The sequence below is a fragment of the Haliotis rufescens genome, unplaced genomic scaffold (assembly GCF_023055435.1).
Source record: "Haliotis rufescens isolate VD_foot unplaced genomic scaffold, xgHalRufe1.0.p SCAF_8, whole genome shotgun sequence".
NCBI classification, from domain to species: Eukaryota; Metazoa; Mollusca; class Gastropoda; order Lepetellida; family Haliotidae; genus Haliotis; species Haliotis rufescens.
The window spans coordinates 5,893,590-5,965,678 of NW_025964372.1; the positions used below are offsets into that span (position 1 = coordinate 5,893,590).

At 41.7% G+C, this 72,089-nt stretch overlaps 2 protein-coding genes across 2 annotated transcripts; one reads left to right on the forward strand and one right to left on the reverse strand.

Annotated features, from left to right (window-relative positions):
- Positions 1–15,333: 15,333 nt before the first annotated feature.
- On the forward strand, positions 15,334–31,001 carry LOC124119943 (ankyrin-1-like). The gene is made up of 7 exons (XM_048389527.1): positions 15,334–15,413; positions 20,772–20,814; positions 21,006–21,101; positions 21,286–21,452; positions 21,607–21,826; positions 23,109–23,213; positions 25,394–31,001. Exons 3-7 carry the CDS (start codon positions 21,035–21,037, stop codon positions 29,173–29,175), a joined length of 4,341 nt encoding a protein of 1,446 aa, XP_048245484.1. The 5' UTR covers positions 15,334–15,413; positions 20,772–20,814; positions 21,006–21,034; the 3' UTR covers positions 29,176–31,001.
- Positions 31,002–34,742: 3,741 nt separating this feature from the next.
- On the reverse strand, positions 34,743–45,749 carry LOC124119944. Its single transcript, XM_048389493.1, has 4 exons — positions 45,463–45,749; positions 44,238–44,367; positions 37,572–37,691; positions 34,743–36,642 (listed from the first exon to the last, which is right to left on the reverse strand). The coding sequence occupies exons 1-4, from the start codon at positions 45,476–45,478 to the stop codon at positions 34,857–34,859; spliced, it is 2,052 nt and encodes a 683-aa protein (XP_048245450.1). The 5' UTR covers positions 45,479–45,749; the 3' UTR covers positions 34,743–34,856.
- Between the last annotated feature and the right edge of the window lie 26,340 nt (positions 45,750–72,089).

Here is a 72,089-nt window from a genome sequence, read left to right on the forward strand (position 1 = left end):
TCGAAATATGAGCTTAAATTTGTTTCGACTATAAACCCACTTCAAGTTAACATCGTTTGTAATTTGGGGGCACGGGTGGACATGGCCAGTCGTCTAAGGCGCCGCGATTCGCTGTGCAGAGTTGCGTCCCTTGGACACGCCAGAAACCTATGATTGTGGGTTCGAATCCCGGTTCGCTCCGATTTTGTTTCTAGGTTTGTCAGCATCATACCCGTGCTCGTGGGTTTCACCGAAGTGGTAAACGTCTGAGACCTGCATCACTTCGGGCTTTCCTCCCACATTAAGCTGACACGCCGTGATATGACTGGAATACTAAAAGCGGCGTTAAACCCAACTCACCCACTCACGTTTGTAATTTATGGTATGGATACCTTGCGTATGCTGCTTAATAATCTTCATCAACTGGTGGGCTTTTCAATCCAGTTCAATCACCCGAACCAATCGCCCACAGAGAACCAGAAGACTAAGGGTCATATTTCGTCTGTCATGGAAACGCAAAAGTAGGTAATCACAATACTGGCAACAGTATGTCAACGACAGCGAGAAGAGTGCGTGGCATGGCAAGCGGGAAATCATGTCGTATGATGTTTGTTGTTTAACGACGCACTCAGCAATATTCAAGCTGTTTGACGGCGGCCTGTGAATAATAAAGGCTAAACCAGACTGCATTTTGATCAGCGATCCGCGCAAGTGGGTACAATGATACACAACCAACCAAATCACCGAGCTTGACCTGCCGATCAATTTGATCATAAAGTTCATGAAGCTTTTTTTGTACCTACTTGGGTATCCCATCTTTTCCGCATCAAACTACGAACGTATTCCTTGATGCATTGTTTAAAATCACTTTTTAAAATTAGTAAGTGTTAGGTCTACTTTCGGTTTGACTAATTGCCAAGTAGGCGAAGACATTAATCGGTGTGGTGCAATACCATCAAGATCAAAATTTGCTGCTGTTATATATGGTATTATTTCTGATCCCCAAAGGTGGAACCATCTTCGATTTAGTTTGGAATAATTCCTCATTTGGAGGATTAAAAATGCAATCATGTGCTGGATTTGACAGGTTTGATTTTCATTTTGTGAAATATTGTAATGCAAGTTTTAAAAGACGCTGTTTTAAAGAGGGCGCATCAACCCCTACACATGGACTATCAACAGGAGAGGTCCTGAAAGCTCCAAGATTATCCTCAAGCACTGATGATTTAATGATCAAATTTCTTTTAGTTTAAATGATGGAATCTTGAGCAGATCAAAGATCTGTGCAAATGGAGAAGGCTTGTCTGATCCCCGACCCACTTAGAGTTTGATACAACGTTCAGCAAGTCTAATGCTTTCGGGCACTCATCTTTGTGATATTTTACATGTGGCAAGAGTGTCAGGTGGCAGTCGAAAATAAACCCCAAGAACTTCTTCTCAACAACTTTGATGGCAGTGCCAGCTAGAAACAGCTGTGGGTCTTTGTGCTGTCTATATTTTCTGCAGAAGTGTATACAATTGGTTTTAGTTTTCGAAAATAAGAAGCCGTTAACAAGCGATTTTTTTTTAGACACCATTGCAGTGTCACTCAATAGTGTTCATGTATACTGAAGCAAATTAAAAACTTCACATCTTTAAAAGTAATCCCATATATGATATACAACGGACAAATGTATCAGAGAAGGTAATTTTTAATCATTAATGTCCAAAGAGGGATTTTAATTAACGGTGGTAACCATAATTTGTTCCAAGCACCTACGGTATTCGGTAATAACATCAACAGTTTAAATCATAAGTCCCAAGCCCGAGAATCTGATGGCACACAAGTTCAGTAGCGTGTATGGCCACCATGTTGACAACTGCCACACAAAGCCTCGACATGGACCTTGTGATGCTTGTGAACACATGATTGGGAAGCCGACGCCATTGTTCCTGCAAAATGGTGCCAAGATCTTGCAAATTCTGTGGTTGGTTCTGGAGAGTGCGCAGACTTCTGCCAAGAGCATCCCAGACGTGTTCGATGGGATTGAGGTCAGAAGACCTTGACGACCAGTACATGACGTTGACTCCCGCATTCAGAAGGAAATTCCTTGTCAAAATTGCTGTGTGGGGTCTGGCATTGTCGTGTTGGAAGATCAAAGCGGGTCCATGTGCTGCCATAAAAAACAGAAGTTCTGGTGCCAGTACCTGGTCGCGGTAAGCAGCAGCGTTGAGGTTGCCACGGATGACAAGAAGCCTGGAACGTGCATTTCCACAGAAAGCACCCCACACCATGACACTTCCGCCTCGAAATCTGTCAACTTCCTGTACACAACACTGGGCGTAATATTTATGACGGCGCCTCCACACCCTCGCCCTACCATCAGCAAATCGAAAATTAAATCGGGATTCATCACTGAAGACGACTTGATTCCAATTCCACTGAGTCCATCGTAAGTGTCGCTGTGCCCACAATTGACGTTGACGTCTGTGTAATTGAGTCAGAATCGGCCCGCAGTATGGCCGTCGTGCTTGAAGGTGAGCAGTTCTCAGACGGTTTCGAACAGTTTCGCACTCAGTCTACCCCTAAACGGTACATTTCTGGTTGATGTAGCCGTCAAATATCGGTTACGGGTGTGACGTAAGACAATCTGACGATCCTCTGCATGTGACGTCACCCGTTTGCTGTTGACGTGTCTGTAAATCATAAACAGTCCGTCGACTACAACCCATCGTCCTTGCGACTTCAGCTACGGACGTTCCCGTCTGCAACATGCCGATGGCACGTTCACATTGCACATTTGAAAGGCGTGGCATGACAAATGGCCTTAAAGACTTTTGTTTTCTTGTGTTTTTCTTTTTTTGTTAATGACTGCTAACAAGTATTGCTGAAAACACGTGTGGTATTATGGCCACGTGACCAGTTGCACGTGAAAAACCACTTTTGCCACTATAGTGCTGCGCACATGATTTTCATCGATTCACCTGCACAGAAACGGGTGTTATCTGAAGACAATACGTGGCCATTACTGTTTAAATACACAATAAGGGCCCACAATGATAACTGGTCAAAATGTTAAAATTTTAGGATTGTGAAGTTTTTAATTTGGTTCAGTATGTTTACCGCGACAAGAAATGTTGAAATCGTTCACGACTGAATCATGAAAAACCTTTGACAGAATGTTGATCTTGATACTAAATAAGGTAACAGCCAAACAACTACCTTGTGGGACACCCTCATCCTGATGATAAACCCCCTTGGACTTGAATTTGCCTGTCTGTGATAAAACATGAGGCACACGGCCTTTCAATCCAAAATAATGTAAATCCTTTAGAATGCCATGCTTCCAGGTAGTATCATAGACTTTCTCAAGATCGGAAAAGACTGATTCTACATGTTGTTTGTTTACAATAGCATTTTAAACAAATGATTCTAATCGTACTAAATGGTTGATAGTACTTCGATTTTTGCGGAAACCACATTGAATATTTGTAATTAGATTATTGGTTTCCAAATAGCAAACTAATGTATTATTTTACAATACGTTCCATGGTGGGTGGCCCAGTCGTCTGAGGCGCCGCGATTCGCTGCGCAGAGTTGGGTCCCTTGGGCACGCAAGAAACTGGGTTCGAATCCCGGTTCGCCCCAATTATGTTTCTAGGTTTGTCAGCACCATACCCGTGCTCTTGGGTTTCACTATGGGCTTCACTGTGGGCATCACTATGGGCTTTCCTCCAACATTAAGCTGACAGGCAGCGATATAACTGGAATACTGTTAAAAGCAGCGTTAAACCCAACAGACTCACTCACCACTCCCATACCTAGGACATTGGAGTGCATGATTTTTTTCGCTTCCACAACGGTCATCATGGACCGACCATTTGAATTCTGTAAATAGGTTTGAATCTGTGATGGATAAATCAAGTGCTGAGTAGGTTCCAGTGGCAGGATGTAAAGGGAGGTTTAAATCATCATTACAAATACATAAATTGTGGACGGAGGAATATACAATGATCACAGAGTAAATACAAAGTGCAATTTTAGACAACAGCTTGAAGATTTGTATTCGGAGAAACGGGGCTGTTAATGACGCCCTGCCTCACAAAAATAGAAGATCCTCCAGAAGCTTTATCCCCTGGTGGAGAAAAGGAATGATGATTGTTGTACTGCCTTAAATCAGATTTACCGGTTAACAAGACTTTTTTCGGGGGATTTTGTAAGCGTACGCAACTGTTGTGACAAAGAACAGTACCTTCTTCAATATATATTTAAAAGAAACAGGGATTGATCCTAGAATGATAAATGAAGCAAATGTCACATGTCACTACACCACAGGAACGTTTACCCATAAGTCGTCATCGAGCGAATTTAGTTATTATCATTTGAATGAATCGATGTAATGAACGTTTAAATATTTCTGTATAAGATCCGTGATGATGTGGAAAGTGGGAAAACGAATTTTTTTCACGGTATATATATTTATATATAGGTATTATTCAAAGATAATGCCCCTATTGAAGAATTGAAATAGGCCTGGTGACTTTGCCTGTCTTGACCTAAAAATATAGAATGTAGTGAACTGTCAATGAGTGAGGCTGTGATTCATACTCTTTTAATCAACACTTGTCCAAGGTGCAAACACTTTTGCAGTCGAGGTGCGATAAACTAAAAAATTACTCATGAACTGTGAAGATAAATGACGTCAAGGGACTGTGGGTAGCCAATCCCGGTTCGCCCAAATTAGGTTTCTAGGTTTGTCCGCATCATACCCGTGCATTTGGGTTTCACCGAAGTGGTAAACGTCTGAGACTTGCATCACTGTGGGCTTTCTTCCAACATTAAGCTGACAGGCAGCGATAAAACTGGAATACTGTTAAAAGCAGCGTTAAACCCAACAGACTCACTCACCACTCCCATACCTTGAACATTGGAGAGCATCATTTTTTCCGCTTCCACATCGGGTCATCATGGACCGACCATTTGAATTCTGTAAATAGGTTTGAATCTGTGATGGATAAATCAAGTGCTGAGTAGGTTCCAGTGGCAGGATGTAAAGGGAGGTTTAAATCATCATTACAAATACATAAATTGTGGACGGAGGAATATACAATGATCACAGAGTAAATACAAAGTGCAATAGTAGACAACAGCTTGAAGATTTGTATTCGGAGAAACGGGGCTGTAAATGACGCCCTGCCTCACAAAAATAGAAGATCCTCCAGAAGCTTTATCCCCTGGTGGAGAAAAGGAATGATGATTGTTGTACTGCCTTAAATCAGATTTACCGGTTAACAAGACTTTTTTCGGGGGATTTTGTAAGCGTACGCAACTGTTGTGACAAAGAACAGTACCTTCTTCAATATATATTTAAAAGAAACAGGGATTGATCCTAGAATGATAAATGAAGCAAATGTCACATGTCACTACACCACAGGAACGTTTACCCATAAGTCGTCATCGAGCGAATTTAGTTATTATCATTTGAATGAATCGATGTAATGAACGTTTAAATATTTCTGTATAAGATCCGTGATGATGTGGAAAGTGGGAAAACGAATTTTTTTTCACGGTATATATATTTATATATAGGTATTATTCAAAGATAATGCCCCTATTGAAGAATTGAAATAGGCCTGGTGACTTTGCCTGTCTTGACCTAAAAATATAGAATGTAGTGAACTGTCAATGAGTAAGGCTGTGTTTCATACTCTTTTAATCAACACTTGTCCAAGGTGCAAACACTTTTGCAGTCGAGGTGCGATAAACTAAAAAATTACTCATGAACTGTGAAGATAAATGACGTCAAGGGACTGTGGGTAGCCAATCCCGGTTCGCCCAAATTAGGTTTCTAGGTTTGTCCGCATCATACCCGTGCATTTGGGTTTCACCGAAGTGGTAAACATCTGAGACTTGCATCACTATGGGCTTTCTTCCAACATTAAGCTGACAGGCAGCGATAAAACTGGAATACTGTTAAAAGCAGCGTTAAACCCAACAGACTCACTCACCACTCCCATACCTTGAACATTGGAGAGCATCATTTTTTCCGCTTCCACATCGGGTCATCATGGACCGACAATTTGAATTCTGTAAAAAGGTTTGAATCTGTGATGGATAAATCAAGTGCTGAGTAGGTTCCAGTTGGAGGATGTAAAGGGGTGTTTTAATCATCATTACAAATACATAAATTATTGTTAGAAATGAATTCCTCATGTACCATCCCTTTTTATCCCTTCATACTCTTTTAATCAACACTTGTCCAAGGTGCAAAAACTTTTGCAGTCGAGGTGCGATAAACTTATAATTACTCATGAACTGTGCAGATAAATGACGTCAAGGGACTGTGTTCGCTCGTCAGGTCGATTGGATTCTCCATGTAGGTACAATGTGTGGAGCCCAATTCTGGCGCCCCCCACCGTGATATTGCTGAAATATTTCTTAAAGAGGCATTAAATCATACCAGGTCATGCACTCAGTGATGTCAATATATTCATATTGCACATGTCAATAACTGTTCTTTTCAACAAAATGCAAGTTTATGTTTGGCAATATTAACGGAATTAACAAGTCATTTTCCATACATTTATAACAGGAAAGATGTGATCCTCATGACATGTGCATGGATATAGTAATTTTTTGCAGTTTCTGTGTGATATATTTTGTAGATTGAAGTATCATGGCCATCGACCATATCAGTTTCATTAATATCCGGTCTTGATTCCAATTCGAGACGTCTCTTTGGTAAAATCTGACAAAAAGAAGAGTAACTTTAAATCGATCTGGGCGGTAACTGTTTTTTTGTGCAACTTATGTGTAAACAACCCGTGAAGATCCGGGGTAGAATAAGTCTTCAGCAACACTTGCTTGCTCTAAAAGGCGACTATGCTTGCCGTTGGAGGAGACTAACGGGATCGGTGGTCAGGCTCGCTGACTTGGTTGATGCATGTTATGTATCCCAATTGCGTAGATCTATGCTCATGATATCAATCACTAGATTGTGTGGTCCAGACTCGATTATTCACAGACCGCCGTCATTTCGCTGGAATATTGCCGAGTGCGGCGTTAAACAGCAAACAAACGATTGTTTCGGGCCAAAGCTACGATGAAATAAGGAGGATCTAATTTATCACAACACTCAGCATTTTGTCCGACATAATCTAAAAGGGAGGCATGAGCAAGTGCATATCATAACGTGTTTTGTAGTCAAGAAATTAGCAATTGCTCTCCGTTTTGCAACCTCCAGTCTCCAGCTTCACACGGGTCTACCTGTGGTCAATTTGTCCCCTCTCTGGGCCACGGGTTGCACACCAAACATTTCTTCATCACGTTGTACACGTGTCTCAATTAACAATTTATCGGACTCAACCAAAGAACAACATGATATAGACAGCCTATGACATATTCACAGATACAGTTCGAGCGCAGATGGAGCACAAACTACCTACAAGAACGTTCACCAAAACGTCACGTACACGATCAGAGACGAAAAGACATAGAGTGAAGAAAGAGCGGTGGAGTGATACAATTTCGAGCTTTTGGAATGACGTGTGTGAAGCTGAAGATGTGTGGTGTACGAGTAGGGCCCAGGTAGAAACGGGTTGAAACATGTGTATGTATCAAAACCCAAATTGTTTGATAGACAGGCGCAGGGGGCAAAGCTGGAAGATAAGTAAGATACAAACGATCCTTATGTTTTTAATGAAAATACCATCCCTTTTTATCCCTTGATACTCTTTTAATCAACACTTGTCCAAGGCGCAAAAAATTTTGCAGTCGAGGTGCGATAAACTAAAAATTACTCATGAAATGTGAAGATAAATGACGTCAAGGGACTGTGACTAGCCAGGTGGTAAAAGCGTTCGCTCGTCAGGTCGATTGGATTCTCCACATAGGTTCAATGTGTGAAGCCCAATCTGGCGCCCCCATGTGATCTTCTAACTTGTGCTAGTGCTGACTCAGACGCAGACATGAAGGGGACAGTGAGGCTGTGAGTCAGGCAAAATTGGGAAAATCACCGGGTTGGGATCAAGTACCAGTAGATGTTTTAAGGGGACACCAGCGACTCCTTGTCTTCCCGGGGAATCATTCTGGTCAGTGCTTCATACAAGCTCATCTGTGGCACCCTGAGCAATAGACTAGCTAAATGTGCAGAAGCTGTGATTCATGCTCTTTTAATCAACACTTGTCCAAGGTGCAAAAACTTTTGCAGTCGAGGTGCGATAAACTAATAATTACTCATGAACTGTGAAGATAAATGACGTCAAGGGACTGTGGGTAGCCAATCCCGGTTCGCCCCAGTTAGGTTTCTAGGTTTGTCTGCACCATACCCGTGCTCTTGGGTTTTACCGAAGTGGTAAACGTCTGAGACTGACTTGGTTGATGCATGTTATGTATCCCAATTGCGTAGATCTATGCTCATGATATCAATCACTGGCTTGTCTGGTCCAGACTCGATTATTCACAAACCGCCGGCATTTCGCTGGAATATTGCCGAGTGCGGCGTTAAACAGCAAACAAAAATCTGAAACGATTGTTTAGGGCCAAAGGTAGGATGAAATAAGGAGGATCTGATTGATCACAACACTCAGCATTTTGTCCGACACAATCTAAAAGGGAGGCATGAGCATGTGAATATCATAACGTGTTTTGTCGTCAAGAAATTAGCAACTGCTCTCCGTTTTGCAACTTCCAGTCTCCAGCTTCACACGGGTCTACCTGTGGTCAATTTGTCCACTCTCATATGCCTGGGCCACGGGTTGCACACCAAACATTTCTTCATCACGTTGTACACGTGTCTCAATAAACAATTTATCTGACTCAACCAAAGAACAACATGATATAGACAGCCTATGACATATTCACAGATACAGTTCGAGCGGAGATGGAGCACAAACTACCTACAAGAACGTTTACCAAAACGTCACGTACACGATCAGAGACGAAAAGACATAGAGTGAAGAAAGAGCGGTGGAGTGATACAATTTCGAGGTTTTGGAATGACGTGTGTGAAGCTGAAGATGTGTGGTGTACGAGTAGGGCCCACATAGAAACGGGTTGAAACATGTGTATGTATCGAAACCCAAATTGTTTGATAGACAGGCGCAGGGGGCAAAGCTGGAAGATAAGTAAGATACAAACGATCCTTATGTTTTTAATGAAAATACCATCCCTTTTTATCCCTTGATACTCTTTTAATCAACACTTGTCCAAGGCGCAAAAAATTTTGCAGTCGAGGTGCGATAAACTAATAATTACTCATGAAATGTGAAGATAAATGACGTCAAGGGACTGTGACTAGCCAGGTGGTAAAAGCGTTCGCTCGTCAGGTCGATTGGATTCTCCACATAGGTTCAATGTGTGAAGCCCAATCTGGCGCCCCCATGTGATCTTCTAACTTGTGCTAGTGCTGACTCAGACGCAGACATGAAGGGGACAGTGAGGCTGTGAGTCAGGCAAAATTGGGAAAATCACCGGGTTGGGATCAAGTACCAGTAGATGTTTTAAGGGGACACCAGCGACTCCTTGTCTTCCCGGGGAATCATTCTGGTCAGTGCTTCATACAAGCTCATCTGTGGCACCCTGAGCAATAGACTAGCTAAATGTGCAGAAGCTGTGATTCATGCTCTTTTAATCAACACTTGTCCAAGGTGCAAAAACTTTTGCAGTCGAGGTGCGATAAACTAATAATTACTCATGAACTGTGAAGATAAATGACGTCAAGGGACTGTGGGTAGCCAATCCCGGTTCGCCCCAATTAGGTTTCTAGGTTTGTCTGCACCATACCCGTGCTCTTGGGTTTTACCGAAGTGGTAAACGTCTGAGACTGACTTGGTTGATGCATGTTATGTATCCCAATTGCGTAGATCTATGCTCATGATATCAATCACTGGCTTGTCTGGTCCAGACTCGATTATTCACAAACCGCCGGCATTTCGCTGGAATATTGCCGAGTGCGGCGTTAAACAGCAAACAAAAATCTGAAACGATTGTTTAGGGCCAAAGGTAGGATGAAATAAGGAGGATCTGATTGATCACAACACTCAGCATTTTGTCCGACACAATCTAAAAGGGAGGCATGAGCATGTGAATATCATAACGTGTTTTGTCGTCAAGAAATTAGCAACTGCTCTCCGTTTTGCAACTTCCAGTCTCCAGCTTCACACGGGTCTACCTGTGGTCAATTTGTCCACTCTCATATGCCTGGGCCACGGGTTGCACACCAAACATTTCTTCATCACGTTGTACACGTGTCTCAATAAACAATTTATCTGACTCAACCAAAGAACAACATGATATAGACAGCCTATGACATATTCACAGATACAGTTCGAGCGGAGATGGAGCACAAACTACCTACAAGAACGTTTACCAAAACGTCACGTACACGATCAGAGACGAAAAGACATAGAGTGAAGAAAGAGTGGTGGAATGATAAAATTTCGAGGTTTTGGAATGACGTGTGTGAAGCTGAAGATGTGTGGTGTACGAGTAGGGCCCACGTAGAAACGGGTTGAAACATGTGTATGTATCGAAACCCAAATTGTTTGATAGACAGGCGCAGGGGGCAAAGCTGGAAGATAAGTAAGATACAAACAATCCTTATGTTTTTAATGAAAATACCATCCCTTTTTATCCCTTGATACTCTTTTAATCAACACTTGTCCAAGGCGCAAAAAATTTTGCAGTCGAGGTGCGATAAACTAATAATTACTCATGAAATGTGAAGATAAATGACGTCAAGGGACTGTGACTAGCCAGGTGGTAAAAGCGTTCGCTCGTCAGGTCGATTGGATTCTCCACATAGGTTCAATGTGTGAAGCCCAATCTGGCGCCCCCATGTGATCTTCTAACTTGTGCTAGTGCTGACTCAGACGCAGACATGAAGGGGACAGTGAGGCTGTGAGTCAGGCAAAATTGGGAAAATCACCGGGTTGGGATCAAGTACCAGTAGATGTTTTAAGGGGACACCAGCGACTCCTTGTCTTCCCGGGGAATCATTCTGGTCAGTGCTTCATACAAGCTCATCTGTGGCACCCTGAGCAATAGACTAACTAAATGTGCAGAAGCTGTGATTCATGCTCTTTTAATCAACACTTGTCCAAGGTGCAAAAACTTTTGCAGTCGAGGTGCGATAAACTAAAAAAATACTCATGAACTGTGAAGATAAATGACGTCAAGGGACTGTGGGTAGCCAGGTGCTAAAAGCGTTCGTTCGTCAGGTCGATTGGATTCTCCACATAGGTACAATGCGTGTAGCCCAATTCTGGCGCCCCCACGTGATCTTCTAACTTGTGCTAGTGCTGACTCAGACGCAGACATAAAGGGGACAGTGAGGCTGTGAGTCAAGCAAAATTGGGAAAATCACTGCGTTGGTATAAAGTACATGTAGATGTTTTAAAAAATGACATTTGTATTAACTTACCTCACAGACTGTTGTCTACGTGTTTTGTGACTGGTTACATACCCTGCAGCTGGGCTGAGGGAATTATAACTCGTATCCCTAAATCTGGTTCAGGGAACACCAGCGACGCCTTGTCTTCCCGGGGAATCATTCTGGCCAATGCTTCATACAAGCTCTCCTGTGGCACCCTGAGCAAAAGACTAACTAAATATGCAGAAGAAAATGAACGTATCCATGACTACCAAAACGGTTTCAGGAAAGGATGTTCAACAACTGAACATACATCTAGTTTGACTTCGATTGTAGAAAGTCGCAAGTCTCAACGCAAATCTACATTTTCAGCCTTCATAAATTTAAAAAAAGCTTATGACAGTATCGACAGAAATTTGTTATGGAGTAAATTAAAGGACATTGGTATCATTGGAAAAATGTTAAAAGTTCTGTACGGGGTAAATGGTTTATATACTCCATGATTTGATGTGAAGTGTGGCCTGAAACAGGGATTATTTGTTATCGCCCTTACCTTTTAATTTGTGTATTAATGATGTTATTATAACAATTACCAACTTGGCCATAAATATAGATGGTGTAAGGTTGGTATTTTAGCATATGCCGATGATATTGTCGGTATTTAATTGCTGAATGCTCGATTGTCTGCATAACTGGTGTGTATCAAACAAAATGATTATAAACAATGTCAAATCTTAAGTTGTACAATTCAGGGCCGGTTCGGTGGCTAGAACCATTCTTCTATTTACATGTTGAGATTTTGCATTGGCAATCGCAGATTGTTATAATTATTTAGGCTTACTTTTAACGGAACACTCAGATTATGGCTGTATGGCAAAATCTGTAGCACGTTCGACAAAACAGAGCGCTGGGCCTACTTATAACAAAATATACAGTACTGGGTAGAATGCAATATCTAACCTACTCTAAGTTGTTTCATTCTGTGGTATGGGCTACTGTTGAATATGGTGTTGCAATTTTGGACACGTAAAATTTGTCTTGTATTTACGCTGTGCATAATCGCGCCATGCGTTTCTTTTAGCCTTTTAGATGTGGTGTAGCTCCCCTAAGAGTTGAAACTGGAAGATATGATAGATGTCCTTTATCTGAAAGAATTTGTTTCTATTGTAAAGATTTCATTAAAGATGAATGTCACATTTTACTGCAATGTCCATTATAGAATGTTAAACGTTTTAACCTTTTTAACAAGTGTACACAATTTGTTAGTTTTATGTCCTTTTTGGATAGAGATAAGGTTAGTTTTATACTGTTATACACAGAGCCGTCCCTTTGAACTGCCTAAACCTGTCATGATATCAAAAGAAAAACGTGCTGCCAATTTGTATATTCCTAGTTATATATATTTAATTGTAATTATTTATGTTTTTATCTAATACCCTTAATTCATTGTTTTGTTGTATGCATAATAGTCTCTCGTATTTCCGCATGGAATGGCTCAACTTATTTTTAAGAATGTTTGTGTATAATTTTATGTATAAAATGTTGAGATGAGATTTTAATAAAATATCTGTTTGTCAGTCTGTCTCACACGCAAGGCGGACGCCTTCCACGCCTTCCACGCCAGTGACACTAGGGCTGCGTTACGCGTCACCCATGCGTGTAAGAGGATTTAACTTCTTGGCAGTAGTGTATTTCAATGTAGCAGTTAATTATTACCTTGGTTACATACAGACACCGTTTCACAGAAAGCACATTTCTCGACCTAAAACTGGAAATGCGCACAAGATCAAGGCGCATATTTTTTCTTTAAAGTGCTTAAAAAGACTGAAATGGATAGTAATTATGTCCTATCACATGAAAGTGACTCATGTACGGACTTAAAAATACGAACATGTTCATGCAGTGACAGACTATCTCCACTTGTGGATGTAGCACACAGCAGTCATGACATAAACCGTTATCTGAACACTTAGGAGATGAGGGTAATTCTCCAGGAAACCTCTCTTGTTCAGCAGCATGATCTATGATATCGGACGTTTCTGTATATGACAGTGGCATCTCGTGTAAGAGTGCACCAATAGAGTCACGATTTCCGTAAGGAAATGGAACAGATTCAGCATTTTATCTCCACATCATGACAAGAAGGACGACTTAGACTTTCAAATAGTCAATTTTCTCTTCCTTTATGTCTAGTAATATTCTTACAGCTTCTGCCTTTGGTGGGTATATTTCACAACTTCAGAGATACAGTCGAGCATGCTTTTACTGAGAAGATTTCAACGACTGTCATACGACACTTGCTCAAAAGATTTTTATTAAGTATTAGGAAAACTTTCGGATGATCTATGGTAGATATATGGAGGATATTCCCAAACTTGTCGCATCAGTGACACAAATGATAGGCAATTCCCTATTTTGACTTGTACCATATGATCCAATGTTTTTCCAAGTGAACAAATGACCTACCTTTTGTGACGGGTGCCACCTTTCCGCGATCACGTGGTATTATAACAATTTGATAATGATTCAAAAACACATGCACATAATATATTTGGGATCGTTCAATGGACTCTGAATTAACATATATTTCTTATGCTTAAGGCTCTTGATTGGAGGAATAGGACCATTAATCCCATTCTTGTCACAAGAGCTGACTTCGATGAGGATCAGATGGTTACCTGCCTGATTGCTTGTCGTGACCTGTCGGCATTGACCGAGGCTCGTTTTTTCAGTCACTGGTTTGTCCTGTCCACGTTTGATTATTCACAGGGTGGAGTGTAAAACAAGACTATTGATGACTGTAGTATAAAACAACGTAGAATGTCTTTCTTCTGCTGCCTACGGGTTTGTTTTGGTGTTTCTCGCGAATCACTATCTCTATAAACTAATCAAATGCCTATGATTACGGATGAAATCCTTCAGAAAATGCTTAAATACACAATATATCTCATCAAACATCAAAACACAAAATAGTGAGTGAGTGAGTTGGGTTTAACGCCGCTTTTAACAGTATTCCAGTTATATCGCGGCGTGTCAGCTTAATGTGGGAGGAGAGCCCGAAGTGTGGTAGGTCTCAGACGTTTACCACTTCGGTGAAACCCACGAGCACGGGTATGGTGCTTACAAACCTAGAAACATAATCGGGGCGAACAGGGATTCGAACCCCGAATCATAGAATTCTCGCGTGCTAAGGGACGCAACTCTGCACAGCGATTCGCGGCGCCTAAGACGACTGGGCCACCCGTGCCCCCTAACTATTGGAAGTGAACCCAGATCTTGAATGTGACGAGGAAACACACGCTCCTCTTGACTGTCCCAACACTTGAAATGAAATCCCACGACATGAGAATGCGATCAAACATAATTAATGTGCACCGTTGTACAAAAACAAGGGCCTTGGACTTTGTTCAGCATTTGTTTGCAGTTTCACAGGGAGCCCAATGCATTCTTGCATAATCGACGATGACATGTGTCGCTGGAGATATCAATCCTGATGTGATCAGATACCGTTCAGCCTGTGTCCAAACAGTACATTGTGTGTACTTTACCCGATCGGTAGAAGCGTCATGGGTAAAAATAGGTTATCGCTTGTGAAGACATGATTGTGGAGCGCGTTTTGAGTGTTATGGTGAACATCATAAGTTGTATCAGTATCACGAGGGGTGTAAGTGGTTTTTTGCGTCACTAGTTAGACTTTATACCACTCGCCGATTTATCTTTCCGACATGTTTCACTTTGCCATTGTGACAAACAAACTAACTTGTGCTGTTTCACGTGACTTTCATTGACTCGTTGAAAACGTGCAGCTATTTGCTGCATAGAAGGTGAAAGAGATTTATTGCCCCCCTCTTGCTGGGGTATAAGGGACTTGTTGTGTGCTTAGATTTGATTTCCCTCCCAGGCGGGATACATAGTATTTTAACAAGATCACGTGAACCAATCAGATCTCATCAGTCTGACATGCAGGTAAGATAAAGGACCCTGCACCTACATATATTATGGTCTGCAGTACGTGCTTACTTCACGATGAAACATGGCTGACAATATATGCTCGTGTAACGTGGCAGAAGAAGACGCTAGTGGGTAAATAATGTCATGTATTTACGTCAATGCGATTCTTGTTATGATAATGTAGCGGTTATTCGATTACCACGTCCTATGCAGGGATTAGAACCAGGGATCTACTGATCTACTGAAGTCGGGCGCCTTGTTCACGTGACACAATGGTGAACAAGGTAAGGATGTGTAATGTACAAGCCTTTTGAATACTAAACAACAAAAGTTGACACCAATTTTTTAGTGTATTTTTCAAACTAGTAAAGTTTGGTTTTCAATATTGTAGTACATGTATGAAATCAAGTCACAAAAACGCAACTGCTACAGAAAAGCATGCATTCCATGCAAAAGTTGACTTTTATACAAGCTCCATGCATTTAACTACCCAAGAATGGGTATAAAAACATGTGCGTTAACGGGATTCCATATGCATTGTTTAGCATCAACAACCACTCAGAAAAACAACAAAATTACGCAATTATTCAACATTACGAAATGCCACGCCTCTCCGAAAATGAGCGTTAGCGAGCCATTGGTATGCTTGAAGCAGGATCGAGTCAACATCACGTTGCAAGACAATTTAACGTCCACAGAAACACCATTTGGTGTTTATGGCAACAGACAAATGCATTCAGATACCATCCTCGGAGTGACAGGCCACGCGTAACCAATAATCGACAGGACAACTGGATTCGAACAACACACCAACGAAAGAGATTCCAGCCAGCAACAGTGACTGCAAGAAGCATCCCTGGCCTTTGACGAATATCTTCACAAACCGTACGTCGCCGCCTCAGATGTGCAGGGATCGTCGCCAGAAGACCCGCCAGGCGTCCCATTTTGACAGGAAACCACCGTCAGTGGTGCAGACAGTGTCTACGCTGGACGGCCAAGTTCTATTCACTGACGAGTCTCGTTTTCACCTCAGCCACAGCGATGGACGGATTCGAGTGTACCGACGTCGAGGTGAACGTTACGTCAATCATTGTTTCATGGAAGAAGATCGGTTCGGGGGCGGCAGCTTATGGTAAGGGATGGGAGAGACAGAGAACCCGTTTGATAGTGGTAGAGGGAAATCTCAATGGACAGCGCTACCGCGACGAGATCATCGGCCCTGTTGTTCTACCGGGCATTACCTTTCAACATGACAACGCCCTGCTTCATATTGCTCGACTTGTTCAGGATTCTCTTCAACAAAGAAGTCTGAAGTCAGTATGGCAAATTAAACCATTTGAACACTCACAGGAGTCTTTTATCTGAAATTGTTTCAGATTTGGTAAAAAACATAACTTTGCATTCAATCTTATTCAATGTCACAGGAACTTTTGTTGTTCAGTATATATTTATCAGTAGACAGTGAGATTAATATTATTGTACAGGTTGTATGCTATACTACATACAACCGTAAACGTATACGATATTGTTTCATAAATTAACGTATATCACCACTGATCTTACCGACTGTTTGTTTAATGTGCAAAAACAAAATGTGAATACGTTCCAAATCACCTGTTTCGATTTGGCAACGTGATTGTTCGTGTGACGTCACCTATATTCGAGACTCTGTTCCACGAGACATGAGTGAGTGAGTGAGTTGGGTTTAACGCCGCTTTTAACAGTATTCCAGTCATATCTCGGCGTGTCAGCTTAATGTGGGAGGAATGCCCGAAGTGATACAGGTCTTAGACGTTTACCACTTCGGTGAAACCCACAAACACTGGTATGGTGCTGACAAACCTAGAAACATAATCGGGGCGAACCGGGATTCGAACCCACAATCATAGGTTTCTTGCGTGCCCAAGGGACAGAAACAGTCAGTCGTCTGGTGACATCACGTGAGATACGTCGACGTTCTTCGTGGAGGGTTTGGATAAGTTCTTGTCGGTTGACTAGGGGATGTGGTCGCTGTCGAACATGACGATCCATGACATCCCAGAGATGTTCTATGGGAGACATATCTGGGAAGCGTGTAGGCCATGGCAACACGTTGGCTGCAAGGACGTTCCGTACTACTTTGGCTGTATGGGGTCTGGCGTTGTCATGCTGATAAAGGACACCACGTGGCAGCTGTTGTACAAATGATAGGACAATCGGACAAAGAATGTCATCCATGTAACGCTGAGCTGTCAAATTTCCGTTAACGATGACCAGTGGTCATCCCCACACCATAACATCCCTTCCATCATATGGCATAACCTCCTGTTCCCGTTCGTTCCCCCTTCGGCGGTAAACAGCTATTCGGCTATTTTATGAACGGACAGAACCGGCTTTCAACAATGAAGACGACCCTCTGCCAGGCACTTCGCTCTGACGACGATATTGCGCTGTCAATAATTGTCCTCTGTAAGGTCTGTAAGCCCTCATTCCTTGAGCCCTGGGTCGCCTGGCCACTGTCTGTCGACTGACCATATGCCCTAAAGCATTCGTCGCTGATGACGTCACTGTGAGGGATCGATTCTGGAGATGCGAAGTACGCAATTACGGGTCTTCATTGGGTGTTGTTACCCGGGGTCTGCCTGTTTTGGCCTGTCTTTTAGGACATTGTGGACATTGGTGGCTTCCATCTGTATCATACAAAGGGCTTGCTCGCATTGTTCGGGTGTCAGTCGTGGCGATTATCTTGTGTTTTGTTTTTATCAATATGAGTGCCGTCCGCATCATTAATGTACCCTTATTGCAAGTGTACTTTCGGCTGCCAAAGCGGAACGTATTTTCAGCATTGAAAAGATCATTGTTGTGTTTGGATGATTTGTTTTGCATTGTTTTAGTTTTAAGATGTGTTTTAAACTTTTGCAATTTCACTTTTTAAAGCGAAAATTATTTTTGGCCGTCAGTTTAGTTGAATAGTTGTGTCATATACTGAACCAAATCAAAACCTTCACAATCCTAAAATTTTAACATTTTGACCAGTTATCATTGTGGGCCCTTATTGTGTATTTAAACAGTAATGGCCACGTATCGTTTTCAGATAACACCCGTTTTTGTGCAGGTGAATCGATCAAAATGATGTGCACAGCACCATAGTGGCAAAAGTGTTTTTTCACGTGCAACTGTGTCCATAATACCGCACGTGTTTTCAGCCATACTTGTTAGCAGTCATTAACAAAAAAAGAAAAACACAAGAAAACAAAAAGTCTTTACAGCCATTTGTCATGCCACGCCTTTCGAATGTGCAACGTAAACGTGCCATCGGCATGTTGCAGACGGGAACGTCCGTAGCTGAAGTCGCAAGGACGATGGGTTGTAGTCGACGGACTGTTTATGATTTACAGACGCGTCAACAGCAAACGGGTACCACGGCTACATTAACCAGAAATGAACTGTTTAGGAGTAGACTGAGTGCGCAAACTATTCGAAACCGTCTGAGAACTGCTCACCTTCAAGCACGACGGCCATACTGCGGGCCGATTCTGACTCAATTACACAGGCGTCAACGTCAATTGTGGGCACAGCGACACTTAGGATGGACTCAGAGGAATTGGAATCAAGTCGTCTTCAGTGATGAATCCCGATTTAATTTTCGATTTGCTGATGGTAGGGCGAGGGTGTGGAGGCGCCATCATGAACGTTACGCTCAGTGTTGTGTACAGGAAGTTGACAGATTTCGAGGCGGAAGTGTCATGGTGTGGGGTGCTTTCTGTGGCAATGCACGTTCCAGGCTTCTTGTCATCCGTGGCAACCTCAACGCTGCTGCTTACGGCGACCAGGTACTGGCACCAGAACTTCTGCCTTTTATGGCAGCACATGGACCCGCTTTGATCTTCCAACACGACAATGCCAGGCCCCACACAGCAATTTTGACAAGGAATTTCCTTCAGAATGCGGGAGTCAACGTCATGTACTGGCCGTCAAGGTCCACCGACATCAATCCCATCGAACACATCTGGGATGCTCTTGGCAGAAGTCTGCGCACTCTCCAAAACCAACCACATAATTTGCAAGATCTTGGCACCATTTTGCAGCAACAATGGCGTCGTATTCCCAATCATGTGTTCACAAGCATCACAAGGACCATGCGGAGGCGTTTTGTGGCAGCTGTCAACGCACATGGTGGCCATACACGCTACTGAACTTGTGTGCCATCAGATTCTCGTGCTTGGGACTTATGATTTAAACTGTTGATGTTATTACCGAATACCGTAGGTGCTTGGAACAAATTATGGTTAACACCGGTAATTAAAATCCTTCTTTTGACATGAATGATTAAAAATTACCTTCTCTAATACATTTGTCCGTTGTATATCATATATGGGATTACTTTTTAAAATGTGAAGTTTTTAATTTGACTCAGTATATGTTCAGATATTGAGAGCATTTGCCGTGTCTCGACCCCTGGTAGTCGAGCGTTTGGTCGTCAGGACCAGTAAATGACGCTACAGCTGGCGCGTCGACACGTTTCCGAGAATGTGAACTCTGATTGGAACATTTCCGAGGAGAGGCTGGTAGACACATTGTGGGAAGTTCATTAGACCTGTCGCAGTGATAATCTAGGAGAAAACAACGTTACGCCATGCTCCTCGACCTGACGTTTGAGCCCATGAATATGCATGAGCGGTATAGACACATTTTATTTATGGGGTGAAGGGTATGAGCTGGCATATTGCACACAACATTGCAGTCACTTGGCGCGTCCAACATTCCAGAAATTAGATATGGTTGGATTTTCAGTTCACATACATACCATGATATTTTGTAGCTGTATGAATGGATGTAGGTGAGCAAAGTCGCGTGGTGGCGATACTGGTGTATTTCTCTTAGTGCCCATATCAAGTTGTACTTGTTTGAACTTGATTATGTGTACTTCATGTATGTAACACCACTTATATGTCCGAACCTTCATATTGCATATATACTAGTTTACCTTTTAATTCCCTGCTAAACTTTTATTATATTTAATAACGCACATCCCACTCTTCAAAAAGTATCATATCCAGCAAATCATTCACATTCAAGTTTCTCCCCACCTGGAACACTAAAAGGACTACATATTTAGCAAACAAGCCAGTTCCATTTTTAAAAAATAAACCCAATACCTTCCGACTTAATGTTTAAAGCCCAAAGAAACAAGGTAAGCTAAAATGGGGTTTAACATCTCGTTTAAGATTATTGCACTTATATATAGACGTGTGGGCTAATGCCGATTTTAAAGTGCAAGATACCATGCCGCACTTTAACAATGTCTCAGGCTAACTACACTTATTCACAAAAATGTACTTGTTTATTTCGATGCGGCCCCTGTTCTTCCTCCCTATCTTTCAGTGAATATTGTTATTTCTGAGTAGAATATTTTTCATTACCAACTGTCCCCTGTTAACACAAGACACGCTCAGAAACTTTTAACGAAAGGAGACTAAATAGATTGTCAGCATAGTTTTATAATTTCAGATTCTGAAAGTCGGGAAATGATGGTTAGGAACGATTTTTAGAGGTAGGTCTCCCGACAATTTGTGCAGAATGTGATCGACTTTATATCTATAAAAGGTGTGCTGAACTTAAACAATATGCAGTTTATGAATTCAGTACAGGATCTTGGTTAAAACAAAGCATACATGTACCAACGGTTGTAGAACTGTACGGTTGAACTTCCATTTATCATATTATTTACCTGTACCGTTTAAGGAGATCAGTGGAATCTTTGAAGAAACAACATGATGGACATTATCCTTGTTGCTGTGCTTCTGCTCATTGCATTGCTGCTGCACTGGATAAAAACAGGTAATATATAGTTTTAATGCGAAATGAATCAGCACTGTCAGGTTAAATCCACATTAAACACTTCCATGTTATTGGTACATTGTGTTTTCTTCAGAAGAGCTGAATAACTTTACTTTGGGTTTGTAAGGAACAGCTAGATATTACAAGTATGGCATCCTTGAATATTTGATGTTCCTGGTTGCAGGTCCAACTCCGGAAACAGATCGACCAATACCACAAGATTGTAACAGAACTCAAAATATAGGATTTGGAGAAGCTCAACCTGTACCAGAAGGTGCCCCCGAGTGGCCTTCCACGCCCGTTAGGAGACGCCATGCATCTGGTCAAAGCACGTGCAAGAAAGTTGTCGAGGTGACACAATTCTTTTCTGTATCAACTGTATGATTGAAAGATATTTTAAAATGACAAAAAACAAACTGTTCAGCGTGAAGATGGCAAAACAAAAGTGACGCATCTGTTTCACTTATCTTAGATATTTAAGTTTCTTTAAATTCAAATGTTTCAGAATGAGTCTCCTGGAAGTTCTGGGAAAACTCACCGTCAAGATCGTGATTTCACCGATTCAAAAAAATGTAGAACAGGTCATGGAGAAGATGGCAATCATAAATCGTCTACTGTAACAGTTTGTACACCAGCATTATTTCCTGAACAGAGGAACCAATCTGAAGACAGAATTGACGAGTCTGATGTTGGAAAGATACCAGCAGTCCCTGACAAAGTCACTGGCAAGTGTTCCATTTAGTAATAACAGATAATAGGTTGTTTCTGTTATGGCATTCATTAAACACAAACATTATTTGGTCCAAAATGAACCAGAACTAGAACGATGTTCGTATGTCATGCCCGAATGGAAGCAGTACATTCATTACTTTTCACCGATTTTCCCAAACATTAAAATAGATTTAGGTCGTGACGATTATTATATCAATATTAAACTAATTGATCACTCATACGCTTCTTGAGACCATGAGCAACGGAAATGAACTAGGGTCTAACACACGGTGAACACACTGTTGAGATCAAGTAAAATAGTGACAATCATGCGTGTAGCTTTATTTTCACAACCCTTGCTCAATCCTACTTCCAGACTATAAAAAAAATAACAGAACTTGTCTGGCACATAAATCACATAGTTCCTCGGTCCTGTTAAAAAAACCCAACCCGTTCGTGCTCATTGTTTGAATTTCATTCTCAACTTGGGACCAAACATTGAAGAAGATCTCAGTGGATGGCCCTGTCAGTGACCTTGATAACAATAAGCCAAAGCATATTCATTAATTGCATGCAGCAACGGTCACAAAGTTACATAACAATGCAGAACATATTTTTATTTGGATATGCACTGTTACAAACCAGGTATTTTTAGTTAAGTCAGTGATTGTTATTCATAGTAAACAACTTTTGCCGTGTGATTTTGTGTTTAATGGAAGATAATCGTCAAATAGCGGGAGCCAAAATGTTAGTTGATGGACTATAATCTATCTGCACTGGATGAAAGCAGGTAATAGACAGTTTTTAATGTGAAATAAATCAGCACTGTCTGGTTAAATCCACATTGTTGCAGTGGAGACTAATGTACACCTACTATTTGCATTAACAATATACACTTCCTCATACTTATGGTGCATAGTGTTTTCTACAGAAGATCTGAATAACTTTACTTTAGGTTTGTAAGGAACTGAATGCCGACCCTACCAAGCTAGATATTACATGCTTGGCATCCTTGAATATCAGTTTGATATTCCTGGTTGCAGGTCCAACTCCGGAAACAGATCGGCCATTACCACAAGATTGTAACAGAACTCATAATCAGTGACCTTGATAACTGACATAAGCTAAAGCATATATAACAAAAGCTTTCTTCCTTGATTAATGATCGTGATATTTCATGAATCTATTTCAAGTGGCGAGGACAATAATTGGGTGTTTTCAAAATATTGAGGTCATATGTGGTACTTTTGCTTTTATCATGTAAACTCATTTCAGTGTAAATATTTTTAATTACAGGACATATGGCAACCCACAACGTTGTAACCAACTCTACTCATGTCACAATAGTAGGAGAAGCCCATGCCAGTGGAGATATAAATATCAGCACACATGAAAGACAAGGTAATGAATGCATCACGTTAGTATTATGGAACCATCGGTTAGGACATGTCTTGTAGACTATACAAATAATTACTCTTGAAGAGGTCCATATGCAAAAACAAGGACCCGATGACCTTACACCTGAGGTTGTCTGACTCGGTCAAAGGTAATCATTTTTGTAATTCCGAAGCCCACTTTAATGTTTAGGAAGCCCTTAAACCTTCAGCTGTGAAAACGTGAAATGTTAGTACCAGACGCAATATTGTTTTCTGGCAGACAAGACAATATAAATCACGTGACAGGATAATTCTGATCATTTAACGGGTCAATATGCAAGTCCAAGGTGTATTCCGCGGTCAAAACATCAAAATTCGTCGGTAAATGTTGGTAAATTTTGCAACAAATTTTGGAAAATTCTGCCTTCTTTTAAGTTTAGTCTTTGTGTAGTGTTTGTGACGAATTCTGCCGCAGATCAGTGCACAATTCTGCACGAATGGGATTTTCTGCAATATAGATACATTTCTGAACCGAGCGGGCATTTCTGCTAAATATTCGGCGACCTCAGAATACAGCAGGGTCTGATATTTGAGGTCATTGTCAGTCACATGATTTTGGGTCTCCATTGAAATATATTGTTTCATCATGTGGCACGGATCAACCAAAGGAATTGCAAGCTTTTAAAAAGAGGTACAACAATCAATAATAACAGTTTTGCTGTGATCATGTTCTTATTCATCATATTGTGATTGTCCTTTAGTATACCACCAAGAAGTAAGGGAAATGATGAAATGACAGTGAATGTGTAATGACGATAAATTATTTTTGTGATGTGTCCACGATGTTGGGCGATACATGCACCTTGACGGCATACTGTTGATTAACCTGCGTATGGTTGCCCTTGGTGTTGCCTTCCATTCCACCTGAAGACATGTCACAATTTAACTTCATCAACACGATCAATGAGACGCTGAATTGCCGCCATCTTTTTTTCCCCCGGGTGCCCTATTTGGGACATGACAGGGGACTTAGTTGGCCAGTCCGACGTCCATATGCCTACTCTTTGTCATCTTGCAGTTCAAAATTTCTGTCTATAATTCTAGCGAATGGAACTACGACAGGACGCACAGTTTCTTCAACATATCGCTGTCCAGTCATATTTCCATTCACAATAACCGAATCGGTTCGCCTGTCATGTGTGAGACCCTCCCTCACCATGACACTACCGCCCAAATAACAATCATGCTCATGAATTGTTGCTCTGGCATACCACTCGGCACAACGTCGCCAGCAACGTTTACTGCCATCTGTGAATCGTTGGCAATATCTTGACTTGACTGTAAACATGGCGTAAACTTTGTCTGTCCATTGTGACACTATCACGGAGACAATTTTAAGCATGTGTGTACCTTGGTTTCATTAATGCTTCCCCTACAGGTGCAAACACTTTTGAATGTTATATTATATACCACGATGAAGTTATGAGGTATAAAAACTAACAAGGGAAACAAAAAGCCCCAGATACCCAGAGTGCTAAAAAAAGGATCTTACCAACATTCAAACTGAAACAAATTCAAGATTGATAGGAAACAGCTGTTTCACTGATCTGAGGTTAACTTGCGCTACCTCTTGGGACTTCCATTGACTCAGGAAAAGCGTGTGGCTTTTTGCTTTAAAGCTGGGTATAAGGGATTTATTCTGATTCTTTTATTCTTATTCTCAGAAATCCACATGCTCATGGTGGGGTAGATTTATTACCCCGCTGAGAAATTTATTTTCCTCCAAGGCAGGATACAGAGTATTATATCAAGATCAAGTTTGCCAATCAGATCTCATCATTCTGACATGATGGTATGATAAATAAATATTTATATACAGTGTATTCATCACACCTCCATGTCAGAATGATGAGATCTGACTGAATGTGATCTTCTTATATTGCAATCCATGTGATGTTCCGGCTCATTGAACAAACTCTAATGGAGGACGCATAAAACTCCATGGACCCCTCGTGATCCTCGTGATAGATATATATCAAAAGTGTGAGCACCTGTAGGGGACTCACCATCACTAATGTACACTATGTATCCAGCCTTGGAGGGAAATATATTTCTCCGAATTTTACTTTTAAAGTAGTTGTAATAAAAATTCTAATTTTCACTTAAATTAAGTTTTAATATCATGTAAAACAATATTTGTTTTAGATGACTTCGGCCAAGAGATATACTTCCACACACAAAATGCTGTGCCAACTCCTGTCCTTGATCATACATTGGAGCTCCTGAAGAAGCATTCAACTGCCATCCTCACTGGCTGCCCTGGATCAGGAAAGACAGTCATGGCCTATATGGTTTTGAAAGCCATGATGAAAGACTATTGTCCTTGTGTAATGAAGTCAGCCAGTGACTTCAAAACAAGTATATATGGAAAAGAAAATGTGGTTATCTTCATTGATGATCTTTTTGGTTCAGTTACTTTTGAACAGTCACTTCTTACTGATTTGAGACCCTTTTTGAAGAACGTGCAACAACTAATACGAACAGAAAAGGTGAAGGTAATATTCACCACACGTATTAGTGTGCTTGAAGAGGCAATCCCTTTTCTAGACAGATCGCAATCTTTATTTAATCACAAATTAAGGGTAAACCTGTCAGCAAAAGGGTTCTTACCTGATGATATCATGATGGCAATGCTGAACAGCCATTTAAGAAGATCGGACAAACTGCACTTTGAGAAATCTCGTATGAAATCTATGATTGATAGCTTTGACAAGGATACAGCAGTTCATGGGTTTCCACATTGTTGTGAATTTCTTTTGACAAGTAAACATGCTCAAAACAACCCAGAATACTTTTTTGCACATCCACTTCAGGTGATGAAAAGCACGGTTACATCCCTTTTGAAGGAAAATAATAAAGTAGAGAAGTTGTTCAAGTTCCTGATTTTCAGCGATTGCATAGATTTAAGAAAACTTGAATGTGACAAACTTCAGTTGGAGAGGGCGGATGCTCGTGAGGTTATTGCTGCAATGACTGGGACGTTTCTGCGTTCTGAGGGACACCTGGTAAAATTCAAACATCCTTCACTGTATGAATGTACAGCAGCTGTGATTGGCAAGAATGACCCAGAATTTATTTTGAAGAGTGCAAAAATTGCCTACATTTGTAGATATGTACAGATATCTGATCCAAAGACTGCTGCTGCTGCTGCTGCTGATGATGATGATGATGATGATGATGACAGTATTATGCTTACTTTGAAAAACTACATGACTGAAGAACTTGTGGAGAGATTTGCGTCAGAGCTTACACACAGGTCATTCACGGTGTTATTCACTCACCCCCTCTGGAGGAATCTTGAGTTCAGCATCAGAGTAATTTCAGCAGCAGTTTCAAAGGATGGTAAAGATTGCATCATTTCATGGGATGGCAGCAGCAGAAGCTCTATGCTACACTGGGCAGCACGAATTCATTCCAAAGGCATATTTGAATATGTTTTCAATGGATATGAACATGACATATCAAATGAAGTGAAAGTAGATACAATCTATGGTTGCCTCATTTGGAGCAACATTGAGGGCCTAGAATACCTTTTGAAGAAATATCCTGATTGTACAGTTTCGGGGAATTTCGATGGGGCATCAGCTCTTAGTCTTGTTGCAAGAAGAGGAAGTGACAAAATGGTCCGGTTGCTAATGGAAAAAGGCATCGATATTAATGATAGAGATGACAGAGAAGCAACAGCCTTACATTGGGCAGCTGCAGCTGGAAACACAGAGGTGTTGGATACACTTATACAGGCTGGTTGTGACATTAATGCTGAGAATGGGGATAGTGCCACACCCCTACACTTTGCTGTGCTACATGGACACAGGGAATGTGTTGAAAGTTTAGTCGCAAAGGAATGTTCTCTAGATGTTGACATCCCAATGTTTACAGATGGTATGAATTCACAGGAACTCGAATTTTACGCTTGTCATGAATACAGAATTCCGGGGTTTTCAGGCACTCCTCTTCATATTGCATGTTTGAATCAGGATCCAGATCTAACAAAAATACTCCTAGCTGCCGGTGCTGATACCAATGCAGTGAATGGGTTTGGACTGACACCTCTTCATGCCACATTTCATCATGGAAATTCGAAATGTCTATCAATGCTTCTGAACAAGGGGGCCAACGTTAACATAAGGACTGACGCTGGATCTATATTTGATAAGGCAGTGTTTTGGGGGAAGATCGATCATTTCTTGAAACTGCTCAGCTGCCTGCCAAACTCCCAAAGATGGGTAACACCACTGACAAATGTGTCTGAAAGTTTAATCATTGACAATATACATCTTCATCACAACATTGTAGATGGTTACACGATTTTGCACCTTGCTGCACTCTCCCAGAATGTAAAACTAATGCAATCCTTACTGAACTATTCTACTGTGAATGTCCATGTTCGATCAGTCAGTGAATTCACGCCTTTCCTTGCTGCAGTTGCAACAGGCAATGTGGACATGATGGATATTCTCATTGCAGCTGGGTCTGACGTCAATCATCAAACATTTACAGGCAAAATGTCAGCCCTGTACTTAGCTTCGTCTAAGAATGATATTGCTACGGTTAAATACCTTTTGAATCATGGGGCCAATGTAGATCTAAAAGGAATGGATGACTCCACTGCATTACACTTAGCAATCCTCGTCGATCATCAAAACATGGTGAAACTGTTGATACAAAATGGAGCAAGAATAGATACAAAAGACCCCCTGGGAATCACGCCAATGCATTTGGCATGTAGAGCAGGTAACACTGAAATTCTTAACATGTTGTTGGAAAACAAAGCAGACATTAATGTTCCAAATGCTCTTGGGGAGCAACCTCTTTCAATTGCAGCATATTATGATAGCAGGGAAGTGGTAAATGTACTGATTTCAGCTGGTGTAGAAATTGATCATCTGGATAAAGAGAAATACGCGAATGCCCTCTTCCTGGCAGCTGATTCAGGATACTTTGAGATCGCTACATCACTTCTAAAAGCTGGAGCAAATCCCAACATCCGATGTGTATATGACCAAACACCACTCACCAAAGCAGCAGAATCTGGACATGAAAGACTTGTCAAGGCTTTAATACAGAATAATGGGGATGTGAACCACAAGGCAAAAGATGGAATGACACCTTTAATGCTGTCTATCTTGAATGGGCACACCTCTGTCGCCAGACATCTTTTGAAACATGAACAGATCAACCTACAATTAGAGGATATTGATGGCGATACAGCTTTACATTTTGCCTGCAGGCGTAACATGATTGAAGTTGTAAGAATGTTAACTGAAGTTGGTGTTGATGTCAATACTATCAACAACCAGGGCGAAACACCGCTGATAGCAGCAGTTCAGGGTCTTATTCAAGCTGGGGCAGATGTATCGGTGACAAAGAGTGGAGGACAACAAGTTTTCACTGCAGCTGTATCAAGTGGAAGAACTATTGTATTGGATAAACTGATACAGGCAGGAGCTGATTTAAATATGAAAGGGAAACATGGAAAGACAGCCCTACTGGCAGCTGCGAAAGAAGGTTCCTGTGAACTGGTTGGAGCACTTTTGGGTGCATCTGCTGATGTAAATATCACCAACATCTTCGGAGTTACACCTTTGTATGAGGCAGCAAGGAGGGGGCATTTGGACATTGTGAAGATGTTAGTGGATGCTGGAGCCGACATCCATGTAATCTTCTTTATGGAAAAAACTCCTCTTACTGTCGCTGCTCAGTATGGACGCTTAGATGTTGTGCAGTATTTGTTGGGAAAGGGGGCTGACGTTAATGGTGTTGATGCAGAGGAACGCACGGCTCTGTCCAGGGCCGTGTATGAAGGTCACATAGATGTCGTGATGGAACTGATTGGAAGTGGAATTAGTCCTGAATGTTTGGAGGGCGCCATCAATAGTTGTCGCTCTGGAGACATGATGGACATACTCCTGTCCCAGCTGACTTAATACATGTAGCACTTGTAAAACCACTGTGAACACACATTTGACAGGATACTGTTGTTGAGGATGTTTGGTGATCGACAAGCACACCTCTTACATTGGCAAATACATATCTGTTCATGCCTGAATTCTGCCTTATGAAGTAATGTCTAAGTTTGATATTATGCTTAAATGATGAATCTGCTCAGTATATGTTATTCTGTAGATATCATTGGTTGCATAGACATAATGCAGCCCACTCGACTTTTGATAGGGATATTTTCATCATTCTCTTAAGTGTTTTACAGTGATAGTTTTCATAACCATAATGGGGTTGTCACACATATAGTAGAACCCCCCTTCTGCAAAGACTTAATCATGAATGGTATCAAGTGCGTTTTATGGAAATGTTATACAAAAAGAATTAATATTATCTTCTTGATTTTGTGTTCCATATTAAGCTTCAAGACAGTCGGTTAAGTTTCAATGGTGTGTCAGTTGAGGTTTAAAAGTGGCATGGTTATTTGTGGGACGCTTCAATCTCTTTACACACCCGTCAAGGCTATTAGGTGGTACAAAACTTGACTAATGTTATTGTCAACCATATCATACCCAATACAAAAACCGATCATTCACATTACAACACCAAGACTCCTAGATATGCTCGAGGACGAAGGTCGAGTTTTGGTCGTTGGTTGATTTGAGGTGTAATATGAAAAGTATTAAATCCATTTATCCCACACCTTTTAAATGTCCACTGGACCACGCATTCAACAAACAATATTATGTAATTTTGAAGTATTATCACACTACCTTGTGTTGTGGAACAATGTTCTTATCTCATTTTGTTTCCAAATCCATCGGTGTAGGATTCCATGAAACCGCCCTTTCCCGATCGCCTCCTTCAAATTTCTTCACAAACATCATCCAGCTTCAATTTTCTATCACCATGGGAATTCAACTCTACACCTTCTATTGTGTATTGTGACCAAGTCGTCTGAAGCGCCATGATTATCTGTGCAGAGTTGGGAATTATCTGCGCGACTTGGGAAAGCCAGAAACCTATGGTCTTGGGTTCGAATCCTAGTTCTCCCCGATTTTCTTATAGGTTTGTCAGCACCCTACCTATGGTCGTGGGTTCGAATTCTGTTTCTCCCAATTTTATGTTTATAGGTATGTCAGCACCCTACCTATGGTCGTGGGTTCGAATCCCGGTTCTACCAATTTTATGTTTTTAGGTTTGTCAGCACCCTGCCTATGGCCGTGGGTTCGAATCCTGGTTCTCCCAATTTTATATTTTTAGGTTTGTCAGCACCCTACCTGTGGTCGTGTGTTCGAATTCTGTTTCTCCCAATTTTATGTTTATAGGTTTGCTAGCACCCTACCTGTGGTCGTGGGTTTCACAAAAGTGGTAACTGTCTGAGACATGCGTCACTTCCCTTCCCTGACACGCCATGTTCCAACTTGAATATTGTTCCAAACTGCGTTTAACCCAAGTCACTCACTCACTCTGTGGTGCCTAGCGTCACTTAAACTGATTTGTTCCAGGCATAAGGCTTTGTCTACAAGTCATGGTCTAGAAACATAATCGGGGCGAACCGGGATTCGAACCCACAATCATAGGATTCTGGCGTGCCCAAGGGACGCAACTCTGCACAGCGAATAGCGGCGCCTCAGACGACTGGGCCACCCGTGCCCTTATATCATTATGAAAGTTCATTGTAAGCAACACTTTGTATAAATGACGATATACATGATTCTGTCCCGAGAAGCTTGTAATTTGTCGATCCATGTACAATAATTCGACTGAATACAGATAGCTTTATTAGTTTCCTAGGTTCCAGTTTATTGTGGTTGTTGTGGTTGTTGTTGTTGTTGTGGTTGTTGTGGTTGTTGTTGTGGTTGTTGTGGTTGTTGTTGTTGTTGTTGTGGTTGTTGTGGTTGTTGTGGTATGGGATCGGATGGACTGGACATGGACTTGAAGTCTTCAGGTTCTGCCAGCGTTTAAATAATATGCCAGACACAGATTCCTTAGATGTAATCATGTGGCCAGAGGTCACTCGTGTGTATAAATTAGCGAGAAGGTTGCATACTTATTCCCTAGTTTCGTACAGTCTACCACCAGTACCTCTCAGTGATAGAGTGTGCCCTTTCAGTCAGTATAGAAGGAGAAATACAATTCCCACTAGATTGTGACATGTTCACGGACTTACAGTGTGACATGATCCCATATTTTAAAAACTCTTCATCCGTTGACATGCTCATGCTATTGTTTGTTTGTTGTTTAATGCCGCACACAGCAATATTCCAGCTATATGACGGCGGTCTGTACCAACCGAGGTCTGGACCAGACAAAATTATAGTGATTGACATCATGAGCATCGATCCACGCAATTGGGATACAATGACCCCCGATCCCGTTGGTCTCTTACGGCAAGCATGGGTTGCTGAAGATCTATTCTAATCCGAGTCTTCACACGTAAAATGTTCATGCACCACTTAATTACGCCAGCGTTACGTTTGACATTGCAATACCGCACCTCGTAATTACGCCAGCGTTACGTTTGACATTGTAATACCGCACCTCTTAATTACGCCAGCGTTACGTTTGACATTGCAATACCGCACCTCTTAATTACGCCAGCGTTACGTTTGACATTGCAATACCGCACCTCTTAATTACGCCAGCGTTACGTTTGACATTGCAATACCGCACCTCGTAATTACGCCAGCGTTACGTTTGACATTGCAATACCGCACATCTTAATTACGCCAGCGTTACGTTTGACATTGCAATACCGCACCTCGTAATTACGCCAGCGTTACGTTTGACATTGTTATACCGCACATCTTAATTACGCCAGCGTTACGTTTGACATTGCAATACCGCACATCTTAATTACGCCAGCGTTACGTTTGACATTGCAATACCGCACATCTTAATTACGCCAGCGTTACGTTTGACATTGCAATACCGCACCTCTTCATTACGCCAGCTTTACGTTTGACATTGTAATGCCATTTCAACAACGTTAACTGTTTTCTTGCCTGTTTTACATGTACGATATTTTTGCTCTTATTATAATATATGTATAGTATTTGTAGGAACTGGGAATATGATGTGTATAATGTTTAAAGTAAGTTTGTATGTTGGTGAATGTGAGTATGTATGTGCATGCATGTATGTAACGGTATGTAACTCAAAATATAAAGAACACCCATTTCATTCATATAAATGTAGTTAATCGGTCATGACATGATAGATTAACTAATAATATTAAAGAATAGGGTGTACTTTTAATTCTGTTGAGTAACATACATAAAGCATATCATTACATACCATTAAATACACGCAAGCACATTCAGTGTGTGTGTGTCGGCGTTCGTGTGTATGTGTATGTTGGCGCAGGGACACGTACGTATTGTATGGTCTATATTTTAAGGTTTGTATTTAATTCAATTTAATAACCTCCGGGTGGTTTCTGTTTATCCGAGCTTCTTACTGTATTTAAATCTGTTTTAAATCTATCTTGAAGAAAGAAAGAAAATAAATGAATTTTTATTCACACAATCTGCTGGAATTGAATAAGTCGCCTTGAACAATACACTAATATGGAAGCTTTTTTAATGTTGGGTGATGGTTCGATGTAACTGAATAAAAAAAGTTGAATAAAAATAAGGGTACATTGATAGTCTGAATCAATAAATTCAACATCTTTGTCATACAATTAGCTTACCATTTTATTATAGTTACTATAGTTTTGTTTGTACACAGAATGATATGATAATTAAAATAAATTTAAAAGAAGATATCTTTTCATGTGATGTATTATTACGGTTTCTTTGAAGCAAGTGTCGTTGTACCTCCTGTCCATGGGATGTGACCTAGCACATTATTTCGGGGATAACTCTTGACTTTATTTATTAAGGTCCTGCCTGTTTAATAAAAGGAGGGGATTCAAACTCCGAACTTGTTAGATACAGGAACCAGTCCCACACAGTGGATGATGACGTATTTTTTGTTGTTGTTTAACCCCTATTACGGCTGACAAACCAGTGAAATTACGATCAATGTCTGATATGTCGGGTTGCGATTACACACACTGGATGCTTAGGGCCTCTTTTAACCCGGAATCTCCACAGGGGGGTGGTTGAATGGTTGGTTGGTTGGTTGGTTTGTTGTTTTACGCCGCATTCAGCAATATTCCAGCTATATGACGGCGGTCTGTAAATAATCGGGTCTGGGCCAGACAATCCAGTGATTGACATCATGAACATCGATCCACGCAGTTGGGATCGATGACATGCATCAACCAAGTCAGTGAGCCTAACCACCCGCTTCCGTTGGTCGCCTTTTACGGCAAGCATGGGCTGCTGAAGGCCTGTTCTATCCCGGATCTTCACGGGTCACAGGGGGATGAATGACTATGCGTCACTTGATCTTGATCCATCCGAAGCTTCATCTTGAAGTGAGTGAGTTAATGAGTAAGTGAGTTAGTGAGTTAGTGAGTCAGGGGTATTGCTGAACGCAATATAAATATATTCGATTACTAAAAGGGCGGCCAGTAAATTGGTTTAGTTTGTTGTTTAACGCCACACTCACCAATCTTACAGCTATATGACGGCAGTCTGTAAATAATCGAGTCTGGACCAGAGAGTCCAGTGATTGAGCATCGATCCATGCGTTTGGGTGGCCAGTAAATAATCTGGGTACGAGGACATGCAATCAGGCAAGAGCCTGGCTACCCGAACCTCAATTTGGTCTGTTAATACAAATATGAGGTTCTGGGGACCTATTCCGAAATGAATTGTTCGGCCATGTATTACTGTTCCGGGATTGTCAAATGACGGTGCAGGTCCGTCGATCAAATCTTGAATACTAATGCTTAATAAACAAACGTAAACATACTCGCTCTGTAGAATGGTCATTTAGGATCTATACTGTTTGACTACCTATTATAGAAGAGTGAAATACTGATTCGTTTAAAATATTACACAAATGAAGTATACATAGAACCAAGTTAAGGTTTCGATGTGCGTGATCCACATTCAACAACGCTGTGCATTTTCAACACAGGTAAATAAGATATATGGACACAACATTGAAGTTTAAAAAAAGAGGAGGGACGGACGGCGAACACGTCACATCATCATATATAACGTTTAACGCCGCACTCAGCCATATTTAAGGTATATAATTGCCTCTTGATCAGACAGACAATTATTATTCAATAAATATTTCAGTGATTAATATTATCAGCAATTTTACATGCTAGGGTATCATCACATGCAACATGTAACGCATGTAACCTATCCAGTGAGTGAGTGAATGAGTATTGTTTTTAGCAATATTCCAGCAATATCACGGCAGGGGACACCAGAAATGGGCTTCACATATTGCACCCATGTCGGGAATCGAACCCAGGTCTTCGGCGTGACGAGCGAACGCTTTAACCACTAGGCTACCCCACCACCCTGACCTATCAAGTGGCCTCTTTATAAGCACAGGATGCTGGGGAACAATTCTAGCCCGTCATCCCGTTTAACAGTTGCCATAACAGTGCCGAAAAAACAAACACGATCCCATGAAGAAATCAACTGCTTTATTTTTACCAAAGACCTGTATACATATGCTTGATACAATACGTACAGGATGCACCATTAGCCCTGAAGTAGCATAATCAGCTGATATGCTGAGTATCAGCGGCTCAGGGTGGTCGTAAGGTCCTATTGAGATAGGTGTTACAGAAGAAATGTCTACCGGGAACAGTTTTCAGATATGTCTGAACTTTAAAAGGGTGCAGAAATACCCGTTTAGGGTTATACATTGATATATATTTATCTCTGTTGCCCCACAAACCACCGTCTGTCACAAAATGTATGTTCTGCCATCTCTGCAAACCAAGGGCAATATTTGCAAACCCTATCTCTATCATGACTTTATGTTTCAATAACAAATTTGCCATACTTGTGAAATTGTCTTTAAAAGTGGCTGGTGTATACATAAAGTCACATGTCTGAATGAACAAATTTGTAAAATTCCGGGAAATATTTTGAAAATTTTGTAAGAAACGATATTCAAGACCCCTCTCAGATCCGTGTTCTGCAATATTCCGTATTTCGTTTAAAACCGCCTGTATTCTGGGTTTCACCTTACTCCACCATCCCCATCGAGGTTTCAGTTCGTCGAGAGAAGCATTAGCCCTCCGGAAGCTGTTAAGAAGCCATATCTTGTCACGTGGTTGCGAGTACAAATTCCAAGGATTAATCAGTGTGTCGTCGCCGATCTGTAAGAATCCTTTCACATCCAGGTTTAGTTTCATGGCTTCCACCGTGCATTCATACATATAGTACCATCCTCTCTTGAATGCTTCTACATAAAGAAAATGTCCTGTGGTGAAATTACTGACAAATTTCTTAAATGCCTTCAGTTTCGGCCCACAGTAAATAATGTTTGGAAAATATGGTCGATACATTGCCTCCAAACTCTGTATATTTTTATAAAATCTCGGAACATTGAATGTGATGATAAGTGCTATATCATCAATGATCTTTAGTGGAAACCTAATGTCGGCTCCTGGACACAGTTCCTTCAAATACCTGTAGGCAAATTTGTTAAATAAACTGTTTGCCAGTGGTGTCTTCAGAAGTCCTATGGTTGTCGCACGATTCAGTGTTCGTTGTCGAAATTGGCGAGCGGGAATGTCATAGCTATTTTTTCTCAACTCGGAAATCCATTCCGTCAACCAAACTACATTCTTCAAAGGAACCAGTCGTTCTGATCCAATTCTGTTTATCACATTACCCAAACAATATAGCAAATCAGAATTCACTGTGCATTTCCATGACCGTAGAAGATCTGCGATCCACATTCTCCTCATGACAAATCTCCGTTGATTCCGTAATGAAGATACAGGGACTGGATGAATCCCTACCATTCCATCCAATTCCCACACGAACCTCTGTACTATCAGATCCCCGATGTCAACATCCAACAGAGGCAGAGCCCAGAATGCATCATACCGGAAGACGGTCATTTCAGAACTAAGGGAGGTAAACGTGTTGCGCGGAAGAAACACAGGCGGGTGTTGACTGCTGGAATGAAAGTACGTCCGTTTATCAGGACAGATTCCATTCTTCACACACCCAAATGGACCAGACAGAATCAGGGGACGAACACGTGTTTCGATATAATAATCAAACATAGTGAATTCTCTTTCTGCCGTTGCTGCACTCATCATATCTTTTTTGGACACAGACGGGTCAACAAAGGTTTGGTTTGTCTTCAGAACTATTCCGGTCTGAGACTGATGGGCAGCCATTCGTCGTAACACGTGCAACATATGGGAGTCCAAGTGGCGGACAACACCAATGACTTTAGCGTCGTGGGATATAGCATAAGTATAAGCTTGCAGTCTCCTGCGTGTCCATGTCTCAGAACCTGCCTGTGGTGTGTTGAAATGATCTGTCCCGCGGCCAGAGCACCATGGAAACCTGCGTCAAAAACAAAGAGTCACATATACCACTCAAACAAATTAAAGAACATATGACATGACAGATTAACTGTAGTCATGTGTTCTTTAAAGTCTTTTGAGTAGTATAGATTACAGATATACATGTCAGAGATTGTTTTCCGTTTTGAGCGTTCATACCTAGGGATCATAGGGTCGTTTATTAAATGCTGTTTAGATTCAAAGTCATTCAGAGTGTGATTTAGTTGGGCTTTACGCCGCTTTAAATTATCAAATTTTAATTATTCCAGTTTAATCACGACGTGTGAGCTTCATGTGGACGGAAAGCCCACAGCGAGGCCGGGCTACAGGGAAGCAGCGAAGTGCGTCAAAGTAACATATATTTAAGAGTGAGTGAGTGAGTTTGGTTTAACGCCGCTTTTAACAGTTTTCCAGTTATATCACGGCGTGTCAGCTTAATGTGGGAGGAAAGCCTGAAGTGATGCAGGTCTCAGAAGTTTACCAAACAAACTTAGAAACAAAATCGGGGCGAACCGGGATTCGAACTCTAAATCATTGGTTTCTGGCGTACCCAAGGGACGCAACTCTGCGCAGGCCACTCGTGTCCCCCATATATTCAAGACAGACAAAAAGCAGAAAATGCACTTTTAGTTGCATACATGCTCACTTCAAAAAGAAAAGCACACCCTAAAGTATGAAATGTCCGAAAACGAAAAGGTGTATATACTACCTTTTCGGACATGAAATAGTTTAGGGTGTGAGTTTGTTTTGGAAGTGAAAGTTATATATTATATATTTGCAATGCAAATTCAATTGTTTCAATGACTACATTTTGCACCCTCAAACACGCGTTGCTAGTAGGTTTACCAGTCCGGACTGTATAAACAAGTGATGCGTCTGTAAAGGTTCGTACACATCATACAGATTGTAAGTTGTATGATATATATTTACCTGCAATGTTCCATTGTCTCTTTGGTGTGTTGAAGTACTATTATTTTCCATCCAGATACGTTAGCCACATCAGAAGCTATCGACGTCGTCACAATCCACTTGTCATGACGAGGGGTATGTCTAAATGAACAAAATATTGTTAGGTTATCATCAAGTATATTAAAAGTGTGTTATTGTGTGCATGAAAAAGGACAATGTCTTGTAAATTGGTCCGGGATCGAGGGGGTTCAGTTCACTTAGTCACGGAACTTGTCGGTCAGATCAATTTAGCCAGCTCTTTCCACCCACACACGTTGCTTGAATGTTTTGTTTGTCTGTTTGTTTGTTGTTTAACGCCGCACTCAGAACTAGTCCAGCTATACGACGGCGGTCTGTAATAATAATTATTTACAGACCGCCCTCATACAGCTGGAATACTGCGGAGTACGGCGTTAGACAACAAACAAACAAAACATTCTGATAACGGGGAAGACTATAACGAAGTATTCTCATTATACATTAGCTACATACTGCCCTTGGGCAAGCTCATGATACAAACAAACAAACAAACTCTAAGGGCAAGCTTAGGTTACTGAAGACCTATTCTAACCCGGATCTTCACAAGTTGAACCAACAAGTACGAGTATTGTGACAACAAACCATATCATATCACAATCTAGGCGATTCTGGGACTCGACCCACGACCAACAGACCCCTTCCAAACAAACACAAGCGTCTCTAGTGCTGGATTGTGTAACAAAGCTAAGGACATGTCTACTCAATTACTTGTTTTTTCGAGATGCTTTACTGCTAATGAGTGGAATTCCAATGTGAAGGAGGTCACGAGTTACTTTGTGTCCTCCAGCATCTTAGTATGGCTAGATGTCTATTGTTAACACATCAGTGGTAACTGGGTGATGGTGCTGAGGCAGTGTGATGCAGCTATACCTACTGGTGTGTGATGCAGCTATACCTGCTTGGGTGGGATACAGCTATATCGCTATATCTACTGGCGTGTAATGTAGCTATACCTACTGGTGTGATATGCAGCTGTACCTACTGGGGTATGATGCAGCTATATCGCTATACCTACTGGTGTGTGATGCAGCTATACCTACTTGTGTGTGATGCAGCTATACCTACTGGAGTGTGATGCAGCTATACCTACTGGGGTGTGATGCAGCTATACCCACTGGGGTGTGATGCAGCTATACCTACTGGGGTGTGATGCAGCTATATCGCTAAATCTACTGGGGTGTGATGAAGCTATATCGCTATAGCTACTGGCGTGTGATGCAGCTATATCGCTATACTTACTGGGGTGTGATGCAGCTATATCGCTATACCTACTGGGGTGTGATGAAGCTATACCTACTGGTGTGATATGCAGCTATACTTACTGGGGTGTGATGCAGCTATATCGCTATACCTACTGGTGTGATATGCAGCTATATCTACTGGGGTGTGATGCAGCTATACCTACTGGCGTGTGATGTAGCTATATCGCTATACCTACTGGTGTGATATGCAGCTATATCTACTGGGGTGTGATGCAGCTATACCTACTGGCGTGTGATGTAGCTATATCGCTATACCTACTGGTGTGTGATGTAGCTATACCTACTGGGGTGTGATGCAGCTATACCTACTGGGTTGTGATGCAGCTATACCTACTGGGGTGTGATGCAGCTATACCTACTGGGGTGTGATGCAGCTATATCGCTATATCTACTGGGGTGGGATGAAGCTATATCGCTATATCTACTGGCGTGTGATGCAGCTATATCACTATACCTACTGGGGTGTGATGCAGCTATACCTTCTTTAGTGTGATGCAGCTATATCGATATACCTACTGGTGTAATATGCAGATATACCTACTGGGGTGTGATGCAGCTATATCGCTATACCTACTTCGGTGTGATCAAGCTATACCTACTGGTGTGATATGCAGCTATACCTACTGGGGTGTGATGCAGCTATATCGCTATACCTACTGGTGTGTGATGCAGCTATACCTACTGTGGTGTGATGCAGCTATACCTACTGGGGTGTGATGCAGCTATACGTGCTGGTGTGTGATGCAGGTATACCTACTGGGGTGTGATGCAGCTAAACCTACTGGCGTGTGATGCAGCTATACTTACTGGGGTGTGATGCAGCTATATCCCTACATCTGCTGGGGGGTGAGGCAGCTATATCACTATACCTACTGGGGTGTGATAAAGCTATACCTCCTGGGGTGTGATGCAGCTATACCTACTTGGGTGTGATGCAGCTATACCTACTGGGGTGTGATGCAGCTATACCCACTGGGGTGTGATGCAGCTATACCTACTGGCGTGTGATGCAGCTATATCGCTATACCTACTGGGGTGTGATGCAGCTATACCTACTTGTGTGTGATGCAGCTATACCTACTGGGGTGTGATGCAGCTATACCTACTGGGGTGTGATGCAGCTATATCGCTATACCTACTGGGGTGTGATGCAGCTATACCTACTGGGGTGTGATGCAGCTATATCTACTGGTGTGTGATGCAGCTATATCGCTATACCTACTGGGGTGTGATGCAGCTAGAGCTATTTGGGTGTGATGCATCTATACCTACTGAGGTGTGATGGAGTTATACCCACCGGGGTGTGATGTAGCTATACCTACTGGGGTGTGATGCAGCTATACCTACTGGGGTGTGATGCAGCTATACCTACTGGGGTGTGATGCAGCTATATCGCTATACCTACTGGTGTGTGATGCAGCTATACCTACTGGTGTGTGATGCAGCTATACCTACTGGAGTGTGATGTAGCTATACCTTCTTTAGTGTGATGCAGCTATATCGATATACCTACTGGTGTAATATGCAGATATACCTACTGGGGTGTGATGCAGCTATATCGCTATACCTACTTCGGTGTGATGAAGCTATACCTACTGGTGTGATATGCAGCTATACCTACTGGGGTGTGATGCAGCTATATAGCTATACCTACTGGTGTGTGATGCAGCTATACCTACTGGGGTGTGATGCAGCTATACGTGCTGGTGTGTGATGCAGGAATACCTACTGGGGTGTGATGCAGCTAAACCTACTGGCGTGTGATGCAGCTATACCTACTGGGGTGTGATGCAGCTATATCCCTACATCTGCTGGGGGGTGAGGCAGCTATATCACTATACCTACTGGGGTGTGATGCAGCTATACCTCCTTGGGTGTGATGCAGCTATACCTACTTGGGGGTGATGCAGCTATACCTACTGGGGTGTGATGCAGCTATACCCACTGGGGTGTGATGCAGCTATACCTACTTGGGTGTGATGCAGCTATATCGCTATACCTACTGGGGTGTGATGCAGCTATACCTACTTGTGTGTGATGCAGCTATACCTACTGGGGTGTGATGCAGCTATACCTACTGGGGTGTGATGCAGCTATATCTACTGGGTTGTGATGCAGCTATATCGCTATACCTACTGGGGTGTAATGCAGCTATATCACTATATCTACTGGTGTGTGATGCAGCTATATCGCTATACCTACTGGTTTGTGATGCAGCTATACCTACTGCGATGTGATGCAGCTATTTCGCTATACCTACTGGTGGCTGATGCAGCTATACCTACTGGTGTGTGATGCAGCTATACCTACTGGGATGTGATGCAGCTATACCTACTGGGGTGTGATGCAGCTATATCGCTATACCTACTGGTGTGTGATGCAGCTAAACCTTCTTGTGTGTGATGCAGCTATACCTACTGGGGTGTGATGCAGCTATATCTACTGGGGTGTGATGCAGCTATATCGCTATACCTACTGGGGTGTAATGCAGCTATATCACTATATCTACTGGTGTGTGATGCAGCTATATCGCTATACCTACTGGTTTGTGATGCAGCTATACCTACTGCGATGTGATGCAGCTATTTCGCTATACCTACTGGTGGCTGATGCAGCTATACCTACTTGCGTGTGATGCAGCTATACCTACATGGATGGGATGCAGCTATATCGCTACATCTACTGGTGTGTGATGCAGCTATATCACTATACCTACTGGGATGTGATGAAGCTATACTTACTGGGGTGTGATGCAGCTATATCGCTATACCTACTGGGGTGTGATGCAGCTATACCTACTGGGGTGTGATGCAGCTATACTTACTGGGGTGTGATGCAGCTATATCCCTACATCTGCTGGGGGGTGAGGCAGCTATATCACTATACCTACTGGGGTGTGATAAAGCTATACCTCCTGGGGTGTGATGCAGCTATACCTACTTGGGTGTGATGCAGCTATACCTACTGGGGTGTGATGCAGCTATACCCACTGGGGTGTGATGCAGCTATACCTACTGGCGTGTGATGCAGCTATATCGCTATACCTACTGGGGTGTGATGCAGCTATACCTACTTGTGTGTGATGCAGCTATACCTACTGGGGTGTGATGCAGCTATACCTACTGGGGTGTGATGCAGCTATATCGCTATACCTACTGGGGTGTGATGCAGCTATACCTACTGGGGTGTGATGCAGCTATATCTACTGGTGTGTGATGCAGCTATATCGCTATACCTACTGGGGTGTGATGCAGCTAGAGCTATTTGGGTGTGATGCATCTATACCTACTGAGGTGTGATGGAGTTATACCCACCGGGGTGTGATGTAGCTATACCTACTGGGGTGTGATGCAGCTATACCTACTGGGGTGTGATGCAGCTATACCTACTGGGGTGTGATGCAGCTATATCGCTATACCTACTGGTGTGTGATGCAGCTATACCTACTGGTGTGTGATGCAGCTATACCTACTGGAGTGTGATGTAGCTATACCTTCTTTAGTGTGATGCAGCTATATCGATATACCTACTGGTGTAATATGCAGATATACCTACTGGGGTGTGATGCAGCTATATCGCTATACCTACTTCGGTGTGATGAAGCTATACCTACTGGTGTGATATGCAGCTATACCTACTGGGGTGTGATGCAGCTATATAGCTATACCTACTGGTGTGTGATGCAGCTATACCTACTGGGGTGTGATGCAGCTATACGTGCTGGTGTGTGATGCAGGAATACCTACTGGGGTGTGATGCAGCTAAACCTACTGGCGTGTGATGCAGCTATACCTACTGGGGTGTGATGCAGCTATATCCCTACATCTGCTGGGGGGTGAGGCAGCTATATCACTATACCTACTGGGGTGTGATGCAGCTATACCTCCTTGGGTGTGATGCAGCTATACCTACTTGGGGGTGATGCAGCTATACCTACTGGGGTGTGATGCAGCTATACCCACTGGGGTGTGATGCAGCTATACCTACTTGGGTGTGATGCAGCTATATCGCTATACCTACTGGGGTGTGATGCAGCTATACCTACTTGTGTGTGATGCAGCTATACCTACTGGGGTGTGATGCAGCTATACCTACTGGGGTGTGATGCAGCTATATCTACTGGGTTGTGATGCAGCTATATCGCTATACCTACTGGGGTGTAATGCAGCTATATCACTATATCTACTGGTGTGTGATGCAGCTATATCGCTATACCTACTGGTTTGTGATGCAGCTATACCTACTGCGATGTGATGCAGCTATTTCGCTATACCTACTGGTGGCTGATGCAGCTATACCTACTGGTGTGTGATGCAGCTATACCTACTGGGATGTGATGCAGCTATACCTACTGGGGTGTGATGCAGCTATATCGCTATACCTACTGGTGTGTGATGCAGCTAAACCTTCTTGTGTGTGATGCAGCTATACCTACTGGGGTGTGATGCAGCTATATCTACTGGGGTGTGATGCAGCTATATCGCTATACCTACTGGGGTGTAATGCAGCTATATCACTATATCTACTGGTGTGTGATGCAGCTATATCGCTATACCTACTGGTTTGTGATGCAGCTATACCTACTGCGATGTGATGCAGCTATTTCGCTATACCTACTGGTGGCTGATGCAGCTATACCTACTTGCGTGTGATGCAGCTATACCTACATGGATGGGATGCAGCTATATCGCTACATCTACTGGTGTGTGATGCAGCTATATCACTATACCTACTGGGATGTGATGAAGCTATACTTACTGGGGTGTGATGCAGCTATATCGCTATACCTACTGGGGTGTGATGCAGCTATACCTACTGGGGTGTGATGCAGCTATATCGCTATATCCACTGGCGTGTGATGCAGCTATACCTACTTGTGTGTGATGAAGCTATACTTACTGGGGTGTGATGCAGCTATACCTACTGGGGTGTGATGCAGCTATACCTACTGGGGTGTGATGCAGCTATACCTACTGGGGTGTGATGCAACTATACCTACTGGGGTGTGATGCAACTATACTTACTGGGGTGTGATGCAGCTATATCGCTATACCTACTGGGGTGTGATGCAGCTGTACCTACTGGGGTGTGATGTAGCTATATCTACTGGAGTGTGATGCAGCTATACCTACTGGCGTGTGATGTAGCTATATCGCTATACCTACTGGTTTGTGATGTAGCTATACTTACTGGGGTGTGATGCAGCTATACCTACTGGGGTGTGATGCAGCTATACCTACTGGGTGTGATGCAGCTATACCTACTGGGGTGTGATGCAGCTATACCTACTGGGGGTTGATGCAGCTATATCGCTATATCTACTGGTGTGTGATGAAGCTATACCTACTTGTGTGTGATTGGCTGCGAATGCACGTCCGACCCGACGTACTGTAGAGAGATGCTGTCCGACCAGCTGTCGTAAACCGACACCAACAGGAACAACACTGCCACCACCATGATGAACAACACTTTCGTAGCTGACAAACAGATGACAAAATAGTACGTTGAGTCACTTGAAATGAAAAATAACAAGTGCTTGCACTGAGGTGGCCATATCGTGGAGATGTTTTAACGCCGCTTTGATCCAAGTTATATCAAGGAGTGTCAGCTTGATGTGGGAGGAAAGCCCAAAGGGATAGAGGTCTCGGACGTTTACCACTTCGGTGAAACCAACCAGCACGGGTATGGTGCTAAAAATCCAGAAACATAATCGGGGTGAAATGGGATTTGAACCAATGGTCTTTGGTTTCTGACGCGCCCAAGGGACGCAACTCTGCACAGCGAATTGCAGCTACGTGGATGACTGTGTCACCTGTGGCTCCGAATAATGTTGGGTAGTATTTCACCCGTCTTACTACGATCCATCAGTTATTTTCAGAGTATACTTGGTTTACCCTGAACAACAGACGGAAGTAGGATGTGCTGAACTGTTTCCAAGGGTTTGAATGCGAGTGCATAGCAGTGTACTGTGGCACTGATGCCTTTTTTTACCTTTCAGAAGGAACTCTTCCTAATCTGGACCAAACAAAACAGTGATGGCATCATGAGCATCGGTGACATGCTTCAGTAAGTGGGTGAGTGAGGTATATGGATTTAACGCCGCTTTTAACAGTATTACAGTTATATCGTGGTATGCCAGCTTAATGTGGGATGAAGGCCTGAAGTGATGCAGGTCTCAGACAATTACTACTTTGGTGAAACCCACGAGCACGGGTATGGTGCTAACAAACCTAGAAACATAATCGGGGCGAACCGGGATTCGAACCCACAATCAGGTTTCTGGCGTGCCTAAGGGACGCAACTCTGCACAGTGAATCGAGGCGCCTCGGACGACTGGGCCACCCGTGCCCCCGTGACACGCATCAACTAAGTCAGCGAGCCTGACCACACGATCCCGTTAGTCGCCTCTTTACAGCAAGCATTGGTTGCTGGATACCTATGCTAACCCGAATTTTCTAACCCGGAATATTGCTGAGCTCGGCTTTAAACAACAAATAACAACAACTATGCAAATAACTATACAACAATAACCATGCAACACTGACAAAACGTGTTATATATAATGTATTTACCTGAAAGCGACAACATTGTCAGTCGCGCGGCACGTCCTTGCGGGCTAACTCTTCGGGTTAAATTATTCACTGAGCACGTACAGCATCAGACGATTTCCGAAGGGACCCTGTTTCTCAGTGGCAGTGAAAAACCCATTTTTGCCATAATGCTTTCATAGATATCTCCTTTGTAAATGAGTGTTTAACAATATGAAAGTCACAATAACTGGTATGACATCAACACGTTTTTGGGTCTGTGAACTGGCGTCTTAATTCTGAATTTCCCTTTCGGGTCTCAAATTGAAATATGCACTTTTGTGGCTCGAGCATGGGAAAAGCATGCAGAGCGTGCAGTCTGCACTGGAAGTGAGGTGTGGACTTTCGTGCTCAGTGAGCGTTTTGGACGAAAGTGACAATAAACCGAAAAGATGATTGCAAAATGTTTAATAGTGTATATATTCAACTGTATGAGTTTTTTAAAAATGTTTTTGACACTCTATCATTTCAAAAGACAATTGAGCTAATAGCAACTACTTTTGCTGTAATCTTAAAGCAGAGTCCGTTGTACCATTTCCAATATGTCATAAAGCATAAATACGACACCGACTGTATCATAAGCATAAATACGACACCGACTATATCATAAGCATAAATACGACAGCGACTATATCATAAGCATACATACGACACCGACTATATCATAAGCATAAATACGACAGCGACTATATCATAAGCATACATACGACACCGACTATATCATAAGCATAAATACGACACCGACTATATCATAAGCATCAGTACGACACCGACTATATCATAAGCATCAGTACGACACCCACTATATCATAAACATAAATACGACACCGACTATATCATAAGCATCAGTACGACACCGACTATATCATAAGCATACATACGACACCGACTATATCATAAGCATAAATACGACACCGACTATACCATAAGCATACATACGACACCGACTATATCATAAGCATAAATACGACACCGACTATATCATAAGCATCAATACGACACCGACTATATCATTAGCATCAGTGCGACACTGACTATATCATTAGCATCAGTACGACACCGACTATACCATAAGCATACATACGACACCGACTATATCATAAGCATAAATACGACACCGACTATATCATAAGCCTCAATACGACACCGACTATATCATTAGCATCAGTGCGACACTGACTATATCATTAGCATCAGTACGACACCGACTATACCATAAGCATACATACGACACCGACTATATCATAAGCATACATACGACACCGACTATATCATAAGCATCAGGCCGACACCGACTATATCATAAGCATCAGTGCGACACTGACTATATCATTAGCATCAGTACGACACCGACTATACCATAAGCATACATACGACACCGACTATATCATAAGCATAAATACGACACCGACTATATCATAAGCATCAGTACGACACCCACTATATCATAAGCAAAAATACGACACCGACTATATCATAAGCATAAATACGACACCGACTATAGCATAAGCATAAATACGACACCGACTATATCATAAGCATACATACGACACCGACTATATCATTAGCATCAGTACGACACCGACTATATCATAAGCATAAATACGACACCGACTACATCATAAGCATACATACGACACCGACTATATCATAAGCATCAGTGCGACACCGACTATATCATAAGCATAAATACGACACCGACTATATCATAAGCATACATACGACACCGACTATATCATAAAGCATAAATACGACAGCGACTATATCATAAGCATAAATACGACACCGACTATATCATAAGCATCAGTGCGACACTGACTATATCATTAGCATCAGTACGACACCTACTAGACCATGAGCATCAGTGCGACACCGACTATATCATAAAGCATAAATACGACACCGACTATATCATTAGCATAAATACGACACCTACAAGACCATGAGCATCAGTGCGACACCGACTATATCATTAGCATACATACGACACCGACTATATCATTAGCATACATACGACACCGACTATATCATAACCATCAGTACGACACCGACTATACCATAAGCATAAATACGACACCGACTAGACTATGAGCATCAGTGCGACACCGACTATATCATAAGCATAAATACGACACCGACTAGACCATGAGCATAAATACGACAGCGACTATATCATAAACATAAATACGACACCGACTATATCATAAGCATCAGTACGACACCGACTATATCATAAGCATCAGTACGACACTGACTATATCATAAGCATACATACGACACCGACTATATCATTAGCATCAGTGCGACACCGACTATATCATAAGCATCAGTACGACACCGACTATACCATAAGCATACATACGACACCGACTATATCATAAGCATCAGTACGACACCGACTATATCATCAGCATAAATACGACACCGACTATATCATAAGCATAAATACGACACCGACTATATCATAAGCATACATACGACACCGACTATATCATCAGCATAAATACGACACCGACTATATCATAAGCATAACTACGACTACGACTATATCATAAGCATACATACGACACCGACTATATCATAAGCATCAGTACGACACCGACTATATCATAAGCATACATACGACACCGACTATATCATAAGCATCAGTATGACACCGACTATATCATAAGCATAAATACGACACCGACTATATCATAAGCATAAATACGACTACGACTATATCATAAGCATACATACGACACCGACTATATCATCAGCATAAATACGACACCGACTATATCATAAGCATCAGTACGACACCGACTATGTCACAAGCATAAATACGACACCTACTGTATCATAAATCATACATACGACACAGACTATATCATTAAGCAAAAATACGACACCGACTATATCATAAGCATCAGTGCGACACCGACACATGATATGATAATGTAGCAGGGACATTGTGAGGATATGATACTGAGCAGGGACATTGCAAGGATATGATAATGTAGCAGGGACATTGTGAGGATATGGTAATGTAGCAGGGACATTGCAAGGATATGATAATGTAGCAGGGACATTATAAGGACATGCTAATGTAGCAGGGAGAGGGTGAGGATATGATTATGTAGCAGGGACATTGTGAGGATATGATAATGTAGCAGGGAGAGGGTGAGGATATGATAATGGAGCTGGGCCATTTTGAGGATATGATAATGTAGCAGGGCCATTGTGAGGATATGATAATGTAGCAGGGACATTGTGAGGATATGATAATGTAGCAGGGACATTGTGAGGATATGATACTGAGCAGGGTCATTGCAAGGATATGATAATGTAGCAGGGACATTGTGAGGATATGATAATGTAGCAGGGACATTGTGAGGATATGATAATGTAGCAGGGACATTGTGAGGTTATGATAATGTAGCAGGGAGAGGGTGAGGATATGATAATGTAGCAGGGCACTGTCAGACTATGGCAATGTTACAGTGACACTGTCAGACTGTGGCAATGTTACAGTGATACAGTCAGACTATGGCAATGTTACAGTGACACTGTCAGACTATGGCAATGTTACAGTGACACTGTCAGACTGTGGCAATGTTACAGTGACTCAGTCAGACTATGGCAATGTAACAGTGATACAGTCAGACTATGGCAATGTTACAGTGGCACTGTCAGACTATGGTAATGTTACATTGACACTGTCAGACTATGGCAATGTTACAGTGACACTGTCAGATTATGGCAATGTTACAGTGACACTGTCAGACTATGGCAATGTTACAGTGACACTGTCAGACTATGGCAATGTTACAGTGACACTGTCAGACTGTGGCAATGTTAAAGTGACACTGTCAGACTGTGGCAATGTTACAGTGATAGAGTCAGACTATGGCAATGTTACAGTGACACTGTCAGACTGTGGCAATGTTACAGTGACTCAGTCAGACTATGGCAATGTTACAGTGATACAGTCAGACTATGGCAATGTAACAGTGACACTGTCAGAGAATGGCAATGTTACAGTGACACTGTCAGACTATGGTAATGTTACAGTGACACTGTCAGACTATGGCAATGTTACAGTGACACTGTCAGAGAATGGCAATGTGACAGTGACACTGTCAGTTTATGGCAATGTTACAGTGACACTGTCAGACTATGGCAATGTTACAGTGACACTGTCAGACTATGGTAATGTTACAGTGACACTGTCAGACTATGGCAATGTTACAGTGACACTGTCAGACTGTGGCAATGTTACAGTGACTCAGTCAGACTATGGCAATGTTACAGTGACACTGTCAGACTATGGCAATGTTACAGTGCCACTGTCAGACTATGGCAATGTTACAGTGACACTGTCAGACTATGGCCATGTTACAGTGACACTTTCAGACTATGGCAACGTTACAGTGACACTGTCAGACTATGGCAATGTTATAGTGATAGAGTCAGACTATGGTAACGTTACAGTGACACTGTCAGACTATGGCAATGTTACAGTGACACTGTCAGACTATGGCAATGTTACAGTGACACTGTCAGAATATGGCAATGTTACAGTGACACATTTAGACTATGGCAATATTACAGTGACACTTTCGGACTATGGCAATATTACAGTGGCAGTCAGGCTATGACCATATGTTCGCAGTGAACAATTAACTTGCCTTTGCATGTGTTTGTGATGTGTGCCACCTGGGTCAGGATACGCTCAACATTTCATGAACACCTATAATCATCACTATCTTATTAATGATTCACAAACCCATGCTTATAATATAATGGATTCTGCTTGGGAGAGTTGTTTTTGAGACTTTAGGGACTATGTCTTTTGTCACTTTTATCAGAAACACTGCCAGGGGAAACATGAAAACGTAGTGTGGTTTACTTTGGAAGGAGACCCCTTCATATCAGTTTCCCCGTATATTTTGTGACGGATGCATAAATAATATATATCTTAATGCATAAAATTATAAATAACAATTTTCAACGAAAATATTACAGATCAATTAAAAATGACAAGTATACGCCTCCGAAAATAATATGCAACGCTGCATGGTGTATTCAAGGGTAGTTGGGTTTTGGTGTTCATCCCCCAATTATTTAACAGTGAACTTTGGGCGCATCATTTGAGGGTTGCAACAAGCGCTTCAAAATAGTTTTTTTTGTTAGTCATTAATTTATTGGGTCATCTAAAGTAAGGCTGATTAGTATCCAAACTATTCAAGCTTCCCGACATTGGGGTGATTAATTAATAATGTTCACCATAGGGGTATAAATGGGCAGCAGTGGCTCAACGGGCAAGGTAGTATCTGACTACCTGCATGTATCAGGTTTGATTTCTAACTGGGCTCAATGTTGGATGGTAAGCGAGAAATGTGTGGATTATCTTGACTGACTTGCCCCGCCGTATTCAGATAGCTGGTATGACAGGTTCAGAAAGGGGGTCGTCATTGTATATCAAAGTCTGAACGTAGCATGTGTTACTCTCGAACTAATAATAACCCAGCAGGCGTTGCACGATAGTGTGGATTTAATCCAAGGACGGGTATCGCCACGATGTCTTCTCTTGTGGCCTTCGACGTTTACGACCTGACATAGAAAAAAAATACTTTATAAAAAAACAATCTAAACGAGAAGAAGAAAAATATTGAGAAGTCCTACAACACATGCGATTGATACATGTACATCCATAAAAACGAACACAAATATCGACCTACCTCGCAAATTGATTTCTAATACTCTGCACATAGCCTTTGGGAAGAAGTGGCTTTTGGGAGAGGGCTGGTAATCACAATAATTTAAAATGACAGATTGAAAGCCGACGGTCAGTGTTCTACAGAATGAACTGATCTGAAACCTTGTGGGGCATTGGGTAGATATGGATCAGGGCGTCGTGATGGTTGTCTGAATTGGGGTAGGTTGAGCTCTTGCACCAAGGCCCGGTATTACTGTGATGCTGACATAGATCATACTACTCATCTCAAATCATTATTTACGCGAACAAATTCAATTCCAGCGAGAGGTTGTTCATGACGATGGCAGACATTATTGCGGAGGAGGGCTACCGCGACGTCGGCTACGAATACATCGGCATCGACGACTGCTGGCCCTTGAAATCCCGGGACGCTGATGGCAACCTCGTGGCAGATCCAGAGAGGTTCCCAAGTGGCATCCTAGGTCTCTCTCGATATGTAAGAGTCTGGGTTTCGCATCAAGCAATTACCATTTCTGTTTCGAATCCTTAATTCGCCCCGATTATGATGCTGGGTCCAGGCACTGCTCTTGGGTTCCTCCAAAGTTGTAAATGTCCACATGCTAAACATAAAACTTTATGTAGTCTTCCCCATTGAGCTAAATCAGCGATGAAGTATTCAAATCCGCGTTCTTGCAATCTTGCATTCACTCAGATATTCTGTATCGGCATTCAGGGTATGGTTGTGATCCATTTTGACTGAACAATTTTTCTGCAAGTGATGGCGCGACTTATGGGTTTCGTTCAAACTGTATTCACACTATGTCTGCAGCTTATATGCATGTTCTACTCCTATCTGTATTTTGTTAACTGTATCACGCACATGATACCGAGTCAGTGAGGGAACATCATTTCTGTAATATTGGTGTCAGCTCACTATGGGAGGACAACTCGAAGTCACAAAGGCCTCAGACGTTCACCACTTTGGTGAAACCATGGAGCACAGGTATAGCGTCTACAAGCATAAGCGGCAGTGTCTGTACTTGAAAATTAGATTTGACTAAAAACTTACAAACGTTATCATAACGTTACTAGACTGAAAACAGTCGCCGAAACACTGCGAGAATCATTTCTTCTTCGTTTCAGTTGTAGCCACCATCAGACATTGGTCAACTTTCTTTTGCCCGGCAGTTTAGAAACATAATCTCAAATTCGAATTTGAAGTCTCTACAGCGAACAGCGGCGCCTTCGACCTTTAGGCCATTGGCGCCCTCTAAGTAAAGAGGACGTATGATCTATGGTCACAAAGTTTTATTCAACCCAATTTATGTACATGTACCAGAATAACTTGAATGTTTCTCTAATCGTTCCACAGATGAACAATCAAGACCTTTAAGAAAAAAAACCCCATATCTCTAACATATCGGCGTACCATGTTACTGATTTTTCGAGGACATGTTTGACACCCTTTTGTATCACAGACCCCAACACTTCAATACCGCTCTGTTTCGTAACCCTTCATCAAACGAAGTGATGTTTAGCAGTGCAGCGGTAATTATATGAGATCTTTGACTTACTCTTCACAGGTCCATTCCCTTGGGCTAAAACTGGGTATCTATGAAGACGTTGGTACCAAGACCTGCGCAGGGTACCCTGGGAGCCAGGACTACACTAAGCAAGACGCCGAGACATTTGCAAAATGGGAACTAGATTTACTCAAGTTTGATGGCTGTAACACAGACACAAACCGCTCGGCAATACGTAAGATAGCAAACAATAATTTCGAATTAACTTTGTTTGCTCGTTGAAGTTTAACATAATGAATTCGTGCATACTCAAACGTCTTTAAATATATAACACTTGAGCTTAAAATATCCAGAAAAAATATAGTTTTCGTATTTAGCATAACGTCCTGCATACCTCCGAAACCATTACATACTGACCGTCGAAAGAAACGCAAACCATAGAAACATATAGAGAAGTATGTACGTTAAGAATATATGTTTCAAATGGGTACCACTTAATGACAAAACTAACAATCAATCAAGTGTTACCAAAGAGTGACTTTATTCTCATCACGATATGCTGCACGTGATTTCCAAACTTTACACGCTGATCCTGCACGAGACAAATGGTGCATCTCGAGTCATGGATCTATGACGTCATGTGATGCGTTCATGAGCGTCGGTTCACACAACATACCAGTTTGTGCATCGAAGAATCTAATATCTCTTGAATATGAGTACGTCTTCATTATAATTACCAACCATATATATATATACACCAATCTGTTAAAGTATTTTTCAAACAAGTAAAGTTTGGTTTTCAATATTGTAGTACATGTATGGAATCAAGTCACACAAACGCAACTGCTGCAGAAAAGCATGCATTCAATGCAAAAGTGGACTCTTATGCAAGACCCATGCATTTCACTACCCAAGAATGGGTATAAAAGTATGTGCTTAACGGGATTCCATATGCATTGTTTAGCATCGTGCTGACAACAACCACTCAGAAAAACAACAAAATTACGCAATTATTCAACATTACGAAATACCACGCCTGTCCGAAAATGAGCGTCTGCGAGCCATTTGTATGCTTGAAGCAGGATCGGGTCAACGTGATGTTGCAAGACAATTAAACGTCCACAGAAACACCATTCGGTGTTTATGGCAACGTTGGCAACAGACGAATGCAGTCAGAGACCATCCTCGGAGTGGCAGGCCACGCGTAACCAATAATCGACAAGACAACTGGATTTGAACAACACACCTACGAAATCGATTCCAGCCAGCAACAGTGACTGCAAGAAGCATCCCTGGCCTTCGACGAATGTCTTCACAAACCGTGCGTCGTCGCCTCAGATGTGAAGGGAGTGTCGCCAGAAGACCCGCAAAACGTCCCATTTTGACAGGAAACCACCGTCAGGCACGTCTACAGCGGTGCAGACAGCGTCTACGCTGGACGGCCATGCAGTGGGGACAAGTTCTATTCACTGACAGTCTCGTTTTCACCTCAGCCACAGCGATGGACGGATTCGAGTGTACCGACGTCGAGGTGAACGTTACGTCAATCATTGTGTCAGGGAAGAAGATCGGTTCGGGGTCGGCACCGTTATGGTATGGGGTGGGATAACAGCAAGAAACAGGAGCCGTTTGATTAGTGGTAGAGGGAAATCTCAATGGACGGTGCTACCGCGACGAGATCATCGGCCCTGTTGTTCTACCGTTTTTGCGTCGTCATGGCCCAGGCATTACCTTTCAACATGACAACGCCCGGCCTCATATTGCTCGACTTGTTCAGGATTCTCTTCAACAAAACAACGTAAATGTCATCCCCTGGCCGGCTCGCTCCCTTGATCTCTCACCAATCGAGCACATGTTGGATGAGATGGATCGGCGCCTTCGAAGTCAACCACGTGTTCCACAGACACTCCAGGAACTTCGAAACATGCTCCAGCAGATATGGACAGATATCCCACAGGACTTTGTGCGACGCCTGGTCCATTCCATGAGTCGAAGATGTGTTGCTTGCATCGCAACCAGAGTAGGACACACACGCTATTGATTTATAAATTGACATTTTGGCATGTTCATGTTTTTCTTTATGAAATCACGCATTTCCTGAAGTCAATATGGCAAATTAAACCATTTGAACACTTACAGGAGTCTTTTATCTGTTGCAAACCGAAATTGTTTCAGATTTGGTAAGAAACATAACTTTGCATTAAATCTTATTCAATGTCACAGGAACTTTTGCTGTTCAGTATATATATAGAAGGAGTGTTTCTATAGACATCAGGAGACTGGTAGTCTCAGTGACTGGTAGTATGAAAATCTCTTTCAGTCTTTTTTCGTCTTTTTTATGTTTAAGATTTCCCCTTAATGAGCGAAAGTCTGAACGCGACTGGCCGACCTATTCTCTTTACGTGTGAATGGTTCAGTGCAAACTTGACGCAGGTATGTGTATCTGCAAATTTTACCACTTGTGTGATGCATATCATCATGTCCCAATTGCGTGGATCAATCACTGGAGCGTCTGGTCCATTCGCGATAATTTGCAGACCGCCGTCATATAACTATAATATTGGCGAGTGCGGCGTTAAACATTAAATAAACAAACAAGAGGGTATATTATTACGGTTAAGGACAAACGCGGGCTTCAGTCTCCAAGTGTGAAGTCATATTTGTCTTCAGATTATTAAAGCAACTACGGTCATGGTCAGATTTTGAAAATATGTCTTATGAAGAGTCTTACTCTTCCAACGCTCACTGTAACTGCGTTTTTCCAGCACTCCCACTACACCCACAACAGCGAGTACTGTAACAGCTGGAGGACCCTCAAAGACATACAGGACGACTGGCCCTCCGTCCCCGGTATCATCCAAGCCTATGCCAAAAACGTCGGAGACTTCATCTCAGTTTCAGGTCCAGGGTCCATCAACGATCCCGATCAGGTAATATAGGGGAAAACACAGAGAAGGAGTGATTCAATCATTGTCAGTGTCAATTTATATGCTGTCAAATTACAAATTTTTATAGCGAGAACAGTTGGTTTAACCCGCTACATGCCGAGTTTTCTTTCTGACGCACATGTTCCTAAGATCTGAAAAGTGAAGGTTGTTCGAGAATTACGCTCACGCGGCACTGGATCTACCTCCAGCTATAAAATTACGCAAAGATGTAGAATATTAAATTTCCTATCTGGTTTTGTAACTTTTACTGTAAATATTAACCCGGTTTGACAAAGACACTGCTAAGTGTTGTCCGAGAATTTATTCTGCGTTGAAAAACAGCAAATTTCTCCTAAAAGTACCTTGCGACGATTTTTTTTATTCAGCAGTTTTACGGAAACTGTGAGCGAAGAAAATACTGCCTAATATCTGAACGACATAAGTATAATATTTCAAATGGATTTATATGCTTTTGTATAACGTTATACATTCAATACAAAAAATAGTCTGCCGTAAATGACGAAAACTGCTTTTACTCTATGACGTCATAAGACTACAGAGAGGTTACACGCGTACAAAGAAAACGGGGCATAACTCCGCTATACTTAGCACTAGTTTATTGAAACTCAGGTAACTTGGTGAGTATTAGCTGTGGATAAGGACAATATATGTTCGTGATGATTTGTAACGAGGAACCAAACTATTCCAACACAAATATGTATACGTTTACGTAAACTGTATACGTTTAGGTAAAAAAAACAACAACATAAGAAAGGATGAAATCGTACTTCATAAAAAAGGAAGTAATAGCGAAATTGATGGCCCTATCTGACCTATAACTTAGTCACTACTTTCCAGCATTCTCCTGATTGTGCAAGTGTAATTTGACTGGCGAAACTTCACCGTTCTGTACATCGAACGACACACAAAGCGATAACAAGACCAAGACAATTCTTCTACAAATGTCTGCATATATTTGAACAAACATATTATCCATTTTGTAAAACTTATGTATTCAGTTTTAGTTTTAAAATAAGATGAAACGGCTATTCATTAACCTGTTTATATGAAATTACAATTTTGACTATGATACTCCAAAGAAATACGTACATGTACATGTTGCAGTTGCATTTACATTTCATCTTCTAACAATTGTCTGAAGGAAGGAAATATCGTATACGACGCTATGAACTTATCAATTTCTTATGTAACCAATGTTCAAACAAAGCGGAGATTATCAAAGGTTCATACATTTTGTAGTCAAAATCTACGAATAATACCATACTGAACATTGATAAATATTCACAGTGAAATTAATTGTGTGAAATATGTGTAAAAGATACACAAAATCTACATCATGGAATGATACTTTTATTCAAGAACCTTCACCTCAAAGAAGTTACCAAATACGTACAACAATGTTGACGTATGACATCACTACTGGTGACCGACTTTTACAATAATGTCGTGATCACTGACAACATTACGTGGGAATTTACGAGGGGACTTTTCGGATTCAGGGATCGTATATACATACCTGTAACATGTAAGTAATCAGAAACATTCTGACAATCTGTGTACTGTTATTTGTTGTTAAATTGTTCATTGAAACCAAGATAAATAGTCAGAAATTCGATAAATACCGTTTTCGTTGTGCGGGATTTTGCGTCTGTCATGGCTTCACGCAGGACGGAAATTTTAACAATTTCTGTTGAATGTATCAAATCATTGTATGCATCTATTTTTAATTCCCTAATTCTTCCTACGATTCTCTTCCCATGCATATTCTGAAAATCTTGAGCCAATGTATGCGACGAATAGACGAATGGATAGCTCAAAATAGGAGAAAATGATACACAGGGTAAAATCTGCATATTTGCTTTCTTTACATTTCAAACTAGTGCATTTTTTCAAGCACAGCTTTCGTTTTCAAACCTCATTTATTTTGCTTGGTGCCATCTAGACACTTTGTGTTGATAACAAAGACCATAAGTCATTTGATTCTAAAATGTATGGCTAATTCAAGGATATATGTATCGCAGCTGAGTTTGAAATATACATGATGTTATAGGCGCCTCATTACTCTCATACGTGAAACGTGATTTTGTTAACACTATCCAACATGGCGAAAAGTTTACTTCGGCGTTCGTGTTTGCGTATTTTCCAAAACATTCTTAACAATTCTAGGGCTACCGGTGACGTTTTGGAATGATCATTGGTGTTTTGATACACGACAGAAACCCATTTTTGAAATTCATTTCTCCGAATAAATATACAAAAATTTGATTTTAAAACATGCTGTAACTAACGCCGTGAATGGTGATATAGTAATGTGTAAGAATGGCGACATTTACGATGTAATTTTCGAAGGTCATTTTCAGTAATTTTGAAGAGGACAGGGAAATTCCCACAGTATTCAAAACTGTTAAGTATATCTGGGTGCGTGATGCATGTTGAATTGTATTCGACTTCAAATCGAGGGTTGAAGAGGAGGGACATATATGTCCCTCTGGCTTCCAGGGGGATAATGTCTGAAAGTGGTTGTTGCAATGGCGTTGCATACGTTTACAGAAGAACACAGAACGTAAAAGAAAGATACCCGTCGTAGTAGGTGGTTCGGGTAGTTCCACCAAAACTCTAATCTGCGTTCAACTTCTGCACGTGTGTTTAGTTGTCAACCCGCTGCAATCCGACATCCAATTTCGCCCCCAACATGTTCAATAGGAGCCACATCCATGGAGAGGGATGGCCATGGACGAATATTGATGCTTTTCCGAGCCAGATATGCCAGACGCCCTTGCTGCATGAGGACGTCCTGTTGGAACAACTGCAGTTAAGACTGTGCAAAAAACATGGGAACACCATGAGAAAGATGTAGCAAGACTCGTCCGAAAAGACAACTTGACACAACTGAGCATGGGGACGTCGAATCGTGTCTACTGACACTGCTCCGTTTGTTCCCTGAACTTCAGCTGCTGTTCTTGTTGATGCTTGAGTTCTGGTCCTGAAATGAGCGACCCTTATCAAGCGATCTGGTGCGGATGTGTGTCTGGGTCAGCCAGAGCGCTGTTGATACCCTGTGCAAGTCTTGTATTCCTTGTGAGAAGACATCCTAACTGTCTGGCTACAGCAGTCGCAGAGTTACCGGCCTATGACTTTCCAAGTGCAGTCCTCTTTGCACAGGCGGTTGTCTAGGCATCGTTGACTTATAATGTGAATATTGAACCAGTGTTTGACATCCACCTTCATAAAGGAAACCTTAAGCACGTGCCTTTACACTGGATCATGAATGCATGTGCAAAATACAAGGTTTTGGTTGATTGTGTTCGTGTTGTGAGTGTGTCCAATCTCATTAAAATCAGACCTTAGTTCTCGCTGCCGCTAAACAAAGATCTGAAGACAGCCCATTAGGGGTCACGTCAGAACGACCTTTCATCCGACTGATCAGAGCGTCGCTAACCAGATTATGAAAATGATAATCGGAATGTGATTTCTAATCATGCAACCTCGAAAACGGGGTATTCCGAACGATAGTTACGGGTTTAACGACTGAATTCATACAATCTAGACCATCTATTAGCCATTCCAGAATGTTCTTTTGTTCAGGTTTCAAATTTGTAATCGAGAATTTATCAAAATATGTTTCGAAGCGTAGTCGCCAATTTGAAATTAGTGCCGTCAAGCACGAGAAAGCTGCCCTCTGATTCGTCATTCCATTTGATGGTCAAAGTTCGCGCAAGGTCGGTCTGACGTGACCCGTAATAGGATGTCCTCAGATCTTTGTTTAACGGTAGCGAGAAATAAGATCTGATTTTAAGGAGATTGGTGTATGTGTGGAATGGACGCCATATTGCAAGACATCAGTTCATACGTCTTCAAGTAAGGATTCCCAGTCCAAGAAAATGGAATGGCTACACTTATAAGATTCCAAAACAATGGGAACTTGTGTTTCTTTTGCTGTTCAGTATATATCATCTAACTTTAAAAGGAACATCATATTCCCCCCGAAACTCGCACATAATGTCATGAATAGTCACTGACGCTTGTATTCGATAGTTTATGTTGTCTCATGTGAATATCCCTGTCACAGCTGATCATCGGGGACTTCAGTCTGAGTTATGACCAGGAGAAGGTTCAGTTCGGGATGTGGGCGATGTTTGCCGCCCCACTCTACATATCCGCTGATCTGAGGACCATGAGACCACAGGCCAAGTCCATTCTACAGAACAAGGGCGTCATTGCCATCAACCAGGACCCACTCGTAAAGGGTGCTAAAATGATAAAAGAGGTGAGATTTTTGGAAAATGAACCAGAAGAACACGTCTGTGCCATGCAAATAAATATATATATATCAACGCATATGATAATTTCACTATGAGATTGGCATATTAATTTGAAATAAATGTGACAATAACGGTGAAGTAAAGTGAATGGTATTTCGACATGCATGCACGAAGTGATTTACACACTAGTCGGTTATCTTCCACACCAGTTATGTCCCAAGATCCGTCCTAGCGTGTAGGATACCCATGAAGATCCGGGGTAGAATAGGTCCTCATCAACCCATGCTTGCTGTAATAGGCGATTACGCTTGTCGTAAGAGGCGACTAACAGGATCGGGTGGTCAGGCTCGCTGACTTGGTTGATGCATGTCATCAGTCCCAATTGTGTGGATCGATGCCCATATATTAATCACTGGATTGTCTGGTCCAGATGATTATTTACAGACCGCCGTCATATAGGTGGAAAATTGCTAAGTACGGCGTTAAGCAACAAACCAACCAACCTAGCGTGCAGGCACTTTCGTTACCCTTACAGTATTATCGCTGCCACCAGTGTGGACACGGTCATATGATTTAATATCTCCAAGATGAATTTGTGTTTACCTGTTTGTTTGATCAAACTGATTCGCGATTTCAGACAAACGGAAATCACCCAAATTAATCCTCCCAATATATTTCATGAAAGTATGAATGAATCACTTATTTGTAAACATAACCGTCAGTCGTTAGCCATTCATTTTTGTTAGACGCCTGGCAGAGTGGGGAAATATGCGCGTCCGCCCGGAGAGCGGAACGTCGTGGGTTCGATCCCCGGCCACGTCCTACCAAATGACGTGAAAAGATGGTACCTGTTGTTACCCTGTCTGGGGCTAAAACAAGGACTGGTTGGATCGGAGTCAGTATACTGTGTCTGAGTGGGGTATTCATGTTACACTGCGGCATGGTATCTCAGTGGGCTAGCACTATAAATCAGTCAGGACTAGTACAAGCAGCCACACACGTGCATCCACGTCGCTATATAAGTGCAATAATCTTGGAAGCCACGTTAAACCTCATCTCACCTCACGTGAATTGAAGAAAGCTGCATGACGGGCTATCGCAGTGAGGATCATAACATACCCGTGATACAGTGTACCATCAAACGTATTCATTTCGTAATTACTTTAATGCTGGTGTATAGTTTTTTTCCTCAAATCGGAAGAACATTTCTTTGAGAAATTGCTACATTTCGTGGGTACAAAATATCAAGTTGTCATGTTTCGGTTTTAGTAAAATAGCATGCACAATAGCGACAGCTTTATTAGTAATAGTTCCAAAATGATATTCTTTAAATGGATTAGTTTGAATTAGACTACATTTTTAACTCTAGTAAGTGACTTGTCCCATCAAAAACTGTCCTCGATTTCTTGCACGGAACAAATCTTTGTGTGGAAGTGAAATACTAGTTTTGGTCGATGTGTATGGCATGGCCTGTTTCTCCAGCATCAGTCGCGCGTCGGTAGTCGTAAACATATTTTGGACCAATGAAGCTGACCCTTCACGTATTTGTTCCCTCCGATGATGACACCCAATATGTCACAGACTCTTGAAGTGAGTGAGTATTCCAGCAATATCACGGCGGGGGACACCAGAAATGGGCTTCACACATTGTGGCCATGTCGGGAATCGAACCCGGGTCTTCGGCGTGACGAGCGAACGCTTTAACCACAAGGCTACCCGACCGCCCCCCCAGACTCTTGAATCCAACTTTAAATATGGCCGCCACAACAGCCATAATGAATATTAAGCTATTTATGGACATTACTCAGCCATTCGTGTCCAACACGTCATGCAATTTGCTGTTTGTTTTGGTTTGTAATATATATATCTTTAGGCCTTAATTCTTAGCTGTAATGGGGGGCTGACTTTCGGCATGTATTTTATCCTTATTTTATATCTTATGATATCATCTTATTTTGTTCAACCTATTTGATAATATTTCAATACCAACAATGATTGAAGCTTTTGTTAAGTGGCTGTCTATGTTGACATATATTTTTGACCATATGCGCCACAGTGCTGGTGCTCTATTGTTATTCAAACAGAAGCTCTATGATTAAGCTAAAAATTACAACAACAATATCAAACATTAAGATAGTCATATATCGTGTGTCCCTACCCGTGTCTTTGTCTGCATGCGAGCGTATGTCTGTGTCCGTGTCTGTGCATGTGTCTGTCCGCACACATTTCTTCTACCATTGCAGATTCAAAAAGTGCAGGTCTGGCTGAAACCTTTGGTCAAACCCGGAAGCTATGCAGTAGCTTTCTTCAATCCGAACTCAGCTGGAACACCAACACGCATGTCCCTGACCCTAGCGAACATCACATTGACCAATCAGAATGGCTATTATGTTATTGACGTTTTCCGTGACGTCATTTTGGGAATGTATAAGCCAAGCGGTCAGTTCAATGTGACTGTCAACCCTACGGGAATTGTGCTGGTCAAAGCTATGCCTCTTTAATATGCCTAACAAAAGGCCATATTATCTAACCGATGTTTTAAGGCCATTTGTACATAAATAATAAACTTGTGAAATAGTTGATGCTGGTCAAGGGGTCAATTTAGAGCATGAAGGTGTAGAATGTTTGGTTACCTTTTCAAATTTGATACAACCTAACAAACACTTTCGCTAATCTGAAATGGAATAAATAACTGTTTACAATTTTTGCCTCATTACCTGAAACTGTCGAGCTTCTGTCGCCGAAGACCCGGGTTCGATTCCCGACATGGGTACACTGTGTGAAGCCCATTTGTTGTGTCCCCCGCCGTGATATTGCTGGAATATTGCTAAAAGCGGCGTAAAACAATACTCACTCACTGTTATGCAAGAATGCTCTTGCTATGTACCCAGATGTGCAATCATAAATATTTGCCAGCTGAATACTGCTTGTGTATGCCAAAATAGCTTTTTCTTAGCTCTACTGCAAAAAAATAAATCAAACCTTTAAACAAATAGTTGTCATGTTTTAACTACTCTACAATTCGTCTGCTTGAAAATGTGCTCCCTTGGATATATGTTGGGCAGGAACTACTGTAAATTTATATACCCGCTGACCCACCTGCAATTGACGTGGTTACTATCCTGCATCCTTTGATTTCTTAGCACCTGTCTCGGATGAAGCAAACAGCGTAGACATCGTGGTTGTCATCGGGATTTTAGCTGTGGCATTGCACCTTAGATCAATAGCGAAGTATAGCATAGTCTAGAGTTGTAAACAGAATGATGGTCTGGTATACTTTTCCTCAGAAGTATACAAACAATCATTGTGTTTGGTTGACATTATAGAAACAGTTGTGCGAGTACCATATACCCAACAAACACGCAAACATCCACATTGTGCGCCGTGCATGAACATGCGCGTGCAAATTGTGAATCACGACCTTAAAGTCTGGGAGATGCCTTGATGAATATTTATTAAGAGATGCATTATTATGTTTCAAAATTATTTCAATGTATTTAACTCTTTGTCAAGCAGAGTTACATGTTTAGTTAGTACAGCTTATTCTATAACTGGAAGGGAATTATGATCCTGATTACCTAATTAATAGGCATAAACTAAGTATACACAATGTACCAATTCTTATTACAATGTTTCCATGTGTGAGTGAGTTAATAATATAACGTCACATCGGGAGTATTTCAGCCATATCGTGACGAGAATGTTTCCATGAGTTACCATATATAGACCTAACAGTGACTGGAATCAGAATATACTTTGAAAAGCAGTGTTACTAGCTGGTATCCACGAAAATGTAGAACTCCCAAAATGGAGTAGCAGTTTATCTATGGGAACCTAGTACCTACCTCGTACGTATTCCATGAAATGAGCTAGACACTAAACAGACACTTTCTTATTTGATACTTCTTGATATAGCCTCTTCCCCAAATACTCTGCTAATGCTATTGTTTATATAATCCCAAGTTGATTGACATACACGAGAAGGTACCTTCACGCTTGGTGCTAGGTCAGTGTTCATGTTGACTGACTGCTGCTTAAGATGCGTAATATACATTGTACATCCTTTCTTGTCGGGTAATACAGCAAAGACAAGAGGAACATCTTTCCCAGCACAAAAGCATGTGTGATGTAGATCTGGGTAAATAGTCTAGGACATATAGTTAACGTGTCGTCAGTGAAGATGTGTCCGCATGGGCAAGGTGTTAGCCTAAATAAATCATCAACTGATAAACTCTTTTATTCCTTTGAAATAAATATTGATCACCACTTTTATTTATTCATTGATATGTAAATGATTCATTGACCAATCAATTCACAATGTTGATGGCCTGAACTCACTTCAAACACCTCTCAGTCTACCTTGACAAGGGTGTACAGAACTCGCCTCCAACATCTCTCAGTCTAACTTGACAAGGGTGTACAGAACTCTCTTCCAACATCTCCCTGTCTACCTTGACAAGGGTATACATAACTATCTTCCAACTCCTCTCAGTCTACCTTGACAAGGGTGTACAGAACTCGCCTCCAACATCTCTCAGTCTACATTGACGAGGGTGTACGGAACTCTCTTCCAACACCTCTCAGCCTACCTTGACAAAGGTATACAGAACTCTCTTCCAACATCTCTCAGTCTACATTGACGAGGGTGTACAGAACTCTCTTCCAACATCTCCCAGTCTACATTGACGAGGGTGTACAGAACTCGCCTCCAACATCTCTCAGTCTACATTGACAAAGGTATACAGAACTCGCCTCCAACATCTCTCAGTCTACCTTGACAAGGGTGTACAGAACTCTCTTCCAACATCTCTCAGTCTACCTTGATGAGGGTGTACAGAACTCTCTTCCAACATCTCCCAGTCTACCTTGACAAGGGTGTACAGAACTCGCCTCCAACATCTCTCAGTCTACCTTGACAAAGGTGTACAGAACTCTCTTCCAACATCTCCCAGTCTACCTTGACAAAGGTGTACAGAACTCTCTTCAAACATCTCTCAGTCTACCTTGACATGGGTGTACAGAACTCGCCTCCAACATCTCTCAGTCTACATTGACAAAGGTGTACAGAACTCTTTTCAACATCTCTCAGTCTACCTTGACAAAGGTGTACAGAACTCTCTTCCAACTCCTCTCAGTCTATCTTGACAATGGTGTACAGAACTCTCTTCCAACTCCTCTCAGTCTATCTCGACAATGGTGTACAGAACTCTCTTCCAACATCTCTCAGTCTACATTGACGAGGGTGTACAGAACTCGCCTCCAACATCTCTCAGTCTACATTGACGAGGGTGTACAGAACTCTCTTCCAACATCTCTCAGTCTACCTTGACAAGAGTGTACAGAACTCTCTTCCAACATCTCCCAGTCTACATTGACAAGGGTGTACAGAACTCGCCTCAAACATCTCTCAGTCTACCTTGACAAAGGTGTACAGAACTCTCTTCCAACATCTACCAGTCTACATTGACAAGGGTGTACAGAACTCTCTTCCAACATCTCCCAGTCTACATTGACAAGGGTGTACAGAACTCTCTTCCAACATCTCCCAGTCTACATTGACGAGGGAGTACAGAACTCTCTTCCAACATCTCCCAGTCTACATTGACAAGGGTGTACAGAACACTCTTCCAACATCTCCCAGTCTACCTTGACAAGGGTGTACAGAACTCGCCTCCAACATCTCTCAGTCTACCTTGACAAAGGTGTACAGAACTCTCTTCCAACATCTCTCAGTCTACAATGACAAGGGTGTACAGAACTCTCTTCCAACATCTCTCAGTCTACCTTGACAAGGGTGTACAGAACTCTCTTCCAACATCTCTCAGTCTACATTGACGAGGGTGTACAGAACTCTCTTCCAACACCTCCCAGTCTACCTTGACAAGGGTGTACAGAACTCTCTTCCAACATCTCTCAGTCTACCTTGACGAGGGTGTACAGAACTCTCTTCCAACACCTCTCAGTCTATCTTGACGAGGGTGTACAGAACCCTCTTCCAACATCTCTCAGTCTATCTTGACGAGGGTGTACAGAACTCTCTTCCAACATCTCTCAGTCTACATTGACGAGGGTGTACAGAACTCTCTTCCAACATCTCTCAGTCTACCTTGACGAGGGTGTACAGAACTCTCTTCCAACATCTCTCAGTCTACATTGACAAAGGTGTACAGAACTCTCTTCCAACATCTCTCAGTCTACATTGACGAGGGTGTACAGAACTCTCTTCCAACACCTCCCAGTCTACCTTGACAAGGGTGTACAGAACTCGCCTCCAACTCTCTCAGTCTACCTTGACAAAGGTGTACAGAACTCTCTTCCAACATCTCTCAGTCTACATTGACGAGGGTGTACAGAACTCTCTTCCAACATCTCTCAGTCTACATTGACGAGGGTGTACAGAACTCGCCTCCAACATCTCTCAGTCTACATTGACGAGGATGTGGAGAACTCTCTTCCAACTCCTCTCAGTCTACCTTGACGAGGGTGTACAGAACTCTCTTCCAAATCAGTTTGTGCGTTACTTTTGTTTAAAAAAATAGTCAATGTTATCATGCTTTGCAGTAAATCTGCAATTGTAGGACTGTACAAGGGCAAATCCTAACATGGACTCCCGATACATATCCCCAAGGACCTCGAAACTAGACTTAGCGAATGCTTTTTCTGTTCAATTATTGTACTAAATTGTATTATTCAACTGAAGGATACCGGTACAATATTCCCAATTCCAAAATATTTCACCAAATGCGATATATGTACATACACTATCCCACTTTGCCAACTAGCTCTATTGGCGTATGAACACTTATAACGAGGTCATATGTTGAACCTCACTATATATGGACCGCCTTCGTGGTTTAGTGGATTGAGAGTCTTCCCGGGGAGAGGAAGGTCATACGCGTGCCAAAGATATTCGTTGTTCGCTCGGCATAAAACGGATGAAACAAGGACTAGTTGGACTGTTAAAACTGAAACGCACGTCGCTATATAAGTGCAAATGGTCTTGAACACGACGTAAAACCCCTTTTCACCTAACCTCGCCTCAACTATATATGATTTGTCAGGTTGTAGTTACCATTATATACTAGACCACTTGGTGCCTTTGCCCCCCAAAAAAGTACCGGACCATCGTCATTTATTTTGGGACTACTTTTTTCTGCCTCGTTCTGGCCATTATACTTAAGCCCCTATCTCACATACACGATTAAAGAAATTGCGAACACGATTTAAGAAAAGTTGAAAAGTGTTGATTCGTGCTCGACCTTGTGGTTTATGCAAATTTCTTAACCAAACACGACCCTCATACGACCAAAAACGACCCTCATACGACCCTCATACGACTGAACACGACACTCATACGACCGTCATAAGATATTCATACGATACAACACGATTTAACCTCATTTAACACGACCCCAATACGACTGTCATTCGACCAAACACGACGATTTAACACGAATCAACACGACCGCCATACGATTACACCCGAATCATTACGATGTCCATACGACTACAAAAATTACACGATCTACATACGACTGAGCAAGACCTTCATACGACATGTTTATGTTTATTTTGGTCACGTGGGTCATGTAGTATATAAGCTGCATTGCAACAGCATTTCTGTGTCAGTCTTCACCATGTTCAACAACATTTGTTTGTTGTTGTTGGCGATTTTGGTTGTGGTTCAGAGGTTTCAGCTGGCTCATATCTTGTCCCTGGGTACCGGGTGGATGTTCATCCATGGTTGGTGATGAAGGATGTTTTCCTTTCGAAGATTTTGCTTGAAGGAGCTTCCGTTTCGGCCGCCTGAGGTTTGGCATGGCTGTAGAATGAGCTTTCACTTTCAGGGGGTTTCCCACGTTCTCACTCAGTCACGTGATGGGCTCTTCCGGTCGTATGACAAACGTATGAATTTCGTGTTCAGGCGTATGGGAGTCGTTGGAAAGTCGTATGAAAGTCGTGTTGAATCGTGTTAAAACGTATGAAAATCGTATGAGTTTCTTTCCACGATCCCCAACACGACTGAACGCGACTGAACACGATCTTCATACGACTGAACACGATCTTTATACGATTGAACACGACTGTCATACGACCTTCATACGACTGAACACGACTTTTCAGCTCGGCTTAAATCGTGCTTAACACGATTTAAGCCGAGCTGCGACGTACATACGACCGCGCGCGAACGACTACGACTTAACACGAATGAACACGATTGAGTGCGCGACCTTCATACGTTCTAACACGATTTAAGGAAAAATGTTAAATCGAGTTCATTCGTGTTCAGAATCGTGAATGTGAGATAGGGGCTTTAGTGTAACGTTTGACGCTGGGACATTATGGACTAATGAATAACATATATATTAATATATACCATAGCAGACTAGCAGACATACAAATTATGTTTGAGGGCCTTGCATCGAATGTCCTTGAACTGCCAATTAACCGCCTTTCTCACTTATCAAATCCATTAAACTACAACTGGTTCATCAACTATGTTATAATTACCGATATTGATTTGTATAAATGATTAGAGAACAAATTGTCCAAATAATATGAGTTTATTCAGAAATGAAAATTATATTCCGCAGAGAGTTATCATCTAAATGGTTAGTGACGTCATCATTAGATGTGAGTGACGTCATCAATGTATCTGGGTGGACAGTGTTACTGTTTGGAAGTGAAAAGAATAAATTGTGCAGGTAAGAAGTTAAAAGTAAAACTATTAGGACCCACTGCGTCAAAAATCATGAACCAGAAGAGTGAGTAAGCGTGTGAGTTAGTGTTAACGCCGCTTTGAACAGTATTTCAACTACATGCTGCACAATTTGCTGTGATTGGAAAGGCTGAAGTGATGGAGGTCATAGACGTGTGACACTTTGTTGAAACACACGGATATATTTAAGACACATGATCTGAATCTGCTATTTAAACCAACGATCATATGTTTCTGGGGCCTTATTCATAAAATGCTTCTGTAGTTAAGAAAGCTTAGGTCTGATAAAATTATATGAAACACAAACAATTATTCTTCAATCTAAGAAATCATATTCATATGAACATTCAGAACGAAGAGTACTCAAAGGAGTTTTGTGAAATGTCTTTACGCAGCAAATGGCCGCCATTCACAGATAGAGTCACACCAGCTTGGAACTTTCAGCGGGACTATGGTGTTGTTTGAAGTGAATAAAGTGAAGATAACGATTAATTTCAATACGATCTGTAACAATCATTTCATATTGATCCATGGATAACAAATATAATGTTTGAGTTAAGTCAATGTCACTTGATCACTGATGCATATGACTTAGAACTAGGTTATCACGCTTTTGTCTTTAGGGATGGTAAGTATCCAGCACCAGGCCAGGGTCGCTACAATGTTATTTCCTATTACAAGACATTTACCATCCCAAAACACACTCGCATTATAATCTCTGACCACCAGAGTTGCTAGCTAGGATGATATTTACTTACATTTGTAGTGTACCATTGGCTTCTAAACAGTCACCAAATAACCTTCTTTAGGGCGCAACAGTGTATGCAATGTACTGAAAGCAACTCTATTATCTAAACATTGATCGTTAAGTTGGTTCCCATCTGATTTGGGTTGATTATAAATTCATGAATATCATCCACGTTTTCATTAAACAGTCAATTTAAATGTTTTTAGTACCTGATGAAAGTGGATTGATATGATTACTCATCAGTGTTTGGGAAACTTGCTAGCGGGGTAAAAACAATATTTTGATTACAATACATGATATATTATGTTGCCTGTTATAATGTAAAATATTTTCAATATAAACTTCCACAGGATTTACTTGAGATACAGTGATAATTTGCTCTTAAATATTAATTTACAGTTTCTCGTTAGTAATTCCCTCTTAGAGATTCTCTTACAAATGTTCTTTGGAAATAACTAAAAGTTGCTTTTAGTGTTTATAAGAATGTCTTAGTAATTCTGTCTTAAGAATTCTTAAGGAAAATATCGTAGCAAAGTATTATTAAAGCAAGTACTTTGATTTTTTTATAAATACAACCCCAGCAACTCTGCACAGACATTTGCTGCGTTTTAAACCACTGGGTCATAAGTGGCCCTATGAGTTAATAATTCACGAGATGGGGGTGAATAAGAAACATATCATTGCCAATTGTACGGTTCCGACGATATCATGAGCATTTGTTCATGAATCACAACCAAATAGTGACGATATCGGGTATTCGCGAAAAGAAAAGTGACACCCGCCATAAACACATGCAAAAGCAAGTCGGGCTTGTTCCTGAACAAAACGGGAATATATGGTGCAAGTGAAAATAGGGAATTACAGAGGATATCATTTTGGTCACTGATCCTTCAAATTTGGAAATGTCCTCCACATGTAGCCATGAAACTTAGAGTCGAGAGATATGATACCTTCCTATTTAACAATGTAATGCATGTGTACTACTGCACTAAGTATGGATTCAGAAATTGATTACAGCCATCTGTGATATAGCTGTTATATATCTTACAATTCAACCACTCACGTTTTTCAAACAATGAAAATTTATTCTATGACGTTTTTTTTACTTTTTAGAGTGTGAATGTTTTCTCAATTATTCCTTCAAAGAAATAATAAAACCTGTGACGTGAACTGTTGACGAGGTCCTAGACTGGCTTATGTAAAGATGCACACTTTAGATTAACTTAAGGATACACTATGTATTGACTTCAACGAAATCAAATAAACTGTGCGTATTTGTATTGTACATCTGTTGATTTTTCAGAGCGCCTAACTGCATACAGCTTGCACTGCTCGAATCAAAGAAGAATGAGGCGCTTGCAGCATATCTATATGCTTTTTCCCATGGTGCAAGATATATCGCTTCCATTACAAGATGGCACAACGGCATGACCAACGATCTTATGAAATTCATCTGTATGCAAACAGAATCTGGTTCAGTTGCTGATACTAGTGACCCAATAGTCGATATAAAGAGTATATATTCAGAAGAGGCATCCAAGGTATCAAACACCCGCTACTTTCAGCTCCACATTACATGTCCTTTGATAATGTTATCTCCGAGAACCTGAATCCTATGATTCAAAGAGTTGTAACGCCTCCCACCCAGGCAAAGGAGCATTTGCCAGCAAACAGAATTTATTTTGAAACCTTCCAAAGTCTCCCCCCTGTGTTCCTGCCAGCATATACAGTTGTCTCCCTCGATTCAGAAATGACTCTCTTCCGGTATGATGCATTCTGGGCACTGGCCTTCAGCCACATGAACTACGGATATTTGCTGACGCAGCAATTGCTGTGGGAGATAGAAGGATCGGTTGGAGTGTTCCAAGTAGCATGGGATTCACGAGTAAGAAAAGAAGAGCATTATCTCAACTCCAGTCTCCAAGAGTTTGTAAACCACTTTAGATGCGACAAAAAGTTCTACCTTCTCAGTTGCATTACTCATTTGTTCGACTTGCTTAATGAAAAAGGACTAATTTCATATTATGAAAACGAGTACATCAAACAATGGATTTATCATCTTCGTATTGCCGGCTACCGGAGTCCACGAATAGCAAATCCTAAGGGGCAAGTACTCGGTCATCAGGAACGCACGTTTGGAATAGTAAACATTCCACCAACCACAGTTCTCAAAGTGAATGTTGCTTCAGAGACTTTACGAAGTATCTGCCCGAATGTATCACTTGCCTCCTTAAATCATTTAATTACTGACATAGCTTTGATAATTACCTTTAATTCGCCCAAATTTTATTCAAATATCCCATTACTTGAGGGTATGTACCGCCCCTACTTCCAACATATAATTTACTGTGGTCCAAATATCAAGGAATTCAAACTCCATGTACACAACTCTACTATTGGGTATTACATCTATATTGAGGCTATGAAACAAGGATGGCTCTATATGTTCGAATGTACTGTCGAGGCATTTAAAATGAATCTGGATGTGAAAGGATATTTACAAATCGGGGACGACACGTTGTTGAATCCTTGGAACTTGGTGAAACATCCCCGAGAAAAGATATGGCTTCATACAGGCATAAGACCTGCTAACGTTTCTTTGGAAGAATTAAGGCCAAACTGGAATTGGTGGAAGGGCCATAAACCTCGTGTTCTTAATGTTTTAAAGGAGATTGCAACTGAGGACTATTTTCATTCCAATTCAAGCGTCT

What these genes read in the sequence shown, in the direction of transcription:
- LOC124119944 (XM_048389493.1), bottom strand. An exon ending in TCGCAGCCAATCACACACAA is followed by an intron (nt 37,692 to 44,237) that starts GTAGGTATAGCT and finishes TTGTTCATTTAG; the next exon opens with ACATACCCCTCGTCATGACA. An exon ending in GAGACAATGGAACATTGCAG is followed by an intron (nt 36,643 to 37,571) that starts GTAAATATATAT and finishes TTTTTGACGCAG; the next exon opens with GTTTCCATGGTGCTCTGGCC.
- LOC124119943 (XM_048389527.1), top strand. Translation starts at nt 21,035, where the DNA reads ATGATGGACATTATCCTTGTTGCTGTGCTTCTGCTCATTGCATTGCTG. An exon ending in AGTCCCTGACAAAGTCACTG is followed by an intron (nt 21,827 to 23,108) that starts GCAAGTGTTCCA and finishes TTTTAATTACAG; the next exon opens with GACATATGGCAACCCACAAC. An exon ending in CAGCACACATGAAAGACAAG is followed by an intron (nt 23,214 to 25,393) that starts GTAATGAATGCA and finishes TATTTGTTTTAG; the next exon opens with ATGACTTCGGCCAAGAGATA.